Source organism: Vulpes lagopus, chromosome 21 (assembly GCF_018345385.1).
Source record: "Vulpes lagopus strain Blue_001 chromosome 21, ASM1834538v1, whole genome shotgun sequence".
Classification (NCBI taxonomy): Eukaryota; Metazoa; Chordata; class Mammalia; order Carnivora; family Canidae; genus Vulpes; species Vulpes lagopus.
Window position 1 is genome coordinate 19,799,850 of NC_054844.1, and position 72,089 is coordinate 19,871,938.

The 72,089-nt window shown below is 45.0% G+C and overlaps 2 protein-coding genes and 1 pseudogene across 2 annotated transcripts; 1 reads left to right on the plus strand and 2 right to left on the minus strand.

Annotated features, from left to right (window-relative positions):
• Positions 1-4,516: 4,516 nt before the first annotated feature.
• LOC121480065 lies at positions 4,517-11,932 on the plus strand (annotated as a pseudogene).
• Positions 11,933-20,220: 8,288 nt separating this feature from the next.
• LOC121479680 (cationic amino acid transporter 3-like) lies at positions 20,221-34,094 on the minus strand. Its single transcript, XM_041735407.1, is given in 4 exon segments — positions 20,221-22,266; positions 22,269-23,395; positions 33,236-33,493; positions 33,906-34,094. Coding segments are annotated over 2 exon segments (1,989 nt in total). The 5' UTR covers positions 23,215-23,395; positions 33,236-33,493; positions 33,906-34,094; the 3' UTR covers positions 20,221-21,223.
• Positions 34,095-66,789: 32,695 nt separating this feature from the next.
• On the minus strand, positions 66,790-68,541 carry LOC121480142 (cationic amino acid transporter 3-like). The gene is given in 1 exon segment (XM_041736455.1): positions 66,790-68,541. A coding segment is annotated over 1 exon segment (1,752 nt).
• Between the last annotated feature and the right edge of the window lie 3,548 nt (positions 68,542-72,089).

Below are 72,089 nucleotides of genomic sequence, written 5' to 3' on the forward strand. Positions count from 1 at the left end.
TCCACCTCAGTGCCCGCCACCCAGTCACCGCCACCCCCTGCTCACCTCCTCTTCCACCAACCCTAGTTCGTTTCCCAGAGTTAGGAGTCTTTCATGTTCTGTCTCCCTTTCTTTTTTTTTTTAATTTATTTTTTATTGATGTTCAATTTGTCAACATACAGAATAACACGCAGTGCTCATCCCGTCAAGTGCCCTGATGTCATTTTAATTGTTCTTTGTAAAACATGAGCACTTGACCCTACTAGACATTAGCTCATATGCTGCTTTGACCATCAGGAATTACACTGATGTGCTCATATGTTATCCAGAAAATCCAAATTCCTGTGGTAAACAACTGTATCTTGTGTTAGTTTTATACTACTTTTAAAGCCTGGCCAATGTCTACCAAAAAAAGAAAATGTACAAATGAATATGTTAAATTTTCTAAGAGTATAGAGATTTTATAGAGATTGGTAGAAACAGTAAGTTTTTTAAATGCTGGATAGAATTTGCCTGTGAAGCCATCTGGCCCTGGGCTTTTACTCAAACCCAGACTTTTTTCCAAAGTCCTTGCTCTTCAACCTATATCATATACATAGATAAGAATATGCTGTGGATAGCAAGATATAAATGTTGTGAGGCAGAAGACTATTCAAGCTTCACCCTTTGCATTCATATCTTCATCCAAGTCCATTATACTTAAATGAAAAGGCCCCATTTCAGATCTTCTGGGGCTTCTTTTACCTATCAGTAAAATTTTCCTACAATAGTGGAGTTTTTTTTTTTAATCAAAAGAAGAAAAGAAGTTAGAAATGGAAATGATAGAGAATAGGTTTCCCTCTCTGTCTAGACAAATGCATTTGTCTTAACAGCTCTCTTGAATCTTGGTGAAGATAGAGACTCTAGAGCGAGTAAAACTGGTACTCTTCCCAACACCTGCTCTCACTGTATGAGGACTAGGGATAATCAGAGAAGTAGACCTTATATGCATCACATGCTTCACTAGACTGGCATTGTTCCAGACAAATAAATTACTTGACTACAGAAGGGGCAGTTATGTTGGAATTTCAACTAAACAATAACAACGATAGTGGCAAAAAATAACAATATTAATAACTATGGATTTGTGGGCTTCCTAAATTGTTCAGAAATGTGAGGTCCACACCTCTGATGTGTCTGCTGTCCAATGCTTGATTTGTGGTATAGATCAAAAACTTTTCCCTGGGTGGCTCAGTTGGTTAAGCATCTGCCTTTGGCTCAGGTCATGATCCCAAGACCGTGGGACGGAGCCCAACATCAGGGTCTCTGCTCAGTGGGGAACCTGTTTCTCCCTCTCCCCCTGCTTACCACTCCCCCAATTTGTGCTCTGTCTCTGTGTGAAATAAGTAAATAAAATCTTTTAAAAATTTTTTCCCGGGGGATCCCTAGGTGGCTCAGCGGTTTAGCGCCTGCCTTCAGTCCAGGGCATGATCCTGGAGACCCAGGATCGAGTTCCACGTCAGGCTCCCTGCATGGAGCCTGCTTCTCCCTCTACCTGTGTCTCTGCTTCTCTCTCTGTGTCTCTCATGAATAAATAAATCTTTTTTGTTAATAAATTTATTTTTTATTGGTGTTCAATTTGTCAACATACAGAATAACACCCAGTGCTCATCCCGTCAAGTGCCCCCCTCAGTGCCTGTCACCCAGTCACCTCCACCCCCACCCCCCCGACCTCCCCTTCCACCACCCCTAGTTCGTTTCCCAGAGTTAGGAGTCTTTCATGTTCTGTCTCCCTTTCTGATATTTCCCACTTATTTTGTCTCCTTTCCCCTTTATTCCCTTTCACTATTTTTTATATTCCCCAAATGAATGAGACCATATAATGTTTGTCCTTCTCCGATTGACTTATTTCACTCAGCATAATACCCTCCAGTTCCATCCACGTTGAAGCAAATGGTGGGTATTTGTTGTTTCTAATGGCTGAGTAATATTCCATTGTATACATAGACCACATCTTTTTTATCCATTCATCTTTCTTTTTTTTTTAGTTTCTTTTTTTAAATAATAAATTTATTTTTTATTGGTGTTCAATTTACCAACATACAGAATAACACCCAGTGCTCATTCCGTCAAGTGCCCCCCTCAGTGCCCGTCACCCATTCACCCCCACTCCCCGCCCTCCTCCCCTTCCACAACCCCTAGATAGTTTCCCAGAGTTAGAGTCTCTCATGTTCTGTCTCCCTTTCTGATATTTCCCACTCATTTCTTCTCCCTTCCCTTATATTCCCCTTCACTATTATTTATATTCCCCAAATGAATGAGAAAATATAATGTTTGTCCTTCTCCGATTGACTTACTTCACTCAGCATAATACCTTCCAGTTTCATCGACGTTGAAGCAAATGGTGGGTATTTGTTGTTTCTAATTGCTGAGTAATATTCCATTGTATACATAAACCACATCTTCTTTATCCATTCATCTTTCGATGGACACCAAGGCTCCTTCCACAGTTAGTCTATTGTGGACATTGCTGCTATAAATAAATAAATCTTAAAAAAAATACTTTTCCTTGAAAAATCATGTGAAATTTACATACAGTGAAATTCACAGAACCCAATTTTTTACTGTCCATTTGGTCAGGGACTAATTGTCATATTAAAATCACCCTCTGTCAGCTATTTTTTCTAATGTATATTAGTTTCTTATTTAATCAGACTTACACATTTTATTTCCATTGAATATGGAATTCTAATTCCTTATTATTTAACCTTAACTCAGATCTTACCCTCTCTTTTAATAAATTAGGACATACTAGTCTTGTAAAATATTATTTCTATTTATCAGTTAGTACATTCCTGTCTCTTCTTTCATCTGACAGGTGAGACATACAATCACTCAATCTTCATGCAAAGATATATGATGATGTAATACAGATTTTACAGAATATTGTGTATGTTATTTCTATTACATAATTCATTTTAGTGTTTCCATCCATCAAAATATAGCATTCATATGAAATGTTTCTAAAAATTTTTTGCCTCTTATGTACAGACATATATAAATGAATAACTGTCTTACAACATGTAATAGGTTGACCTATTTATTTGTATGTGGGGATTTATATAGTGATTTGTCTCCAAAGAGCAATTGAAATAATATTTAAAAATGGAAAACATAAAATTTTAATGTGAAGACTACAGGGAAGGCTTTAATTAAGGAGAAGGCTGACATATTTTCCTGATAATGACAACACAGACACTGTTAAATTTCTTTGCGAGGACAATGAAAAAAAAGATAGGAGGGTGCTTTTATAAAGTCATTGTTATTATGACTCAAGTCAATGAGCTGTTAAGTACAAGCTTCATTATGACCTATGTCCATCATCTTGATACTTAATAATGCACCAGGTGCACTTTTCCTGCTTTGTCAGTTGCCTGATCTATCAGTTGACTGAGCGATCCCTGCCAAATGTGACTCTTCCATCTCCAGAGGAGATAGTTGGTTTACCCACATCTAGACGTCATCATTTTCTTCTCAAAATATTTTGTTCCCTGAGACAGGTTCCATCGGAAATTAGGTCGGAAATTTGTTTACTCACCACATCGTAGGTCAGAAGAAACAAAGGAAACGGTATCTCATCTTGATAAATGTTTGAGATAGGTCAGATGACATACTAATTTTAAAAGTGTTTAATCCCACTTAAATATAGATGACGAATTAATTTAAACGTGGGCTAACCGGCCTGCTTTGCACAGCATCCGGGTAGTGCCTTTGCTCCCAAGTTAACCTGATCGTACACAGGTGCCCTTGTTTCCTGACTTCATCCCCAAACCATCACGGTTATTTCAGTTTACCTTCTCCTTTTCCAGAACATCTTGTTTGCAGTCATGCAAAGGGAGTGTTTGGTGCAAAGACGCCTAATTCATAATTAGCATTGTCGTTATCATGGACATACTACGTAGGGGAATGCCTCTGCTGGAAGTCACCCGCCAGGACCCACAGATCTGTGGCCCACACCCGCGGGCTGGCTGGGCTCGGAGGAAGGTGGGTCGCAGCTCCTTCCAGACCCAAGCCCAGGGCGCTGGACGGTCGTGGTTCACCCAGGTTGGAGGCAAAGTGCCCAGGGTAACAGCACTTCTCATTTTTGGTGGAAACTGCCCCCTCGCTCCGGCTTTCAGGACCTGGGGGTGTGCGCACTCATCGCGACTGTCCCTCTCTTAAGTGGGGCACTCCGCGAGCCCCCCCCCGCCCCCCTTCACCTCTGCGCGCCCCCCTGCAGCCCTTGCAGCGCGCAGCGCACCCCAGCGGCGGCCACTGAGCTTCCGGGGAGCTCGCCAGTTGCCTCGGTCGCCGCCTGGGAATCTGGGGCCCCGAGCGTCTGCGAGCCCCGGTCTCCGTCGGACCCGGGAGGACGCGCGGCGGCTGCGCCTGCCCCACCCGCCCCACCTGGGAGCGGGGAGGCCCGGGAGAGGCGGGGCGCGGCCGGCGGCGGGCCCGGGCGGAGCAGCGCCGCCCACAGCCCGGGGCCTGGCGCGCAGCGGAGGGGGAGCGGCTCGGGCAGAGCTCTCCTGCTCCGGGGGAGGGACCCCCGCCGCGGTGCTCTGCAGCACCAGGCAGCTGCCAGGCGCCGCGCGGTCCGGGAGCGGGCCAGCCCCGGCTGGGGGCGGGGGGGGGGGGGGGCGAGAGCTGCAGCGGATCAGGCCTCCGCGGAAGCGGCTGGTGATCCATCACCGGGACTTCCCCTTCTCTTACTTTGTTAGGAAAGCCACCAGGTAAGGAGGGGACCCCGGAGGACGCGCCGGGCGCTGAGTGACCTGGGGGCTCAGCTCGCCCCCTTCCTTCACCCTTAAACGCGCTCTGTTCCCAGGCCCTTTGCTTTCGGAGGTCTTTGGTCCCGCTGGGGCCTAGAGACCTCGACTCCGTGGCCGGCACAGTCGGGGCGCCCAAGCGTGGGGCTCCATCCAACTTGCTCACAAAGTTCAGATACGACCATGTACCTGCCGGACCCCCTCCCTCGCCCCGCCCCCCACCCCGCTGCCCTGGCGATCCCCGAGGGCAAGATTGTTCACCGACACCCGCGCCCAGAGGCCTTCCCCGGGCCCCTCTCTAGCCTCCGGGGCCCCCTAAATCTTAGCGAACCCCAAACCGTGTTGGAGCCCCTTCCCTGCAGCTCCTCCGGGAGCATCATTTCCAGCTGGGTCGCGGCGGCTCCGCTCTGCCCCCCACCCCCGCGCCGGCCCTCGGGGGGCGGGGAAGCCGGGCGGGGGAGAGCGCGGGGAGCCCCGAGGCAGCGGCAGGCGGGCGTCCTCCCGGAGCGAGCGCGGTCGCCTCTCGGCCCCTCGCAGTCCCCCCCCGCCCCACCTCGCGCGCCTCCTCCCACTCCCTCCGGCTGCGCCCAGGGCTCCGCTGCGCGCACTCCGAGGCGCTGGGGAGGGCGGCGGCGGCGGAGGGCGGGGAGGAGGCGCCCGGGGAGCGCCGCGCGCGTGGGAAACGCTCGCCGCGGCGCCGGGGAGGGGTTGGGGCTGGGGCGGCGGCGGGCGGAGGCGTCCCCGCACCCCGAGCAGCGGCCGGGGACTCCGGGGCGCACCGGCTGCAGGCGGCGGTCGGGGGGCGACGCGCGCCAGGCGGGGCTGGTGGGGCGCCCGGGCTCCCCCCGCCGCGCGCTCTGCAGTGCCGGGCGCTCCCCGCCAGGGGGCGGCGCAGCGGGGGCGGCGGCCGGCGGCGGGGTCGGGAGCCCGGGAGCAGGCTTCAGGGGCCGCCTCACCTGGGCTCGTCGTCCCCCCGTGTCCCCCCGCCCCCCAGCCCAGGGCCTGCGGAGGCCGCGGGGGCTGCGCCTCCAACGTCCTGTGTTCGCTGTGTTGCCCTTTGGAGACCAAACAAGGTAGTTCGCCGAGCATCCCCCCTCCCACTTCCCTTGGGGGCGCGGGGCTGGGTGCGGGGCGGGGGCGTCGGGGTCTTCCCTGGAAACGGCCTGATGGGTTTCCCCGCCTTTATTCTCTTCCGGTGTAGTAGGACTTTGGGATCTTAGGAGCGGCTCCTGTTTTTTTGTTTGTTTTTTCACAAAAGGCTGTTTCTCCTAAAGAGTCGGTGTGGACGTCATCACTGTCGGGGTTTGGGGACGGAGCCGACCGCTTAGGGCAAATCTGATCTCCAGGGTTTAGTCACTCCGCCCTCCCTTAAACTCTCCTTGCCCGCCTTGGCAGTCTTCCTTGGAAAGTCCTGAACCTGGAGCCACCAGAGGGTCAGCCCCGAAGAGAGAGTGATGTGTGCTGGAGGGGCGCTGCTGGGGGGGCCGGGCCGCGCACTCAGGCACCGCGACCCCGAATTCTTGCCCGCTGCGGCCGCCGGTCCGGGACTCCCCTGCCGCTCCCAGGCCATCTGTCCCCAGTTCCCTTTGCCCCTGGCCCACTTCCCCCTCTCTGTCTCATTGAATGGAGAGTGGGCAGGAGAACTGGGCTGATTTTTTTTTTCAGTGTGTCAGGGTGTTCTTTGGAGGTGTTCTGTAGGCGGGTTATTAATAGTTGAAAGAAAAAAGTGAGGGGTCTTACATAAATCAGCATAAATGTCCTCTTCTTCCCCAGCCCCCTCCCTCTAAAGGTAGGCACTTAGGGTAGCTTGGTGGTCTTGTTAAATAGTCGTACATAAGAATACTTCTCTCGGAGCCTGCCAAAACTTTGCTAGCAACTTTTTATTGGGAAACAAATGGAAAGAGTTAAATTTACTGTTTTCCGCTGTACTTTTTCTCCCAAGTAGCATAAAATTAAAATCCTAATTTCTTAGAGTTGCTGCTCAGTGTAAAATTTAGGTCATCTGAAACCCTATGTAAAGACTTTTTTTTTTTTTTTAGCTATGGTTATTATATTATAGTTGTTGGCAATAGACTGACCACCTTCATTAAAACGTATGTGTGTATATATATTCTTATATATCTATCTGTATGAGTTTATGTTGAGTAAAAGTCAGAAAATGAAAGTGTAAAATATTTAAAGAGTAGTACAGGCCATTAATTTTAAGGGTTATAAAGCGCTGGAAGCTGTCAGTTTAAAGAATATAATCTAAGAGCTTGTGTGTAGTTAGGGGTTCTGGTTTGGGCTTATATTTGGTGGCATTAACTGGAGATTTAAGAGAGATTAGACAGTGGTTGATTACAAAAATTCCAAATTTCTAAACCCAGTGTGATTCATATGATTGTGGTAAAAGCTTATTGCAGAAATTTTGACTTTAGAGCTGGGATTTTTTTTTTTTTTTTTTTTTAACTAGAAGCTCACATTACTTTGCTTTTTTCCCTTTTGTTACACACTGTAAGTGTAAAATGAGTCTGTGATTCAGGGCCCCGCGAAACAGATGATTCTGTAGAAACATTTAACATGTTTTAAAATTTAAAATAAATTTGGATTCACTTAGATTGGGCATCTGTGCCTGTAAACAGGCATGTTGATGTAATATTTCTACCTTATTTAATTGTTGTCATTGGACATTCCTGCATGCTTTTTTATCCTATCCCCAGACTGAATGATCTGTACTCAGAAGTAACCCTTGAACACGATGAAGGTTTCTGGCATTCCTAAATTCTTATTTAAATACCTGCAAAGGGGATCCTTGGGTGGCTCAGCGGTTCAGTGCCTGCCTTTGGCCCAGGGCATGATCCTGGAGACCTAGGATGGAGTCCCACGTCAGGCTCCCTGCATGGAGCCTGCTTCTTCCTCTGTCTGTGTCTCTGCCTCTCTCTCTCTCTCTCTCTCTCTCTCTCTCTCTCTATATATATATATATATATATATATATATATATATATATATATGTATATCACGAATAAATAAATAAAATCTTTTTAAAAAATACAAAATAAATAAATACCATGAAAATTGGTTGACCTTGAAAGGATTTCTGCTGCTCTATTACATTGTTTATTATAACTTATCTTCAAACACAGAGCTAAGCATACATAAAACACAGAGCTAAGCTACATAAGCATATAACTACAGGGACTCAGATAATCAATAATATGGTCATGAGAAATCCCTTCCCCGATGACTGCTGGTTAAAAATTGTTGTCTGAATGAGCAAATATACTAGATCTGCTTTCCTGTATAATTTAACACTGAGCTCATCCCTCCAAGAAAATAATTAGAAACAAAACAGTTGTGAGACAACTATAGTAATAAAAACCACATAATAGAGTTTTTAAGTCCTGGCTCTATTTAAGATATATAGTAGGCCCTGTAGGTTATATGAGGATAAATTAAGCATAGTTAGTTACTAGGCTTACATCCAAGAGGTGATAAATATTCATAGTTAAACTGCAGTGTTAATTTTATGCAACACATAGACCAGCGTTTAGATAATCAAAGACTGCTGTCCCTTTTGTTGTAGTTCATTTAGGAGCCTTATTTATTGATCCATTCACTTCACTCAAAAATTATTTGTTGTAGACACACTATGAGACAGGCATTTTCTCAGCACCGGAACAAGGCACACTGGCAGCTCTGATGAAATTTATATGTGGTTGGAGGAGACACACAATAAGACAACAGATCAACTAATAAGAATTTAGGTTTTGTGAAGTGAGACCATCAGGTGTCAAAGGCCACGTAAGGTGGCACGATCAAGGAAGACTTGTCTGGGTAGAGATGCAGAAGCTGTGATCAGCCAGGTGTAGGTGAGGGGAGAACATTCCAGACTGAGGACAGTTAGAGCTTGGTGTGCTTGAGGAGCACCAGGGAGGCCAGCTTGGGCAAGTGGAACAATGGTAGGGGATTGAAAGAGTTTGAGTTTTATTCTTTAGTAGCACTGAGACACCAAGTAGGATAATTATGATGTTAAGATATACTTTGTTTAAAGATTCCTCAGGCTGCTATGGGGATAATGGATTGAAAAGGGGCACGTATAATACAGAGAGACCAGTGAGGAGGCTGTAGCCATAGTGGACTTACTTAGACCAGGATGTAACATAAGAGATAGAAATGACCAGATTGGGATACAAGCTTTGGGGAATCACATAGATGGGGCTTGGCTTGGATGTGAGATTTGAAGGAAACACATTTAGAAGTATTCCTAGATGTTGATTTGAGTAACTAGGGAGGTGATGGTGCTTTTATTAATATAAGGAAAAATGGCAGGGAGTGAGATTGTAGTAAGATAATGAGTATCATTAGGAATTCTGGTTTTTTTTTTTTTTTTTTTTGCCATTTTAAGTTGTCTGTTTAGATATCCACATGGGCTTGTCAAGTAGGTGTTTTGATTTAAAAAAGAAAAGTTGATCACCATTTTCCAATAAGATAAGAATCATTTGACTAAATTTTAGGTTGGTAGCAGAAATAATTCAAATTCCTATTTTTATATTGATTTAGCAATTTAAGGTACATATACGTATCTATAAATCACATAGGGGATCCCTGGGTGGTGCAGCAGTTTGGCGCCTGCCTTTGACCCAGGGTGCGATCCTGGAGACCCGGGATCGAGTCCCATGTCGGGCTCCCGGTGCATGGAGCCTGCTTCTCCCTCTGCCTGTGTCTTTGCCTCTCTCTCTCTCTCTGTGTGACTATCATAAATAAAAAAGAAAAAAAAATTAAATCACATAGAATATATTAATTTAAATATAGTGCTTTTTTTTCTATCCACATCTTACAAAACAATTTTATTTAGAAACTTCCTATACATCTTTTTTTTCTTCTTTTTTAATTTGTGAATGAGAAGCAGAGACACAGGCAGAGAGAGAAGCAGACTCCTTGCTGGGAAGCCCAATGTGGGACTTGATCCTGGGTCTCCAGGATCATGCCCTGGGCGGAAGGCGGTGTTAAACCGCTGAGCCACCCGGGCCCTCCTGTACATTTTTGACAGCTTCACATGCATTTTTGACATCAATGTCTTTGGCACCACTACTGCAATTTGGCGGGGGGGGGGGGGTATGGAGTGTTTCTTCTTAAAGAGGTCTTTGAAAGGCTTTTATATCTGTATCCAGCACTTGAAATTCTGTGGTCACCCTGATAATATCTGCGTTATCATTATTTTTTTTTTTACCCACTCCATTCTAGACTGGTATTTCAGAATAATAGATATTTACCAAATAATACATCGTTCTTCAAAATAAAATAATCAAGGGAATATCTCAAAAATGGAAAACTTAGTAGAGATTCAGAAATAAAGCAGCCTGTTCTTTTTTCACTCTGTATTCTTTTTTCACTTAATAAATTATGGAGATTTATTAAGTAAAATAAATATTTTTCAATGTCTGCCTTGTATTCCATTGTATAAATGTGTCATTATGTATTTAACCAGCCTTCCAGTTGTGGTATAGGTAGCTTATTATCTATGCTATAAAAAATAGTGCTACAGGAAATATGCTTGTACTTGTTTTGCCACATGTGTAAAACTTCTGGAACAAAGGATAAATGCATTTCAAAAATGGTTAGGTGTTGCCTGTTTACCCTCCATCAAGGTGGTAACAATTTTTAGTACAGACGAAAAGATTGACGAATGCCTATATACAAACACTCTCCAAAATAGTGCATAGTCCAACTTTTTTTGTCCTGGCGTTTTAGTGAAAATAATCAATGTGTCCTTATAGAGTGGGGATTGCATTGCTTTTATTATGGACATATTCTTTTAAACATTGTTAGTGTTAGTAAGTTTTTGTCTTTTGAAGGTAAATTTGAGTTTTGGGAAAAGTCAAATCTTATGCATAAGAGTTACTAAGTTAGCTGTTACTCTAGGGTTTTTTGCATTTACTTTTTTTTTTTTTTTTGGTTTTGGTTTTATATGTTAGTTTTGAGAGAAGGGCTTAGTGAAGAAGAAGATCTAACTTTTGGAGAAAACTAATATCCTTTTTTTATCTTATGAATTTTCCTATAAGTTAGTTTCAAAAGAAGAGCTCCAAAAATGTCTAAAGTAATGGCACTATCCATTGATATGAAACATTTTTCGAAACAGAATCCTTTGAATTGAACAGTCATTTTGATGTGTATAATCTGATGTTTGTTTAAAAAAAATCACGCACCATGAGGCCTTCAACGCAAATGGATCTCTTTCACATAATTTAAATAATTTAAATTTGCTTGAACTAAATTTTTAAAATTAGCTATTGCTTACTTTTTAATTTTCTTCCTTTATACCAGGGGTATACCCGGAGCAGGCCTCGCCGTCCAGCCATGGTCAACCCCACCGTGTTCTTTGACATCGCCCTAGACGGGGAGCCTTTGGGGGGCGTCTCCTTAGAGCTGTTTGCAGACCAAGTTCCAAAGACAGCAGAGAACTTTCGTGCTCTGAGTACCGGAGAGAAGGGATTCGGTTACAAAGGTTCCTGCTTTCACAGGATTATCCCGAGATTTTTGTGCCAGGGTGGGGACTTCACCCGCACGATGGCACTGGCGGCAAGTCCATCTACGGGGAGAAGTTTGATGATGAGAACTTCACCCTGAAGCACGCGGGGCCTGGCATCTTGTCCATGGCCAACGCTGGACCCAACACCAACGGTTCCCAGTTTTTCATCTGCACCGCCAAGACCGAGTGGTTGGACGGCAAGCATGTGGTCTTCGGCAAGGTCAAGGAGGGCATGAACATCGTGGAAGCCGTGGAGCGCTTCGGGTCCAGGAATGGCAAGACCAGCAAGAAGATCACCATCGCGGACTGCGGACAGATCTGATGAATCTAACTCCTGTTTTATCTGAACTTCCAGACCCTTCCTCTAGCTCAGGAGAGCTCCCCTCCACCCCCACCTGCTTGAAATAGCCCAGAGTCTCCGCACTCTCACCACAGTTCTGCAGGCTCCGTGGTTCCTTCCCCAGGTCTAGCTGGTTTGCAGAGTTCGGTTTATGATGATGAAATAAAACCTAAAACACACACACACAAAAAAGAAGAGATCATTTGTACCATTATTGAACAAGCATTATTAGAATACTATTTACAGAATCTATAATCTTTCTATTACCAGATCAAATTGTTTATATTTTCCCTCTTCTAAATCTAATCTGTATATTAGCAATATAGATAAGATTATCCAACAACTAGCATATTAGCTAACCAAATTTCATGAATATTTCTTTTATTTTGTTTTTTTAAGGTTTTCTTTTTCTTATTTTTTTAAGATTTTATTTACTTATTCATGAGAGAGAGAGTGAGAGAGAGAGAGAGAGAGAGAGAGAGACAGAGACACAGGCAGAGGGAGAAGCAGGCTCCATACAGGGAGCCTGATCTGGGACTCGATCCCAGGTCTCCAGGATCATGCCCTGGGCTGAAGGCAGCGCTAAACTGCTGAACCACCTGGGCTGCCCTAAGGTTTTATTTCTAAGTAATTTCCACACCCAATGTGGGGTTGGAACTTACAACCCAAGATCAAGACTTGCATGCTCTACTGACTGAGCCAGCCAGGACCCCCTTAAATTTAGGTTTCAAGTATCACTAGGATAGCCACATGTGGATATCAAGGGAGCCACTTACTATATGAGCAAAGAGAAGACTTGGGTTGGATGTATGTTTGTGAGTCAACTACACAAAGATTGTTAGTGACGTTATGTATGTCAGAAGTCATCTTAGAGATTATAATAAGAGGGCCTCATAATGAGCCCTGAATTAATCTTGGAACTTGGGATAATATACTCAAGAATACACAGTTGTTTTTTTCTTTTCAAGAGACAAAAACAATCTTGTAATATTTAGGGTTTGTGGGCCACCTAGGTCTCTTGCGTAGTCTTTTAAAAACTAGCCTTTAAAAATCCGAAAACATTCTTAGTTTGCAGGTAGTACAAAAATAGGCCACTTGCTGGATATGGGCGGTCAGTCTTGCTGACCCCTTGACAAAAATCAACTTTTTCTCAATTTTTCTCTGAAAAGGAAGAGATTGGATAGTCACTTAAAGATCTGGGGTGGGTGGAAATTTTTTTCTTTTAAAACTGAAGACAGATGAAACCAATGAAAATATCTCAAAACAAAGAAGTCAGAAATACCAGAGAAGAACTACGGTAAAGTCCTTAAGAATGGGATGGCATTCAAAGAGATCAAACAATTTGCCTCTAGGAAGAGCAATTCCTCCTTAAATAGGAAGGTCTACATACAACTGAGGTGAAATGTCATCAGTGTAGTCTTAAAGGAGACAACCTAAAAACCAGTAGCTTAGGCAGGGCTTGCTTCTTCATCAAATGAAGGTGACAAAAATTCTTAGTTACTTCTACGTTTCAGGCTAAGTAATCTGAGTATAGCCCTGGGTGATTTAGCTCTGAAGATGATAAAAATACAATTAATAGAATTTTAAAAATAAAAGCCTCTTGAAACAGAAATATATATATATATATATATATATATATATATATATATATATATGACTCAGGAATTAAAAAAAAAGTTACTGTAATTTTTTTGGAACTAGTTTTGGAAGGTCAAATGAGGAGCCAAGGAGAAACATCCTATAACAGAGAAAAATTAGAAGTGAGACTCCTAAGTAGAGAAAAACATGGGGGGGGGGTGGGGGGAAAGAATAGATGGAGAACAAGTATTCATTCAAAAGTATTCAGTAATTTCTTGAGCTAAGAAAAAAACGAGTGTTCAGATAGAAATGGCTAACTTACTGGCAGGATTTTAACAAAGACAAACGAAGACAGTAAGACATTAGAAAACTTTATTGGGCCCTCTATTAGTAGTATTTTTTTTTAAGTTTAGTTCCCAGGCTGGATCCAATTTCAGTTTTCTTATCATAAAATAATGATGGTTTTAATCTCTAGACAGCTATAGAAAACATATCATGTTAAAAATATATAGTGGATTTCTCTCCAATAATAAACACCATCATAGTTATGTAAAATTCCAACTTGTTCCACCTGGCTACACGAAATGCAAAAATCAAAGGAAGTTGATAGAGACTGTTTTGTGAAGCCAGATCAGATTCCTAACATCAACGTATTTAACCCACACAAAATGTGGTAGGGAAGAGTGGACTTTCTTTCAACTTATTATTTGCTTCCTTGCGATTGAGATTGCAATCTCCTATATTTGAGATTGCAGTGTTTTACACCTCTTTGTATAGAGCTGAAAAATGAACACCAAGATGCCAGAAATTATGGGTCCAAGAAGGCCTGCAAAACTCAAAATGGTTTTCAACAATTAAATACCTTTCAGGTGTTCCACTACATTATTGAGTTATTTTATGAGCTCAGGATCAGTTGTTACAAGCAAGGGGAGTCCGTATTTCTGCACTCCGGTAGAGGTTTCAGATGGATCTATGCCACGCTGATATAAAATGCTGTTGATGCCAAATGCTGGAAACAGGGAATGTTAAAGTCATTTTGCAACTCTGGAAAATAAAACCTATTTAGATGTGGCTGCGGTTTCATTCATGGTATCAAACTGAAAAAGCCTAAATGTGCGTTTGTGGGTGTCTTGCTGAAAGCAGAGTAGGTGAAAAGTGCCACTGAAAATCCTTAAAAATGTTGCTTCTAAGTGAAAAGAACATGATACCTGCGTTTATGCAGAAATAAAAATGCCAAACTGCATTAACCTAGTGTCAAAGTAGAACTACAAGCTCACAGGTAATGCAAGCCCCAATTCAGGTTATGTGACCACAGGGTGTTTAAACAGGCTTTTGCCTCTGGATTAGCAACTGATTAACCGGTCCAATGCTCCAGAGCAAGCCTCTCCCTCACTTTTCCCTCCTCTTCTCCTATCAGAGGGTACAAACAGGGCCTGGTCCAGGACAGAGTTTCCTAAATCTAGTCCATCGCAGTCAGTACCGGAATCAAAGCTTGGTGGATGGGCTGTTCAAAATATACTGGGGCTCCACCCCTCTCGGGGTGGGGCTGGGGCCGGGGCTGGGAAGCCTGTCAGACCGCAGTTTAAAGCAAGGCTGCTGGGCAGCCCTGATGGCCCAGCGGTTTGGTGTCGCCTTTGGCCTGCGGTATGATCCTGGAGACTAACCATGGAGACCCAGGATCGAGTCCCACGTCAGGCTCCCTGAATGGAGCCTGCTTCTCCCTCTGCCTGTGTCTCTGCCTCTCTGTGTGTGTGTGTCTGTTGTGAATAAATAAAATAAAATCTTTAAAAAAAATAAATAATTAAAGCAAGGCTGCTGGGGGAGGGGCCGGCGCGAGGCAGGCCTGAACAGCACCTGGGCTTCCCATCGAAATAGTGGTGGTGGAAGGGGAGGTAGGAGGGGGGTGGGGGTGAATGGGTGACGGGCACTGAGGGGGGCACTTGACGGGATGAGCACTGGGTGTTATTCTGTATGTTGGTAAATTGAACACCAATAAAAAAATAAATTTATTATTTAAAAAAATTACCTCTGTGCCATCAGGTTTCAATGATCAATCTATCCCTCACTGAGCCACTATTCCCTCAAAGTATAGCTCAGGGGTTACAGGCACAAGATTTTGCTCAACCTGGGTACAAATCCGAGCTTCACTACTCACTTTACACAAATAACATCTCTGAGCCTTCCATTCAAATTTTGCAAAATGAACATAACAATACCTCATTCAACTTTGTATTAGATAGGTGATGATGGAAAGTGTTTGGAGTACTTAGGAAATGGTAGGTATATAATCATCATCGTCATCATTTAGTCACTGTGGAGAGAGAAGTAGTACATAAGAGGGATATTCCTTCCCCTTAGGAGATTTTACTATCTCCTTGACACAAAATAAATGTATGGAGAGACGAAGGACTTGTAAACCTAAAACTCTATTCAAGCCCTAATGTCCAATGGGATTAGAAGAGTTGATAGCAGATTTCAGTGCTCTAATACGATTGGTGTTTTTCTTGTGTCACTCATCATCCCCATGCCTCACCACATTACATACACCACACATCCACCACAGCCTCTCATTTAAGAAGTTGACTGGATAATGCTTGGATAACAAAGATTCTGAGAGTTCATTTTGCACATTACCCTGTTTCTGAGCAGGAGCCCAACTGAGGCACTCCACACCCAAGTGAGACAGTCATGCACAGGGCTAGAGATCCTGTGCCCTACCATCTCCGGCCATCTCTGGTCACCCCCTAATCTCAGAAAATTCTTCTTTCTGCTCAATCTCAATCTATTTTATTTAACACTGGCCTCTATTTGTCACCCATTCTGATTGGGGATGAGGTACACAAATCCTCAAAAACCTAAGAAAATTCTCAAATGCCTCCCTGGCATTGTTCCATTGCCTATCTCGCCAGGTCTCTGGATTATAGGGTTTAAAATTTTTGTTGTTCACTCATTAAAAATCATAGAATGATCCCTTAAGTAGCATTAATTTGGTTCCTACCAGTGTATAACCCCTTATGTAGAAATTTGGTCTCTCCTGAAAGCATTTGGAGGATGTAAGTATCATAATTTCCAGAACGGATAGTTAAGAATTCCTATTTCATCCCCCAACCTCCAGAGCCTCTCAATTTGTATCATCATGTTATAACACATTTGATGAAGTGACAATACAGCTCTGAGGGGGAGGCATGACTAATATGACCTCCTCAGTCCCTTTCTGTCCATCATATTAAGGATGGGAAAAAAGAATGGCAGCCATCCCCACCACCCAATGCTTGACCACAGGGAGCCCCTGAGGACCAGACAGACCCCAGAGAGGGCACCACAGGCTTTTTCCCCAGAGTGGGCAGAGTCCACAACCTGGCATAGTGACTGGAGTGGGAATTCTGGGGACAGAGGACACAGACCCCACACTTATCCCTCTTCCCCAATTTCAACTTCTGCAGCCTAGCGCCCTCCTCTATGCTCCCAATTCTAAAGTTGTCAGACCTTCCATAGTGCTCATCTGAGCCCAGACACCTGTCATCCATCATCTCAGGCCAGTGCTTTCCAAAGCTAAAAAAGCATAGAAATCACTTGGGAGCCTGTTAATAATGCAGCTTCTGATTCAGGAGGTCTGGGTTGGGGCCTGAGATTCTGTGCTTCTAATAAGCTCCCAGGTGACCCCCATGCTTCTGGTCCATGGACCACACTCCGAAGAGCAGGGATCTAGATGACTGTAGCAGGTGCTACCACTGTCTCCCAGGAAGAGCCTCTCTATCCATAACCTACTGTCTGTCTATCCTCCAGATGGGTGTGAGAATCATATCTCATCTTTCCTGGGTCAGAAACCACGCTCCATGGCACAATACACAATAAAGCCTGAAGCATAAATTCCCTTCAAATGTGAGAAAACACACCCCTCACAAGAGACTCATCTTTCATGACTCGTAGGATCTGTGTAGCCTAGAATTTCTGTCCCTTTTCCTTTCCACTCACCTGCCCCTCTTCTATTTCCCAAATTACTCCATAAGCACCCACCTCCAGGAAGTGTCTCTTGACCAATACCTCTCTCAGTTTCTACTCATACCTTCCCTTCCAGAGTAATGATGCCTCCATTCCTATCCAATTATCATCTATTTTGTCCACTTTTCTACATATGTGGGGTATCAATTCTCTTTCCCTAAAGAATAATAGATGCTCTAACAAGGTTTTTGCACCAGTCTCTCAAAGAAGCATCTAAAGTAGTAGGTAAATATATGGGTAATCCTGCCTCGAATGATTTTCCCTGCAACCACCTACTTCCTGTTCGGAAGAGGAGAAATTCAGCAAGTAAGAAAGTAGCTTCCCTCCCTCCCTCCCAGTGTGGGCCCCATACATAATTACAGCAGAAAAGCACTGGCCCTCATATACCAAAGCATAAAACTGATGCATCAAGAAGGATGCATGTTGTGCTCACACTGGAGCCAGTCTCATCTCCAGGGACTCCCTGGAGTCAGGTAGAGTGGGTTGGCGTTTCTATCAATTTCACTCCTTTGATCACCTCCCACATCCCATGGGAAGAGATAGAGCAGGACCAAGGAACGTTATATCAGGCATTCTCCTGCCCCAGGACTTATTTTCCCTGTTGCTCTTCGAATGAACACTGCTTACCAGTGGGTCTAGAGGAAGGGGAGAACCTATCCCTGGCCCTAAGCATGATTCCACTGTAATGGAACAGACATGACAGTCACCAGAACTCAGGCATAGTCACACAAAGGCAAAACTACAAGTGCCTGGGGACAGTTCTAGCTGCTGAGTACAGATACGATTCTGGATGGAGAGAAATGCTGTTTGTCAAGGAATTCCCCCAGAAAATAGACTTAAAGAAGTAGCACAATGTTAGTCTGAAGGAAAAGGAGAATTTTCGGTACCAAGGAAATGTGTAAGGCTCAATTTAATTTAACATGAATTTATTAAATGCTCGTTGTATGCCTGGCCACCAGCTGGATGCCCTAGGAAGTGAAGAGGTTATACTCCTTACCTATGACTATAATCAGGAACAAAAAAAAAAAAAAGAAGAAGAAGAAGAAGAAAAGAAAGATACACAGATAACTGGTATGATATTTTCTTATTTCACATTTCTTCAGGTACAATGGACATAACTGTTAAGATACTTAACGTAAACATTTGAAATACTTGTAATTGTGAAATGATTCATTTAGATTTCCCTCTGTGAAAAAATTAATAATGGCATTTTAATCTAAATGCTACATTAAATGAAGGTGTGTGTTCAAAGGACGTCTTTTTTCCTCCCCCCCTCATCTACACACATGGTTTATAAATAGACCACATCTTCTTTATCCATTCACCTTTTAATGGACACTGAGGCTCCTTCCACAGTTTGGCTATTGTGGACATTGCTGCTACAAACATTGGGGTGCAGATGTCTTGGTTTTTCACTGCATCTGTAATTTTGGGGTAAATCCCCAGCAGTGCAAATGCTGGGTCATAGGGCAGATCTATTTTTAACTCTTTGAGGAACCTCCACAAAAGAGGTTTTCCAGAGTGGCTGTACCAGTTCACATTCCCACCAACAGTACAGGAGGGTTCCCCTTTTTCCACATCCTCTCCAACATTTGTGGTTTCCTGCCTTGTTAATTTTCCCCATTCTCACTGGTGTGAGGTGGTATCTCATTGTGGTTTTGATTTGTATTTCCCTGATGGCAAGTGATGCAGAGCATTTTCTCATGTGCTTGTTGGCCATGTCTATGTCTTCTTTGGTTAAATTTCTGTTCATGTGTTTTGCCCATTTCGTGATTGGATTGTTTGTTTCTTTGAATTTGAGTTTAATTTTTTATAGATCTTGGATACTAGTCCTTTATCTGATAGGTCATTTGCAAATATCTTCTCCCATTCTGTAGGTTGTCTTTTAGTTTTGTTGACTGTTTCTTTGCTGTGCCAAAGCTTCTTATCTTGATGAAGTCCCAATAGTTCATTTTTGCTTTTGTTTCCCTTGCCTTCATAGATGTATCTTGCAAGAAGTTGCTGTGGCCAAACTTCAACACCTCAAAAAGGGTGTTGCCTATGTTCTCCTCTAGGATTTTGATGGATTCTTGTCTCACATTTAGATGTTTCATCCATTTTGAGTTTATCTCTGTGTATGGTGTAAGAGAATGGTCTAGTTTCATTCTTCTGCACATGGCTGTCCAGTTTTCCCAGTACCATTTATTGAAGAGACTGTCCTTTTTCAGGTGGACATTCTTTCCTGCTTCATCAAATATTAGTTGACCATAGAGTTGAGGGCCCATTTCTGGGTTCTCTCTTCTGATCTGTTGATCTATATGTCTGTTTCTGTGCCAGTACCACACTGTATTGATGATCACGGCTTTGTAGTATAACTTGAAATCTGGCATTGTGATGCCCCCAGCTATGGGGGGGTTTTCTTTTCAATATTCCCCTGGCTGTTCAGGGTCTTTTCTGATTCCACACAAATCTTAAGATTATTTGTTCCAACTCTCTGAAGAAAGTCCATGGTATTTTCATAGGGACTGCATTGAATGTGAAAATTGCCCTGGGTAGCATTGACATTTTCATAATATTAATTCTTCCAATCCATGAGCATGGAATATTTTTCCATCTCTGTGTCTCTTCCTCAATTTCTATCAGAAGTGTTCTGCAGTTTTTAAGGTATAGATCCTTTACCTCTTTGGTTAGGTTTATTCCTAGGGTATCTTATGCTTTTGGGTGCATTTGTAAATGAGATTGACTCCTTAATTTCTCTTTCTTCAGTCTCAGTGTATAGAAATGCCCCTGGTTTCTAGGCATTGATTTTGTATCCTGCCACAGTGCCGAATTGCTGTATGAGTTCTAGCAATCTTGGGGTGTAGTCTTTTGGGTTTTCTATGTAGAGTATCATGTCATCGGCGAAGAGGAGAGTTTGACTTCTTCTTTGCCAATTCGAATGCCTTTTATTTCTTTTTGTTGTCTGATTGCTGAGGCTAGGACTTCTAGTACTGTGTTGAATAGCAGTGGTGAGAATGGACATCCTTGTCTTGTTCCTGATCTTCGAGGAAAGGCTCTCACTGTTTCCCCATTGAGATTTATATTTTCTGTGGGCTTTCTGTAGATGGCTTTTAAGATGCTCAGGAATTTTCCCTCTATCCCTACACTCTGAAGAGTTTTGATCAGAAAAATAGAGCATCCAAATAGAGCTCAAATAGAGACAAAATAGAGCTCTATTTTGTCATATGCTTTCTCTGCATCTATTGAGAGGATGATATGGTTCTTGTTTTTTCCTCTTTTGATATGATCTATCACCTTGATTATTTTACTAGTGTTGAACCAGCCTTGCATCCTGGGGGTAAATCCCACTTGGTCATGGTGAATAATCTTCTTAATGTATTGTTGGATCCTATTGGCTAGTATCTTGTTGAGAATTTTGCAACTGTGTTCCTCCGGGATATGGCCTATAATTCTCCTTTTTGGTGGGGTCTTTGTCTGGTTTTGGAATTAAGGTGATGCTGACCTCATAGAACGAGTTTGGAAGTATTCCATCCCTTTCTATCTTTCAGAACAGCTTTAGTAAGATAGGTAGTGTTTCTCAAAGAAAACACTTTTTCAAATTTCATTTAACATTAACTTTGTAAAAGCCAATAAGCAGCTATAGACAAAATTGAAAAGTAGAAAGTAAAAAAAAAGAGAGAGAAAAAGCAAAGACACATCCTTCCTTCTATCATAAATATAGAGCTCTATTAGTGTTCCCCACAAATATCAGATAGGAACTCTAGATTTCCATATGTTCAGGAGTGCTTCCCATTACTGTGTAGGGAACCATACTGCTTTCAGGTGCGATGATGTCAAGCCAAATATGTATTGGCACTGCCGAGTTCAAGGTCTAATGTTTGTATTCCTTTTTTTATGATTTTTAAAATTTTTATTTATTTATTCATAGAGACACAGAGAGAGAGAGAGGCAGAGACACCGGCAGAGGGAGAAACAGGCTCCATGCAGGGAGCCCGATTGGGGGGCTCAATCCTAGGTCTCCAGGATCACACCCCGGGCTGCAGGCAGTGCTAAACCGCTGAGCCCCTGGGGCTGTCCCTACTGTTTGTATTCTTAAAGCTCTGCTGGATCCCATAGCTGAAGTAGATAACAAACCCAATCAGCATCCAGACACCAGATAGAGCCCAGGTGCCAGTGGTCATCTGCATCATAAGGCAAACATTCAAAAAGATGCTCAGGAGTGGGAGGAGAGGCAGACCAGGTACCTGAAAGTGAAGAGGAGTAGTGCTCTGTGGCTGTCTCCAGATGATCCCAGTGATCCCGGTGATGAGCACCAGGAGCAGCACAACCACTGTGATCCACCCTGGGTCTCCAGAAAGCAGACCTGACCACTGGGTCAGCACCAGGCAGAGAAGAGTCAGCAGCAGAGCAAGCAGTGAGGAGCAAACAGAGACAACCCGGCCAGAGAGTGGGGTGGGGGTGGGGCTACCTGGAAAAAATAGTCCCTGTGGAGTTAGCTTCTCTGCTGCAGATCCTTTCTCCTGTTGAACCTGTGCTTCATTTCCCTCATTTTCCTCCTGCACTTGCACTTCATTTCCCTCATTCTCCTCCTGCACCTGCACTTTATTTCCTTCATTCTCCTCCTGCATCTCTCCTTCATTTCCCTTATTTCTCCTCTCAGGCTGACACCTGGGGATGAGACCACAAGTAACTTCGTTTCCCTCATTCTCCTCTTGCACCTGTGCTTCATTTTCCCCATTCTTCCTCTCAGGCTGATACCTGACAATGAGAACACAAAAAGCTACCAGGGAGTAATCTAGCAGGGCCCAAACTGACATGAGGTCCAAAAGATCTGTGAGTCCAAGAAAAAATGCCATGACTGCTGCAGTAATGCCGATGATCACAGTGGCCACAATGCGTGTGTATTTGCCAGTTTGGATCCTGGCAAGGACAGGGTACAGGAGGCCATCCTTTGCCATCATGTGTATCACCTCACCTATGGGGAACATATAGCTCAAGAAGCTGTCAGAAAGACTACAGAAAAATCCAAAAGTTACAGCATAGTAGGCAGGGACCCAGCCAATATGGAGAAATGCCTCAGGCAAGGTGCTCCAGGTTGGAGCTGGTAGTAAGGCACCATAAGTGTAAGTGCTACAGAGACGCCAAAATGCATTAAAAAACAGATGACCAATGAGATCACAATGCTCCTGGGGATGGAATGCTCAGGATTCTTAGCTTTTTGTACTTGGGCAACAATATATTCAAAACCTATAAATGCATAGAAACAAGTAGCAGCTCCACGGAGAATCCCCTGGAAGCCAAAAGGCACGAATCCTCCAGAGCCCAGAAGGCCCAAGCTAGAGGTGTCATTGAGTCCAGCCTTTATGTAGTCCTCTTCTGTGAGCTTCCAGTTGTGCAGGTCCCCCTTCATGAAGCCAGAGATGGTGACAAAACTGATAACCAAAAGGTTCAATGATGTGAACACTTTGGCAACTAGGGAAAGCTGACTAATAACGTTCTGGGTTAGCAATTCCACGAGCAACAAGAGAAGGCCCACAAAGAAGAGAGCTAGATTTTCTGCAAAGAAACGAGAAACATGTGATACGAATCTCCCATCCAGAGTCTGAGAGTTCTGGATCCTGAAAAGGTTGTCTAAAGCTAAGGTCCAGACATGGATCACAATAGCTGTATAGGCAAAAAAGGAGAGGATGAGGTTCCAGCCAGCGACAAAAGCCCCAAGTTCACCTACAGTGACATAGGTATAGAGATATGAAGAGCCAGAGTGGGGAACCCGAGCACTAAACTCTGCATAGCACAGCCCAGCCAGCAGTGAAGCTAGGCCAGCTACCAAAAAGCTGATCACGATGGATGGTCCTGCTTGATCTCTAGCCACCTCACTAGCCAGGAAATACACACTTATATCCACTGTGTAGTCCAAACCCACGGCCACTAAATCCAGAGTGTTCAGGCTTCTGACTTGCTCATCTTTATCACCCAGTTCCTTCACCTCAGGTCTGTGCACCAGCTTTTGAAACAATTTCTGAAGAGCCTGACACAGCATTCTAGCTGGAATTGAAGAAGATTCTAAGGATCAGATAGTTGTAGCAAGGCCAGGGAGCCAAGAGTATTGGATCTGGTTCATTGAGGCTGAGTTAAGCCAAGTTGGGTTGGGGCTGCTGAGGTCTATTGTTCAGGCTTCAAAGCGTCTGCTTCATATTTCTTCTGGTATCCTTCCATAATGCCTACGGAAGCAATAAATATGTACTGAAAAATGATGTTTAATCAACCAACCAAAACCCAAAAGTAGTATGTAACTTGTTACAGCCCAAGTATCACAGGAACTGACACTAAAAGATATCATAGAAAAATCAATCCTGTTTTCCTCTCAGAAAAGTACCAAAGACCTCCCAATGTTCCACTTTTTTTTTAAAATTTTCTTTTTCAGTAGGTACCATGCCTAGCATGGAGCCCAATATAGGGCCGGAGCTCACAATCCAGAGATCAAGACCTAAGCTTATATCAAAATTCATACTCTCATTCACCTGAGCCACTGAGGCATCCCAGCATTCTCCTCTTTTACATACAACATGATATAATCCCATTTGATTTCATAAATCATGTAGCTTCATATACTAACTAGGAGGTAAGACACAATAGGGCATGTATCTATTGTGCAAGGATTCACACTCAGAATGTGTGCACAGTGCTTAAGAATGAGTTACAACACATTAATTGTTCACTACAGGGCCTCGTTGCAATTACAGACACTTTCTCTATATATCATCAGAGTTTAAAATATATATATTGGCCTCTCGGTCTTAAGGCTCTTAGCCTCAAAATGAACTACCCAAGATTAGATGTTATTTTGCCCTCACTTCTCCTCATTTTGCATCATCCATTCAGCTGTACTGATGGTCAAGAATGTATAGTCCACCCCTTCCCTTTACCCACCTAGGACTACAAGGGTGCTGTGAACAGAGAGGAGGAGGGACAAAGGAGCAGGGCCTTCATAACCACCTGCAAGAAGGAGAGGACCAGGCTGTCTGGGAAAGAAACACTGGAGAAATCGGGGCAGCACCACCCCAGGTCCGGGACTGAGAAGGGAGAGGAGCCAGGAAGGTGGTTTTGTGAATTCTACCATTCAATAAACCTCACCCAAAGCACCCAAGCAAAATTCACTACCATTTTTATGTCCACAATTATGAGTGTGATGGGTAGGGAGAAAAGAAATGAGTCACCTGGTTCAGTAGCTCACAACCTAAACAATTCCCTGTCTCCTTCCTCCCTGGGTTCCAGGAGAGAGGTGAGCTCACTTCTTCTCCTCACTGGCCACACTGTGCTCTCTGTACACACCCTGTGCCATCTCTGATGTCAGCTGCCAGGGGCCTGGAGACCCTGTCCTGCTCTGTGAGCCTGTATTAAGACACTCACATGTCACTATTAATTTTTCACAAGGAGTTATTGTTAACACCCAAACTGTTGTCTGAATGTTTTCTTAATGAGGGATTCCTAAATGTGCTTCCCTATTCCCTTTTATCCCCTTTTGCTATTCAAATGGTCCCCTTCTTAAGGGGAGCAAGGTTTTAGGTGAACAATTCACAGAAAAGCCCGAGAAATGAGTAGTGGAGAACAGAAAGAACAGTCATGCAGACCCCACTCTCCTCTCTATTCAGCCTTTTGTTTTGAGATACTTTTAGGAAATGCTGTCAGAGGGTTTTAAAGACAGAAAATTCAAGTCAAAATTGATGATCCTGGGTTATGGGTCAGACCTTCTCTCTGCAAATCCATCTAGACTCCTTATTTACCACTCACCAGTTCCAATGTTATGATTAACAACAAGCACATGAGATAGATAAGGAGGCTCAGTTCTTAACTTATGGAATCTTTCTACACTATTTGAGGTGTCTCACACACACCCCCAGGCTTCAGACCCTTCCATGGTTCCCACTACTACCTTTCCTTCATAGCCCTTCCTTCCTTCATCATCCAACCTGTGCTTATTCCTCCAGCCTCTCCCCCTGCCCAGTTCCTACCACAGCTGTGAAATCCTACACTCACCCTGTTCTCTTCCCTCTAATACCTTCATGGCCCCTTCACTTACCTACCCCCCAACTTCTCTTTCAGTTCCCAGCTCAGGAGAGCTTTCCCAAGAAACCTGCCCAGATCCGAATGCTGCCATCCCGTTGTGTTCTTAGAGCACTGGGGCTTCCCCATGTTCCATTGATCCTACTGTATCCAAATTCCAGGTCAGCTACAAGTCTCCTCCATCAGACTTTGAGGTAGGTGCTCAAAAAGTATTTGTGGAACAAATGACCACACCAAGAAGAGAAAGAAAGAGCCCGTAATCCAGAATGCCTATCTACTACACATTGAAATAAAGATTTCATAGCCAAGGAAACTTTATAAACCTGGATCAGGTAAAGATATACATAACTAGATTTCTTGTGGAAGGTGAGCAAAATGGATAATGAGAAGGGGAAAATAACTGTGATAACCTTGACCATACATAATTTATGGCAAGTATAAACCACACATAAGTGGTTAAGAATTGCTTGCCTTTGAGGACACTTGTTTAAGAATATCAGGATGCTTTGCAAATAACGTATCAGATAAAGGGCTAGTTTCCAAGATCTATAAAGAACTTATTAAACTCATGACCAAAGAAACAAACAATCCAATCATGAAATGGGCAAAAGACAGGAACAGAAATCTCACAGAGGAAGACATAGACATGGCCAACACGCACATGAGAAAATGCTCTGCATCACTTGCCATCAGGGAAATAGAAATCAAAACCACAATGAGATACCACCTCACACCAGTGAGAATGGGGAAAATTAACAAGACAGGAAACCACAAATGTTGGAGAGGATGTGGAGAAAAGGGAACCCTCTTACACTGTTGGTGGGAATGTGAACTGGTGCAGCCACTCTGGAAAACTGTGTGGAGGTTCCTCAAAGAGTTAAAAATAGACCTGCCCTACGACCCAGCAATTGCACTGTTGGGGATTTACCCCCAAAGATTCAGATGCAATGAAACGCTGGGACACCTGCACCCCGATGTTTCTAGCAGCAATGGCCACAATAGACAAACTGTGGAAGGAGCCTCGGTGTCCATCGAAAGATGAATGGATAAAGAAGATGTGGTTTATGTATACAATGGAATATTACTCAGCCATTAGAAACGACAAATACCCACCATTTGCTTCAACGTGGATGGAACTGGAGGGTATTATGCTGAGTGAAATAAGTCAATCGGAGAAGGACAGTGTATGTTCTCATTCATTTGGGGAATATAAATAATAATGAAAGAGAATATAAGGGAAGGGAGAAGAAATGTTGGGAAATATCAGAAAGGGAGACAGAACATGAAGACTCCTAACTCTGGGAAACAAACTAGGGGTGGTGGAAGGGGAGGTAGGAGGGGGGTGGGGGTGAATGGGTGACGGTCACTGAGGGGGGCACTTGACGGGATGAGCACTGGGTGTTATTCTGTATGTTGGTAAATTGAACACCAATAAAAAATAAATTTATTATAAAAAAAAGAATATCAGGATGTCTTGGAGTATAGGCAACCAACCACCCATGCCCAGTTAGAGAGTCCATACTTTTGGAAGATGTCATGCTCAAGCCCTATAATACAAGTAGGATGCCATAAGGCAGAGGTTCTCGCTTCAGGGAACAAAGAAAGGGATGCCCTCCTCACTCCTTTTTGTCCTATCTTGACCCTCTCAGCCATATTCTCTCAGCCATATTCTACAGCCTTTCCCCAACCTGCATTTTGAAGGCTTTCCTAAGCCATCCTAAGTGATCCTCATCTCCAGCCTTCCTCTCCTTCCCATCAGCACTTATAGCCTGTCCTGATGGTCTCCTGAAACTAACTTTTGCTTTCTGTCAGCTAGTGTCATTAATGTGTTCCTTAAATGCCTTAATAGTCTAAAAGCTTCCAGAACAATGGGCCAGGATCTATATGCATCTTCATTCTGGATTCCACACTCCCATCTCCAACCCTCACTACCCAGGACAAGGATATGCTCATAATTGTATCAAGAAACCAAAATAGGCATTTAGGACAGAGAAAATGAATATATAGATGTACATATTAACTACTATATCTTGAGATTACTTTCTAGGAATCTTTCTTCTGAAAGGTTGTTTGGGGTTTTTTGGAAAGAGAGAAAGGGCCAAATAGAGGTATAAACAAGAGAGTAGAACGTCCACTATTATCTATTTCAAGAATATCCAGAGGATGTTTGCAAATGAAGGCCCTGGGCCTGTGAATCTCAGTTTAAGTAGGAAACAGTTTCTCCCAAAGGAGGTGCTTACCACAGGGGAGGTGGTTCAAGAAATGCAGAGAGGGGCCATGGAACATAAAGGCAGCATATATGAATTCCGTAATGCCTCCAGCTTCCCCTTCCTTCACTCCTTCTCCCTGTGTTTGTATCAGTCTCTGAGCTCCTTCCAAACTTCAAAACAAAAATTCCATCCCATGTTGCCTGGAAGAACTCCTGTCAAATCCAACAATCCACTCCCTAAATTGTAGGCTGTCTTGCTTTCCCAGCCAGCCCCACCAAGTCTCTTCCATCCTAGAGATCATTGTGTTCACTTCCCTGTCTCTGAGAAGGGTACTGCCCTCACTCTGGACTTTTATTTTTCAAAACATTTTTACAAGGCAGTAACTTCCACTATTTTCCATGGTAGGGAGTTAATACTCCTGCCAAACAGGAATTTGGCCTTGTGTTTCCTCCTGAATAGATTCAAAGGTAGTTTGGATAAGAGTTGCGTTGATAGAAGTTTGAAAGACTTGAGGTGAAGGCTAATGGTGCCATTAAATAATTGTTTTCAAGTTCTCAAAGTTTCAGAAACATGGACTATAAATGCAACATCTGCAAAGATCACGTTAATTCTCTGTATCCAAGCACAGCTCCTTCTTGATCCCAAAGTGTATAAATACTCTCATCTTCCTTCAAATTTCAGGGCAATGAAGCTCCAGAGCCAATCAAACCAGAGCTCTAAAATAAACATGTATAAAGTCTTTTGGAGAGGTGGGCTTCCCCAGAGTTTCTGAAGTCCTAATTCAAGCAGCCCTGGACTCTAGTAGGGGGCAGTCAGGAATATAAGTGTAAAAGCTTTGAGTTCAGGGCATTAGTTTGAAATAGTAGTAAGTGTGGTGTATGTGTAACCAACCCTTTTGTATTGGGAACAGGTCAGAATATGTATGAAAAGGTAAACAGAATGAAAGCCACCATAAAACTGGGTCTGAGTCACAAATTGAAGGGTAAAAAAAGTAGTACACAAAATAAAACGATATATGTAATTTCCCCATTTTTCTCTTTTTGTTTGTAAAGTCTGTCTAATCATGGTCCTTCATTTATTCATTCAACAAGTTGCTCCCTATTTATTTTGTACTACGGATAAACCAAAGTAGAACATACACATCCCTTTACTGAAGTTGCTTCAGAGGCTGAATTCCAACATTTTTGCAGTAGAAAGCAAAAAACAAAAACAAAAACAAAAACAAAAAACAAATTAATAATAAGAAGATATATTGAGTTAGATTAGCAATCAGTGCTACCTAGAAAAGGAAAGCAAGAAAAGGTTAGGAGGGCTTCAGAGTGGGTTTTGAGATTTTAAAATACATGGTCCAACATGGCCTCATCTTCACACTGTTATGCAACCATCACCACCACCCTTTTATAGAACTTGTTTATCTTCCTCACCTGAAAATCTGTACCCACTAAACAGTAACTCCCCATTCTTTCCTCCCTGCAGCCCTTGGCAACCACCATTCTACTTCCCATCCTTATGAATTTGACTTCTCTAGGTGCCTCGTGTAAGTGGAAAAATATACAATTTTATCCTCTTGTGACAGCTTTGTTTCACTTGGCATAATGTCTTCAAGGTTCATCCATGTTGCAGCAGGTGTCAGAATGTCCTTTTCTGTAAGGTTAAATAATATTCTATTGTGAATATATCCCACACCTTGGTTATCTGTTTATCCACTGATGGACATGCTGATTGTTTTACCTACTGGCTGCTGTGAATAATCCTGTTATGAATATATGGGTCTAAAAATATCTTGTGAGCCCCTGCTTTCAAATCCTTGGGATATATACCCGGAAGTGGGATTCCTGGATCACGTGGTAATCGTATATATAATTTATTGAGAAAGCATCATACTGTTTTCTGACAGCAACTGCCCTATTTTACATTTCCACCAGCAATGCACAAGCTGTTCAATTTCTCCACATCCTCTCCAACATTTAATATATTTCTGGATTTTCTACCATTTTTCCTATAATGTCTATAAATAACTACACAGATTCGTTCAGTATACTTTGCATTGGGTCTAAACAGAAATTAGATGGTCTCTCAAGGAGAAACTATACAAGTTTCTAAGTGAGAAAGTCTGGATTCAATCTATTAAAGATCAGATTTCAACTAAGTATAATGAATACAAAGGCAAATAATAAAATTCAGGCACCACAGTGATTCTTTGTGCAGAAGAACTCAAGCAAAAGCAGCTTTTTTTCTTCCCTCTAATTTAGTGACACCACCACCACTATCTTCAAATCATCACACACTCAGTAATACACAGTGGAAGACAATAGTGGCATATACAGAATTCCCCTCTCTGGGAACTTAAAATTTAGTGCATTTCATGAATACCTCCCCACCTGCTGAAATAAGTAAAAGATACACAAACTATGAACAAGAAAGGGTATTGCTAAGTAAGAAATAAACAGTCAAGGCAAGGGCATGTTAGATCCCACTTGGCTTACTAGTAGATGAAAGGGAACGGTATAAGGACCACATTTTCCAGTGTTGGCAACACTACTGAGAATCTTCTGTGCATTGAGGGTCAGCCTGAAAAGATTGCGAGGAAGAGGCAGGAATTGATATTGTGTAAAACTATAACCATCTTGATATTGTGCATAACTGTTTCCAAAGAAAACATCACTTCAAGCTACATCTTCACTTGGGCCATGATCCAGTAAGTAGAGCTTCTTTAGGCCTTCCTTCTCTGCCCCTCCCCTAACCACAAAACAAATTCTACCACACCTAAGCCAGTAAATCCAGTTTGTCCAAATAGACAGTTCCAGTTAAATATTTGCTACAGATACTAATACAGATCAATAAACTAAGATATAATATCAATGCTAATAATAATAATTCTTATCTATCCTGACCTGTGCAGGAAAGAGAGAAACCATTGCTATAATAATAAGTGTATAACTTCTCTCCTAGGGAAAGAGAAGGAAAGGTCATATAACTTCCCCAAAAGGTTGAAAAGAAAGTTGAAATAACCAAATTCAGCTCATGCTAAAGAAAATAAATATCCCAACTTATCTCCCAGGAGTCCTGTGAAAACAACCTCTCTAAACAGATCACTTACCAGGCATCCTCCCACCTATATTCTTACATTGTACTATATTCTGTTTACATGTGACTTGGAAGAAGCCTTTGTCTCCCTTTCTAAAATAAAAACTCTTTAGGGTACATCTTCTTCATCTTCTCACCATGAGCCTAAAAAAGCCAAATTCTGCAAGTAAATTTTACTAGGTACAACCAAGACTTGAACCTGAAGGCATGGCATCCCCCAAATTGCTCATTAGACCAAGAGTTAATACACCCACCTCCTCCAACTCACCTACCTACACTACCACCTCCAGCACTACACCTCTCAAATCCCATCCTAGCCTGGCAGAGGCTGAATTCCAACAGTGAAAAAAACACATCCTGATACAAACTAACAGGCTCAACACCAACTGTTTGTGAACCAAATTCACCCAAATGGAGCCTAATTTCTCTGTAGATGGAGATTAAACATTTTGTTTCCTCCCACAAGATATATGGAATCCCACTAACTGCAATAGCATGCTAGGAGCATTGCACCATTAATTGGGTAAACAATCAGATAGCCAGGGCTTCTCTAGAAGCTGTAGAGATTCCGTATTATCTAGTATCATTCTGGGGTGGTTGTGAACAGGTGCCTTTTCTTAGTCCCTCTGGAATCATTTTAGAAAAGACAGATTGAAATGCAATATTCATCATTCATGATCTGAAACATTTATAGGTTTAGATTCAGTCAGAATCCAGTGCTGGAAATTCTTCATATTTCTATCACACCAAAACACAAGATGATCAACTTGAAAATCAGAAAAGCCTGGGCTTCTGCTCCTAGAAGTCTTCAGAAACAAGATGGGCTACCAGGTAGAACCAGAATGAGATTATCCAAATAGGAAGCAGAAAGAGAACCAGAAAAGCCAGGAAGGGTGAGCAATTAAGGGATTAGAAAGTAATGGGATTCATTAATGTCAACAGTGAAATTCACTTTCTTCTCTACTTCCCCTTATGATTCTCCACTCCATTTTCTCAATTCTGAATCCTGCCAATGCAGAACACCTAATAAAAATCCTCCTCAGGATAAAGAAGTAGAAGGAAATCCATCTACCTGTCCACTTCATTTTCCAAACTACAACTATAAAATAGGGGAGCACTGATTCACAGTCCTTTTTACCAAGAAGCCTTACTAAACAATTTGTTTTTTCCCTTAAATCCTCCCTTTTCTCGTAAGCCCAGAATCTAGAGATCCATCCAGTGGTCCCATCCGTCACTATACTGTTTCCACATTTAGACTAGCAGTGGAGGGGGGGGTGTCACAGCCCATGGCGCCTTCTTTCGTGAACCTTCTCCCAATATACAATCTCAGTAATACACTGCACACCAGTTGGCTTAGGAAAGACCGACTGTCTCTCTGGTTATGTTCCTTTATATTTTTAAATGTGCCTCTCTGTCCTCCTCTGTAAGGACTCAGCTATCTGTCTCTCCATCCTATATCACCAGACTTGGCTTCCTTCCTCAAATAGCCCTAGGGAGCTGCTTCACACCACCACCATCTTCTTTGGAGAGGTAACTGTTTTGCTTTGTTTTGTATTTTTAATTTTATTTATTTATTAGAGAGATTGAGAAAGAAAGACTGGGGATCCCAGGGTGGCGCAGCGGTTTGGTGCCTGCCTTCCGCCCAGGGCATGATCCTGGAGTCCCGGGATCGAGTCCCACGTCAGGCTCCCTGCATGGAGCCTGCTTCTCCCTCTGCTTGTGTCTCTGCCTCTCTCTCTCTGTGTCTCTCATGAATAAATAAATAAAATCTTTAAAAAGAGAGAGAGAGAGAAAGGCTGTACTGCATAAGCAAGGAGGTGAAGCAGAGGTAGTGAGAGAAGCAGACTCTCAGCTGAGCCGGTAGCCTGACATGGGGCTTGATGTCTAAGGCAGACGCCTAACCAAGTGAGTCATAGAGGTACCCATGTTTTGTTTTGTTTTGTTTTGTTTTTGTTTTGTTTAATTGCAGGGAAGTGAAAATTCTATCAAGTCCTGAGCTCTTCCCCAAATAAAGATCTATATATGACTTCCCCACCAAGACCTACCTGCCTCACCCCAGTTCAGGCAACATACTCTACAAAAGAGACCATCCACCATTAAGGGACACTCTGCATCCATCTTCCCTAGTTCTTTCCTATCTCCACTCTACTTTGTGTTCTGCAATAATCAAAGAAAAAAGGGACAAAGATAAAACAAATGAATATATTTCAGAAATCCCATTTATCACTTTGGAATATACTTGGTGAAGAAATTGGCCTTTCCACATGATTTTGCATAAACTAAAGTTAAAATGTACCCACCATCCAGAAACATATAAAACCCATGAACTGATAATGTAGCCCAAGGGCAAGAGAAAACCTAGAAATCAACATTTTCCACATATAATCAAGAAAAAAGGTGTCATGCACAGATAAGTGTTCTCTGGGTTTCTAGTGTTGGCCTATCACCCACGGTACATGGTGGTGGGTAGTCTAGAAGAGTAAAGAACAGTATAAGGTTCAAAGGGCCTTCAAAATGAAAGAGTTGCCAATATGTTTTGTGATAACAGCAAACTGCCTCTTGGTGACTCAGTGTTTTAATGGCCACTAGGCAGCCACACCCCAGGGGACTTTAGTAATCTTTCCTCTTACACCTTTACCTGGCCTATAATCCATCCTCACCACAACTCTTTTAAATTAGAAAAGAAAGGCAGAGAGATACCTTCAGCAGCTGTAAAAATATTAAGCTCCTTCAGCCTGCAGTAGAAGCCCCTCAAATCTTCCCTGGTGTTGGGGACCACCTTATCAAACTGGACCTGTTCATCTTCAAAGTCCACACCATTGTCCTCCCTAAGATGTAACACAGAGACTTCCAGAATCTCCAGCGAGAAAGTGAGGCAAAATAGGAAGGAGGCAGCAGTCAGGCGGAAGAATCTTCACTCATTCAAAGAATATGTCTTAACATTCTCTGTGGTAGGCCCTGCAGGAGAGACAAAAATGAAAAGAAGGTGGCTCTATACCAGGTCAGAAAGGAAAAGGTGAGAAGGAGGGCAGGACAAACCGGTTGAAGGACGCTGGAGGTGAAGCATCAGGAATAACTTCCCCTAACTCAGATTTTACTCATCAGAGCTGAGACCATTTCTGATCTGGAGCTGAACAGAGTGTAAGCCTCCAAATCCCTCCGAGCCCAGCAAACCTATGTGCCATTTTCAATCTCACAAGGCAGTGGTTCTACACCAGTCAAATCAAAGTCTAGTTCTGATGCCATGAAATACCCTCTGCTCAAACCCCACAGGGCTTCCACAGCCAGTGGCACTCCAAGCCCAGGCTTCTTATTCTCTGGCTCTGTCTCAGTTTTCCTGCCAACTCTATAAATGGGGCAAATCACTTACCTAAGGGCTGCTTCCATCTCAGAGGAGAAACACTTAGGAAGAATGTGCAAGACAAACCTAGGGACAGAGAAGGAACTTAGCCAAGCAGAGTCAGGACTTGGAGCAGAGCTCACAGGGTGCCCTCAGGAAGTTGAGGTCCTGGGGAGGCAAGGTCCTCATGGGGGTGGGTCCTCAGGATTCTGAGAACTAACCAGGCTGGGAATCAGGGAGCTGGTGCCAAAGGGCAGAAGAGGCCTGGGAAGAATGTGAAAGTAGGAAGGAGGTGGCTCAGCTGGAATCCTGGGAAAAAGCTGTGGTGGACAATGGAAGACTAGTGGGGCCCTGCATGGTGAGGAAGTGGACTAGGGGCTTAAATGGGACTTTGTTGGAGACTTTGTTGTCAGGAAGAGATTAATTTAGAGGTTACCAATCTCTCCAGCATCCTGGGTATGGAGAAGGTCCTGGCTAGCAAGAGGCAAGAGACTGCTGGAGTCCAGCCTGTGGTGATTTGGTGGCCAGTCCCAGATCCAGCTAAGAAGCCCATTCATCAGTCCTGTAACAAGGACAGAAGCAGCCCCACTCCACCCTAGGTGCTTCTCCCAGAATCTCCTACAGGTTCCTCTACCAGCACCACCCATCATGACCCCTCCACCATATTTCCAATTACTCCAGGGATAAAACTAAAAGGGAAATTTCTTAATCTTTACCCCAAGGGATTTCCTGAAACTGTCACTTAGTATTCATAGCACATTCTGACTAATGTATATTGAGCATCGTGGTAGAGGAAGTAAAGATACAGTGCCTGCCTACAGAGTTTCCTGCTCTCGACATTTATTACATAGCACTTCCAAGACCCTGAAACAGTGGCCAGTGGAAAGGGCCTCTTGCTTCCTAGATGTTAATCTTCAAACAGAGGCAAGACATCCCAAGATGGAGAAGGTGGGGCCTACTTAGACACCCAGGGCCGAATCCACTCATGATGTGACCACAAACCATGGATCTCCGGGAAAAGTGGAACCACTGTACTTGACAGTGACAAGATGCCTCTAAACCCTAAATTAGGTTCCTTAAAGCCTGGGGTACAGGTGGACGGAAGGGAGAGAAAGGGAGCAGCAGGTCCTTAAGGGGACAGAGTCTATACTAACTACCTGAAGGGAGAGCATTGAACTTGGAGCAGAAAGAACTGCCCCAGATCTCAGGAAGAACCTCCACCTGAGGAAGACCTACAGATCCCACCACCCCTGTCCTAACACATTTCCAGGAGGCAAGTCCTGTCTTCCAGGCTCTGTGCTGGGGAGGGAGTGAGTGGCTTAGTCCAGACCACAGAGCCAGGATTCCCAGAGGCAAAGGAGCCTGGCAGGATTGGCAGGAGGGCTGTGATGACAGGACAGTAGGGGAGGGGCAGCTGGGTGTGTGATCTGTGTCTGTTCCCAGGTCCTAGGCGGTCTTCCCTGCCTCAAACTGGGATTGTCCCAGATGTGCCTCTGCTTAAGGCAAAGAAGGGCAGGTGCAGGGGAGGGTCTGTGTATCCTGCATCGGATCCCCAGAGCAATCCCTTCCCCTTCTCCTTGTGCTACTCACTGCCTGCTGGGGAGAGGGTGGGAGGCTGGGGACAGGCCAGGGTCCCCAGTTACTGGGGAATAAAAAAAACTGGCAGAGGCACTGCTTTCCCTCCCTCCCACAGGGCAGCAGGGGTGTGTTGGCAGCCTGGAGGCCCTCGGGCAAACAATGAGGCCTGTCCAAGCCCAGTGGGCCAGGGGTGGTGCCTTGAGCCTGGGCACTACAGGACTCCTGCCTCCAGCCCACTGAGCTCTGGAGGCCCCACCAAGGCTGAGGCCATATTCCCCGTGTTCCCTTGCATGCTACTACCCTCATATCTGCCCGGTGGAGTGAGCAGCTTCCTGAACTCCTTCTATTCACCCTAGGGGCACACCCAGACCCCCTGCAAGTCAGGGCTGAGCACCAGCCTCACCACTGCTGCCCTTGCTGCTGTGCCCCTGGCCTGGCTGCCTCCACAGTGGACAGAGCAGCTCTGAAGCCTCCACCTGTGTCCAAACCAGATGACCAAGCTGCACCCCTATCTCTGCCTCCACCATCGCCACAGCCACCACCACCACCTTCATAGCCTCAATCTGGATGGTCCCCATGGCCTGGGTCACATCTGCCTCTGAGAAGAAGACAAAGAGCAAGGGAAACTACACATGCACCCTGTGCGCCAAGGAGTCCAGAACAGCCACAGTCTCTGGAGGCAGGAGGCCATCCACATGAGATCCGGGATATCTGGGTTCCTGGGTGCTGTGGAGATGCCCACCGTGGTGCCCCAGGGCCACCTGCATGTCCCCAGCTGAGTGAAGCCTGCAGGGGAGGGGGAAATGTGGGTGCAGGCAGGACCACAGGGTCCACAGGGGCCCAGGGGCCATAGGAGGCAGGTGACAGCGCCCACCTCTGGAAAGCACACCCTTGGGAAGCACACCTGTGAGGTGAGGCAAGGCCTTCAGTAACGTCTCCCATCCAAAATGACGGGAGCTGTGACACTCAGACAAGAAGCCCTGCCCGTGCCCTGTGTGCCAGCAGCACCGCAAGCACAAGGACCTCGTGAGCTACCAGGAATGTGCATAGGACATAGGGCACAGTGCATAACCCCACAACGGCCCCCAGTGTGATAGAGCATCGCCTGCAGCGTCACCTCAACACTAGGCTCAAAATATGCGCTCTACAGACAGCCTTCGAGTGGGACACGGGTGGCAGCTTTTGCTACTAAGGATCTACTGTGGGCGCACATAGTACTGCACCAAGAGGAGGGACAACACATGTGAGGTGAGATGCCAAGAAGTGCACTGCCGAGGCCCTCACCATGTCGTTGAGCTCCGCAACAAAGCTACAGGTGAGGTCTGTCCTAGGGCAGCAGTGGTGATGGTGGCCTGGCACACCTGACCCCACACACACCTGTTCCCTCGGTTGTGCTGAGGCCCCCTGGAGAGTGGGCAGGGGGGAGAGGACAGGAGTGGCCCCTGCCCTCACCCCTCTCCTCTATGGACCCCCTGCCCTGCCCTTCCAGGGATCTGGGAGCCTTGGTGGTCCTTCCCCCTCCTTCCACCCTACCCCCTACCACTGTCTGCTGCCCGCCGCCCCTCCCAAGAAAGCGGTGGGGTTTTTTTGTTTTGTTTTGTTTTTAGCATGGGGAGGGAGGTTAGGAAGAGAAGCATCAAAGATCTGTCTTAAAGTGCAGAAAAGGTGAGATTGGAGAAGGTGCAGAAGCAGGGAAGACGGGGAACCAACTTCATAAGGCCAGGGTGTTTGGGTCCAGGCTCTAAACATCATCCTACCTAAGCTCTGTCAGGGTAAAATAAGCCAAAGGCAGCAAAAGAAGGAGCCACTAGTGCTAGAGACAGAACAAGTGATGGAATTTTAAGGTGCCAGGATAAGCAGTAGGGGTTTCAGTAACTACAGGAGCTTCCTGCAAGTGGGCAGAATGCTCCCACGGTGTCCGCCACCCCTTGTCCACCCCACATCTTTTTTTTTCACCCACTCTCCTAGGAGCTGTGGCCCTGGCCATGTCATCTGGTTCCTGTGTCCGCTGCCCATTCCCACTCTTCATCCCTCCTTTTGCATGGACGATTAAATTTTAAATGAAAAAAAAAAAAGGGAAAGGTAGTGGCCCAGGGCTGCGTGGAAATAGAGGGTGCAGAGCTGAGATCTTAAGTCCCTCCTTCAGGCAAAGATGGAGGAACCTGGAGGGTGACCCTAGTGATGTCACAGGAAGTATCTGAAACTTGAAGGGGGGAAGGAGAGAAGAGGGGAGGAGGCCAGGGTGTCTGTCTCAGGAGCCAGAGACAGGGGGAGAGGCTGGGAGACACAGAGATGAGAGAAGCAGGGAGAGCCCTGGAAGGAAGGGGAGAGAGGGACCAGGGATGGGGGAGGCAGCACAGGCGACAGACAGCAGGACATGCAGGTGGAGACACTGACAGGCTCCCAGGGTGAGACTCACACAGATGTGAGGGGAAGAGAGACCCTCTGACCCTGAGGGAGGGACACAGGCGGGGGACAGCCAGAGGGAGGAGATAAAGACAGACCCAGCTGAGGGCAGACCCAGCTGGGAAACCTCAGAGCACAGGACATCTGGAGTCAGACAGACAAACCCCCAGACAAACAGATGCATTGACAGAGGTGAAGGTGAAGGAGGCCACGATGGAAGGAAGAAGCCAGGGCTGCAGGGAGAAGGTGAGGGAGCAGACAGGGAGAGAGACGGGGCAGGTGTGCAGCAGGAAGGGGAGCCAGGCCAGGGAGGGGGCTGCAGAGTGGCTCCAGGAGCCTCTGCCCTCCCTCCTGGCTCCTGCTGAGCCCGGGCCCCTCTCAGGACCTGCTGCTGCTGGATGGGCCCAGAGAGCTGACAGGGCCAGGCTGCTGCCAGGGCTGTCCCAGGCTCCTTCCTGTGCCCACCTGGGGGTCCCTGGGGCTCTACGTGGATATGGACACAGCCTCCCCTGTGCTCCCCCCACCCCCGATGATGCTGCCATCAAAGGAGGCCTGAACTCAGCCCTAATATCTCAGAGCCTGGCACACCCAGGGCAGGGAAGTGGGGGACAAGGAGAAAGAGAAACTGAGGCAGGCAGGCAGGGGAGGCTCACCAGCTCTGGAGAAGGTGCTGGGATAGCTTAGTTAGGGATCCCATGGAGGAGAGGAGAGAAGGCCTGGACTGTGTCTGCACTGAGAGCTAAGGAAGCCCCCTGCACAGTGAGAACAAAATAACCTACTAGTGACTGTCTATTAATTTGGGGTCAGCAGTGTAGACAACCTCTGAGCAGTCAGCATCAATGCCTTCAAGCAGCTCCTCACTAAAGGCCTCCAGTAATACACTAATGAAACCCACAAAAGGAGAAACTGAGGCAGAGACTAGCGACCTGGAGGCCAGTGTACATGCTTGAATCTAGGTTGCAAGGGACCAGTGATGAAGCAACCACCACACAAGTATGTGAAGACCTAAGACAGCATGGCAAGCTGGCCCCCACCTCTTACCCAGGCTTTCTCAGGGCTCTGCAGAGACCAGCTCCCCCAGCTCCCCCCAGGGCCAGGGGAGACCCTGAGAACATTAACCCAAAAAACCTAAAGGAGAATTGTTCTCTCTGCCCCTGGCTCTCTCAGCCACATGTGAAGGTCCCTGAGCCAGATGTGTGGTCACAGCTGGAGCCCAGGGAGTCTCTGTAGCAGCAGAAGGGAGGGTGCACAGGGAACCTTCCAGAGAAGTCTTGCAGACAAGACCAGGGAGCAAAGCTCTCCAGGTCTATCCCACCTCCATGGACAGTTATAAATGTAATAAAGTTTGAATATCCAGGGCTAATAGGTAATTACAGCCAGGAGCTGGGTAATCATATTACCTCTCACATTTTACACGTAACCCTCTTCCTCCCCCAGGGACACACATCTTTATAAAACACAATGAACCAGATCCTGGATCAGTAGCTGCCTCCACTAGAATTGGGTTTCATTTCAGAAAGAAATTTAGAATACCCTAGAAGAGCAAAAGACACGAACAGAAATCTCACAGAGGAAGACATGGACATGGCCAACATGCACATGAGAAAATGCTCTGCATCACTTGCCATCAGGGAAATACAAATCAAAACCACAATGAGATACCACCTCACACCAGTGAGAGTGGGGAAAATTAACAAGGCAGGAAACCAGAAATGTTGGAGAGGATGTGGAGAAAGGGGAACCCTCTTACACTGTTGGTGGGAATGTGAACTGGTGCAGCCACTCTGGAAAACCGTGTGGAGGTTCCTCAAAGAGTTAAAAATAGACCTGCCCTACGACCCAGCAATTGCACTGTTGGGGATTTACCCAAAGGTACAGACGCAATGAAAGGCCGGGACACCTGCACCCCGATGTTTCTAGCAGCAATGTCCACAACAGCCAAACTGTGGAAGGAGCCTCGGTGCCCATCGAAAGATGAATGGATAAAGAAGATGTGGTCTCTGTATACAATGGAATATTCCTCAGCCATTAGAAACGACAAATACCCACCATTTGCTTCAACGTGGATGGAACTGGAGGGTATTATGCTGAGTGAAATAAGTCAATCGGAGAAGGACAGTGTATGTTCTCATTCATTTGGGGAATATAAGTAATAGTGAAAGGGAATAAAGGGGAAAGGAGAAAAAATGAGTGAAAATATCAGAAAGGGAGACAGAACATGAAGACTCTAACTCTGGGAAACGAACTAGGGGTGGTGGAAGGGGAGGAGGGCGGGCGGGTGGGGGGGAATGGGTGACAGGCACTGAGGGGGGCATTTGACGGGATGAGCACTGGGTGATATTCTATACGTTAGCAAATTGAACACCAATAAAACATAAATTTATTTAAAAAAATGAATATCCTAGAAGAGGATTTCCTTAGAGCCTCGGAGGTAAATGCCAGAACCAGAGAAATACACACACACACACACACACACACACACACACACACATGAAGGTAAAGGAAAGTCTCTCTTCACTGCTGTTTCTTTGCTTGTGGGATGGACCTCCGGATGATGTGTCCCACATCGAGAAAACAATAGTCTCTCTAAACATTAGGAAATTGATTCCTGTCTAACCATGAGTTGCAGCAGAGAATGACTTCTCCCCGCCCCCGGTCATGGCAAATGTTCTGAGGAAGGATGACACAGCCTGGAGGGAAGAGCCCACATGCAGATGCCCGGTTACCTGTCCAGTCCCCCAAGGCCTCCCTGTCCTGTGGATCTCACCTCCCTGCATGTCTCAGCGTCCACTCTTTGGAGTCCTCCTGTGAAGCCCAGAAAGAAGGAAAGCACCCCAGGGAGGAGAACACAGGTCCTTGTTCTCTGGAATCTGAGAAGAGAGACACACCAGAGAAGAAACTCTGGTAGAGAAAAGAAGAAAAAAAGAAAGAAAGGAAGGAAGGAAGGAAGGAAGGAAGGAAGGAAGGAAGGAAGGAAGGAAGAAAGAAAGAAAGAAAGAAAGAAAGAAAGAAAGAGAAAGAAAGAAAGAAAGAAAGAAAGAAAGAAAGAAGAAAGAATGAAAGAAAGAAAGAAAGAAAGAGAAAGAAAGAAAGAAAGGAAGAAGAAAGAATGAAAGAAAGAAAGAAAGAAAGAGAAAGAAAGAAAGAAAGAAAGAAGAAAGGAAGAAGAAAGAAAGAAAGAAAGAAAGAAAGAAAGAGAAAGAAAGAAAGAAGAAAGAAAGAGAAAGAAAGAAAGAAAGAAAGAAAGAAAGAAAGAAAGAAAGAAGAAAGAAAGAAGAAAGAAAGAGAAAGAAAGAAAGAAAGAAAGAAAGAAAGAAAGAAGAAAGAAAGAGAAAGAAAGAAAGAAAGAAGAAAGAAAGAGAAAGAAAGAAAGAAAGAAAGAAGAAAGAAAGAGAAAGAAAGAAAGAAAGAAAGAAAGAAGAAAGAAAGAGAAAGAAAGAAAGAAAGAAAGAAAGAAGAAAGAAAGAAAGAAAGAAGAAAGAATGAAAGAAAGAAAGAAAGAAAGAAGAAAGAAAGAAAGAAGAAAGAAAGAAAGAAAGAAAGAGAAAGGAAGAAAGAGAAAGAAAGAAGAAAGGAAGAAGAAAGAAAGAAAGAAAGAAAGAAAGAAAGAAAGAAAGAAAGAAAGAAGAAAGAAAGAAAGAAGAAAGAAAGAAAGAAAGAAAGAAAGAAAGAAGAAAGAAAGAGAAAGAAAGAAAGAGAAAGAAAGAAAGAAAGAAAGAAAGAAGAAAGGAAGAAGAAAGAAAGAAAGAAAGAAAGAAAGAAAGAAAGAAGAAAGAAAAGAAGGAAGGAAGGAAGGAAGGAAGGAAGGAAGGAAGGAAGAGCATCAGGCAGGAGAGGGGGAGAGTGGAAGGGGGAAGGATGAAATAGGTTCCTACGATGCAGTCAGATCCTTCCAGGGCTGAAGGACTCTGGAAAGAAGGACGGGAACAGAAGCGGACGATACAAAGGGGGATGAGAGGGCAGGAGATGCCAGATTGAGGTACAAGGGCTGGGACCCAGGAGGCCGGTGTGCTCAGCAGGTCTGCAGAGGAGAAGCTGAGCAGACCTCGGAGCTGATGAGGAGGACGGATTAAACACCTCATGCACTCAGACGTATGATTCTTTACAACTGCGCACGGGTCTTTGCAGGAGCTCGTTTTACCTCTAATAACAGGCTCCAGAAGCAGAAGTCAGTGCTGCTAATTCATAATGACTTTAAGGCACAGAGAGGGGAAGTCACTGGCCTCAAATCACAAAGCAGGTGAGGGCAGAGCAGAGAATCACAGGACTGCGTGTGGGGCCCCATCCCGCAGGCTCTGCCCTGAGAAGCAGCCAGGAGTGGGGCCAGGGGTGGAAGGGACAGGAGACTCTCCAGAGGGCAAAAGACCCCACTCCTGGGGCCCTTCTCAGCATGTCCTGCCCAGAAGAGCTTTGCCAAGTTGAGGCCTCAGCCTGAAGTGGGGCAGGAATACCTTACCCTCTGCACAGGAGAGGCTGATACACATCATGTTTGGAAGGTCTTTGAATTTTAAACAAAGAATTCCGTCCATGGAAGGGGTGGGTGAGGAAGAGAGCCTGGAGAAAGGTCTGAGAGCCTTCAGATGTCCCATGACCCTCCCCACCCCACCCTCGTCTCCCTCTCTCTCTTTCTGTCTCCTGACCCCCACGGGCCCCTTCCCCACCTGTCCAGTTCCAGCTACTGTGTCCCCCCAGATATGGCTCCCCAGCCTGGGTGTCCAGGCTCATCATCCCCACAGCCCAGGAGGACTCATGAAGGCCAGGATGTTAGTGTCACTCCCGGCATCTTGCTCCACAAGCCCAGGGTCACCATGGAGCTACAGCCCTGGCACAGGTTACATGGTGGCCCTGCATCCAGCAGACCCTCCTCCTCCATCCCTCTGCCTCTCTCTCTCTCTCTCTCTCTCTCTCTCTCTCTCTCTCTCTCTCTCTCTCTCTCCCCTCCCCTCCCTCCTCAAGTGTCTTCCAGGCTCAAATCCCCTCTCCCAAGGTCATGCACTTCCTGAGAGCTGTGACTTCTCTGACCATCATCTCTCTAGGTTCCTGCCCCTTGCTACTGAGCATCATCCTCCTTGTCTCCTCAGAAACCTTCCAGACTTCTGTGCCCTCTTCCATTTTCCCTCCTTTGGTCATTGTCAGGCTCCCATCATCTGACTCATCTGTCCTGGTCCACTTGCCTTGACCCACTCCATGCGCGCGTGCGCACACACACACACACACACACACACAGAGAGAGAGAGACACACACACACTTGCTGAGGGAGCACCCAGAGCCCTGTGTCCCTCTGCCCTGGCTGTCAGCCTCCTCCTCCCAGCTGGCAGGGAGCTCCCCCAGGGCAGGGACCCTGATCCTCCCCTTCTGGGCCTCAGCACAGAGAGAGGGTAGGTGTAGGACTCATTGCTTCTGCTCCCCAGGAGAAAGGAGGGAAGGGAGAGAAAAAGCCAGGCAGAGGCAGCAATCTGAGCCTCCCCTGCCCTGTGAGGTTCAGGGTCAAGGCAGCAGCAGCTGGAGGGAACCCATCTCCGGGGGGTAGTACTTTCCTTTAGAAATCCCAGGACACCTCTGTGTGAGTGTGTGTGCGTGTGTGTGCATGTGTTTGCACCTGCCATGCAGGGAGGGGAGAGAGGATGTGGGTCTGAGGCTCCAGGAGCCCAGGTCCTGTGTGGAGGGGAGAGGACTGGGGGAGCTGGACCCCAGAGCAGGGCAGCTCCCAGCACACACAGGTCCATGAGCACCGGGACGGAGAAGGTCAGTGTGGCCACAGCAGGATGGATGCAGGTGGACCGTGGACATGCCTCCTTCCTCCCTGCCTGTGAATTGGCTCATTCAAATTGCATTTGGTTTCCTGTGTCCCATGGTTCAACCCTGCCCCCTCCTCCCTTCTTGTCCACACTCAAGGGCATTTCCTGTGCTCAGAGCTTAGAGACTTTGTTAGGCTGAACCATATGCAATCCCTGATAGTCAGTTTGGGCTTACACGGTCTATTACTCTCACTCTTCTCCCTTCTACAGACTTTTTGGACTCCAGGCTAAGGCCCAGGGGAGCAGAGTGAGGAAGGGCACATTTACTGAGCGCACACTGTGTGCTCCTTGTGGCATTCCTACCACAGCGCTGATGCTCACTATAGACCCTGGAAGGCTTTCCTGCAGCGCCGACAGGTATTCCCCACCTGTTCCAGGTGAGTGAGTCCAGGTGAGGAGGCTACACCAGGAGGAACAGGGCAGGGATCAAACTCAGCCCCAGACCTCTTGCTTCCCCACCTCCATCCCCACCAGGGAAGTCCTGACATAGCCTGTGAGCCAAAGGCCATGCCTGCAGCTTCAAGACAGGGAGGGCAGGGGGACACAGGCCACACTGGAGCTCTGGGGGGGGGGGCAGGAGAGCCCCCATGGAAGGGGCATGGGCAAAGCCCAGCGAGCACACCTGCACCCCCGCCGAGAAGGGACAGTACTAGAAAGAAGCAAGACAGAAACACACCCATGAGCACAGGTGACAGGTGGCAGCAGCAGAAGCCAGAGGCTGGGAGGGCAGAAGGAGGACCTGCAGGGAGAGGCCAAGGCGGGTGTAGACAGAGCAGAGGGTGATACTCTGGAGAAACAGGGCTACAGGGTCTAGGGTGCCAGGGCGGGAGCCTAGAGGGGGCAGGAGGAGGAAAGTTAGAGTCCAGGGGAAAGGATGGAAGCAGGAGGGAGGGAGAGAGCATGGAGGAGACAAGGGACTGAGGGGAGGCACCAGGGGTAGGGGCAGTGCTGAGAGGGGGTGTGAGAGTAGCCTCAAGGAATTAGAGAAGGGGGTGAGGTGGAGGAGTGGAGAAGGAGTGAAGGAGTCTCTCTCTCTCTCTCTCTCTCTCCCTCTTTCTCTCCCACACTATCCAAGACAAAAGCAACAAGTGTCTGGTGTTTGGCTCTGAGGCTGGGTGTGCCCCACCGCACCACCCCAAACCCTGGCAGGCACCTCCTATTATGACCAGTGAGTGTGTCCTTCTGTGTGGGGCAGGCCTGTGGGTGCCTGAGAGTGTGTGTGTGTGTGTGTGTGTGTGTGTGTGTATGAGTGAGTGCACCTGCTCGGTGAACAGCCTGTGCCTGCAGGACTGGGTGTGGGTCTGGGGCCCTGAGGCCTATGTCCGGGTTCCCCCCCGTGCAGGGAGCGTCTGCACAGGTTTCCCTGGTGCTGGTCTGGGTGGGCAGAGCACTTTGCCACTGTGCTGTTTGCCCCCTGGTCAGGCCCTCAGCGGGGGCAGATCTACCCAGTGAAGGGGGAGCAGGAGGTGATGCTGGGGCAGCCAGGGCCCTGCAGACTCTTCTCCTCCTGCAGACACGCCCAGGTACACACACACACACACACACACACACACACACATGCACAACACACACCTTGCACACGCAGCCCTCCACCACATGCAGCCAAATAAAATACCCGAAGACCAAGACGCTGTTCACACATGACCACATGGAGACACACAAATGAACAAAGGTGCTCAGACAGTCCAACGTGCCATCACCCACACGATGGAAGGCAGGAGCCTGGGGCACAGAGTCACTTGACACAGTCACCTGAATGTGACCTCTCCCCCTCCCCCCGTACACACACACACACAGAAGACGCGCTCACTGGGGCACACACCTCTGCAGACACCTGTGCACGTGCGCATCACTGCCCTGAACATCCCAGGGCTCCCTCTGTGGGCCTCACTCCCAACCCAGCAACCTCGGGACACCCTGCCTGGCTGTGAACATCTGCCCCCCCCTCCATGCTGGGTCCCCAATCCAGCTGTTTACCCCAGGCCAGCCCAGCTGTCTCCTGCCTGCTGAGGGTTTGCTCTTCCTGCTTCAGAAGCAAGACAGAGAGGTGACTGGGGCTCCAGCAGCCACCAGGAATGTCCCCTCTGTCACATGCTGCGAGCTTCTCCCTCACAATGACTTCTCAGAGCCATGTGGGAGGAGGCACATCCTCCACTGTGTCTCCCACATCCACCTGGTTTCTCACTGGAAATCCTGCCCCCGGCTGGGTCCTCCCTTCTCCCCCAGCCTCGGAGAGCACTAGGGGATCCTCACACTGAGATCCGCCCCGAAGGACACACGGGGCCCCTGGTGAGGACACTCAGGGCGGCCCTGCAGGCTGTGAGGGCCATCCCCACAGAGGAGGCCGCAGGAGCCAGGCTCCTGCAGGGACAGGTGACACCACCACTGGGAAGCAGGTGGCAGGCAGGGACAGGCTCACTGTACTGAAAACAGGGCAGAGGGACAGGGTCAGCCTAGAAGCAGCCCTGACGGCCTCCCCACCTCAGCACAGGGTTGTGTCCACCCAGCCCAGGTCTCTGGGGACACAGGAGCCCTGCTGGCCTCTCCCCTGCCCCTGACCTGCTTCCCCACAGCTCTGGCTCCCCCAGCGCCTCTCCCTCCCCTGCCTCTCCTGCACCCCTGCCTCCCACAGGTGTCCTGCTCCAGCCCTGTCCCCCTCAGTCCTCTGTCCCTTCCTCACTCTCCGGTCTTCTCCTTCTGATCTCGGGGTGTGGGGGTGGCGCTGCCACTTCTTTCCCAGCTCAGGCTGTCCCTGACTTGCATCTGGTGTCTCTCCCCGCCCCGCTCCTGCTCAGAGCAGGGGCTGCAGAGGGAGGGGGTGCAGTGGTCCCTTCAGCACCACAGGACTCTGGCATTGTGACTAGAGCTCTGGATGCTGGGGTCCTGCCACACACACACACACACACACACACACACACACACCCTAGTCCCTCCTCCCACCACAGCCCCAGGTCCTGAGAGGCCAGCAGAGCCCTTGACTCAGAGCCTGCACCCCACCCTCTGCTGCCTCTCCCTGCCCCTTCTCCCTGCCTCCCCCCAGCCCCCACCTCCTCCTCGCCCTCCACTGTCTCCCTCTCACCCCTGTGGGCCCTTCTCTGGTGTCTCCTCCCCTGGCCCCCCTGTCCAGGGATCTGCCTTTGGCTCTGGGTCCATGGTTTTCCCATGCCTGAGCCTAGGTCCCTCTCCTGTCTCTGAGTCCATGTCTGTCTCTGTTATCTCTGGCCTCTGGTGGTCTCTCTGTGTCTGTCTTGATCTTCTGCTCTGGTGCATGGAGGCTCCTCTCTTTCCTTTCTCCTGTGTCTGGCTCTATCCCCTTGTGTCTCTGTCCCACAGTCCACTGTCTGTCTCTGGTGATTCTGTGTCTGGGTCTCTAGGACCCACCAGGTACTAGGACCAGCTCCGTCGTATTGGTCTCATCTGTTGGTCTGGGCATGAATATCCTGGTCCTTTCTGTCCCCGTCCCTATAGCCATATCCTCCTTCTAGGCCTGCCCCCCCCCCACAACTGCCCCATACATGCAAGGGTGGGCTGGCACATAGAGCACAGAGGAACTGTGCCTGGAAGTCATTTGTGTGGCAGGTAGATGGCTGGTGGATTAGGATGCAGGTTGGAATCCTACTGCAACATCCTGCTCCTCTAAGAACATTCTCCATGACTCCGAATGCAGTTCTCCTCCCCCCATAAGGTTTGATCTGACCCTTCCCAGTCCATCCACTGAGATCCACAGGAAATACTGGGAGGGCATTTCAGCTCCCCTTGACCAGGTATCTATATAACTGGAGCATATTAGAGACGTTTGGAGAGGCAAGACACCACTGGAAGTGCTTTGGCAGAGGGGTGCCGGGGTGTGTAGAACAGAAAACCTGGGAGCTCTGGCTCTGCATCCTGGGCAGGAACAACCCAGCAGCTCCTTGCACCACAGATAGTCACACCTGGAGAAACCAAGGAGATGTGTGAGGTCTCCAAATAAGGAAATGGGAACAGAAATATGTGTGTCCCTCTTTTATCCCAGCATGGCACTTGTAACCCCTGTGTACATAGGAAGCTCTTCATAAAGTCAGTGGCTCCTATTGCACCAGGTCTCCCACAATAAGCCCCAAATCAGTGGAACTCAATCCCTTTCAATATCCCTTCCCACCCACCCACACTCCCTCACCCCTAGCCCTCAGTATGTGTGCCCAGCACAGTGTCCCTGCCAAGCCTGCCCAGCGCCCCAGGGATCAGGGGACCCCAGCTCAAATCCCAGGCATCCCAAGCCCTCCTCCTTCCTCATTTACCTAGGTTCCCTCCCCTCCTCTCCCCGCTGCACACCCAATGCAACTTGGCCTCCTTGGTGTCTCCCAAAGACAGGCAGTTCCTAATGAGCCCTGAGCACTAGAAGGGGAGGGCCCAGGGCAGCCTGGTGGGGGAGGGGCTTCCAGAGCTAGAGATAAGGAGTCCTGTCAGCATCTGTCCATCTGCCATCTCCTCCAGCATCCCTGTCTCCCGCCTCCTGGCTCCTGCCCATCCATCTCCCTGCTGAGGCTGATGGGCTGAGCTCAGGGGCAAATGCACAGAAGCCCAGACTCATCATGCCTGGTCTGCTGCAGACCCATGTTCTCCAGGAATGTCACTACCTCTGCCATCATTCCTTGCAACCTTTCCATGACCTTCTTAAGGTGAAATTGTAGGTGGACCCCAAGGATGAACAGAAATTGGTCTCGTTTCTCAATATCTTGATCTCAGCCCATTGTCCTCACATCACATTCCCAACAGGAGAAATGAAAACTTAGGCAATGACAAAGGGGTTGAAATCTCAGGAAGACTTTCTCAGCTTTAAAGAGCTCTTGACTGCCCCTGGAAAGCAGGGGCCATGGCGGGATCCGGGGAGATGCAGGGGGACAATCAAGTTTGCTTCTCCTGATAAATGCAATTTCCAGCATGGGGGGAGGGACCCAGCCCTGGGCACTTGAGGGGCACCTTCTCCGCAGCGGCCTGCGACGGGCTCCGCGGCCACCAGAGGGCGGCAGAGAGGGGCGCTCCCCGCACACCCGCCCTGGGCCCTGGGCGCTGAGCTGGGCAGGGGGGGGGGCGCCCAGCCTGGGGGTCGGGGCTCCAGCGAGAACCCGGGAATTTCCGAGCTCAGGGAAGCCTCCTGCCGCCCTCCCCACCGGCGTCCCTGATCCCCCGCGGCAGCCCCTTCCCTTCCTGGCCCCAGCCCTGGGCTGCTGGCACACAAGGGCCACCTGGCTGTTCCTTTATGCTTGGGCAGCAGGTGGCAGCGCAGCTCCCAGAGGTGAGGCCTCCAGGGGCCCAGCTGACAACTAGAGCCAGCCCTGGAGCCCACGTGGGCTCCATTCCCAATCCAGGGGTCCTCCCTGGGTGCCCACAGCTGCTCCTAAAAGCAAAGCACACTCTGCAGACCCAGTGGGAAGGCAGCTCGGAGCCCTGGGCTTCAATGACCTGATGTCACAGCCACCCCTTCCCAGGTGATACCTGCTCACACACAGACCTGGGCACAAGGACTGAGAACCCCGCAGCACAGACCTGCGGGCCACACACACCTGCTGTGCACACCCCGGCCTCAGCACCCACACCCTCTGCTCCTCAGACTCCCCCAGCCCTGCCCTCTGCTCCTCCTTCCTGAGCTGCCAGAGGAGCTTCTCTCCATCCCTCATTTGCTCTGTGCCCTGTGTGTCCAGGGGCTCCTGGAAGCTGCACACAGGGAAGCACTTTCCCTGCTCTAATCTGGTCCTTCCTACCACAGCTTCTGTGTCCAGTTTCTAGGGCACTGCCTGAGGAGACAGGGGAAACTGAGGTAAAACTGGTGGTCTCTGAGCTCCCTGTTCTGGATCTGCCCTGCTGATCACCGTCTTCCTACCCAGGAAAGATCTTACCCGACTGTGCCCCACCAGGCTTTACCCCACATCCTCTCAAGGTCCCTACACTCGGACCCACTTCCTTATCCAGAAGAAGCTAGTTTCATGCTTGAGTCTGGGAGTGTTGGGCTCTACTTCACAAACTCAATCAGGGCTTATTGGAGACAAACTGAAACTAGGGGATCGAGTTAGACTCAGAACTTCCCTGCACAAAGGGTATAAAATCCTTAGCTTCTGTGAAATTCAGTAAGGATGCATACCTGGCCTCATCAGAGGCCTCCAAGAGACAAGGACTTGTTCTGGACGTGTCTGGGTAGTACTCACTACAAACAGAACGTTCTATTGTGATTCAGGTCATCCCAGCCTCAGAAGGTGGCACACAAGGACTTCTGGGGACCCTGAGGCCCTCAGGCAGAATGACGGGAGCCTAGAGTTAGGACCTACAGCCTGGTGCCCTCATCCCCAGATCCTGCGGGTGGGGGCAGGGAGAGAGCAGGACTGAACCCCCACCTTCTGGCCTCCTTCTCACCCTGGCCCCTCCTCTTTATGGCCCTCCCTGGTCAGAGCAGGGCCTATGAGCTCTTCCCATGCAGCCCTGAGTGCAGGCCTCAGGCCCCAGACTGCACCCAGCCTCAGACCCGGGACCCTGATGCCCTCCCCCTGTGCCTGGCAGGGCAGAGGCACCCCCTGCTGAGGCTCCCCATACTCCCCAGCACTGACATCCTCTCTCTTCCAGCCTCCCCCCTCTCTCTACCCCTTCTACAGCCTCAGACCTGCTAGAAATTTCCACAAATCAAATGGAAAAAATCTTCAACTATGAGTCTTCAGGCTCCCTGGGGACAGCACACATACATATACACGTGCACACACACACCTGTGCCCATGCAGAGACACACACACAGATGCTCACACTCATACATACACACAGATACCCTCAAATACATACATATACACACCCATTGTCATAAACATTCTCACATGAATTTAACACAAAGACACATCCTCACAAACTCTCACACTTACAGACTGTCTGCATTTACAGACAGGCCTGCACACCCAGACTTTCACAGTCTCATACACTCTTCAGACACGCCTGTGCACACATACACACCATTCTATTCCTCCCTCCTATGGACCCAGAGCCCAGTCGTCTAGAGTCTAGAGGTCTAGAATGTCCAGGGGAAAGCAGGGAAACCCACAGGACTCCTATTTCCAATTTCTAGGCCCTCACTGGAGCTCCTCTGTTCTATCTGCTTTCCTGCCACCAGGGTTTATAGGACGGTGGCCCAGTGTTGAAGTAAGTCCTGCAGAGATCATTCATTCCTTCACACAACACACACCCTTAAGCACCTACCTGCCACCTCCTATCTCACTCCCCACCCCCAGGCCTACAGCTGAGGCAGACACATAAAAGAATAAAACCCTCTGTCCAGTGGTATGGTAGAAGGAGCAAGAGCTTGGGAGTCAAAGACCTGAGTTCAAATTCTGACTTTACCTCTTAATAAATGTTATCTTGGGCCCTTAACACAGCTTCTCTGAGCCTCAGTTTTATCACTATAGTTGAGATTAACTTATTTATCTAATAATTGTTGAAATGTAAGACATGGAAAGCTTCCACCAGCAGCAGTCTACTGGTGGAAAGTGACCCAATTCCATTCCAAGCCTCTCTGGTGAGCTTCTCCCCAATACCCTTCCTGTCCTGCTGCCTCTGAAACAGAAACCCCGTCTTTCTCAGCCTCAGACCCCCAAGTGCCCAAACCTGAGGAAACTATCTCAGACTTGGCCAGCTCAGTTCCACTCCACTCCCCCTCCTGCTCCATCAGGCCTCTTGCCCATTTATAGTTTGCATTTCCATAATAACCTTTACTTGCTTTTATTTTTTTACATCATATGAGTTACTTACTCTTTATGTAAATTTGAAAAAAAGAGAAAAAAATAATATATCCAGAAATTGTAAGTGTGAACATTTTATTAGATCTGGATTTTTTTTTTTTAGAAAATATAACATTATAGATCCAGTTGAACTTCCTCTTTGATTGCAAATTTTTTCTGTCATCAGTATACAGCCTTGCTGTGCCTGTGTACCTGTTGGCAGTTATCCAACATTGGTAAATATTTTATTATAAAGTATTAAATATCTGTATAATAGTCTAAACAGTATATACATAATTTCACAGGGCAGACATTCACTACCAGAACTGAGTGAGAACTATTGAGCTTCAAACTTCTGATCCCATTAATGCTGCTGACCAGGCCCAGATATTCGTAATGGGGCGCTGGGCCAACACACCAGTTGGACCTGAAGGGTTTAGCATCCCCCAGAGAGCTCTCTCATGGAAAGTCTTGTTTACTTCTCTAAATCACTCCAATTCTGAGGCATTCTTTATGGACAGACAGTGCAGGAGACAGTTATAGGACAGGACTTCCTGTGCTAAGCAGATGTGGGAGAGATTGTGTCACCCACCCCACAAGTACTAAACAATCTCTCCATAGAAACGTTAGGTTCTGCACTCAGTTAGAAGGTGCCCAGCCCCCCCCCCCCGCCCAGATGTGAACCCCTGCAGGTGCATTGACTAAGAGGAAACAGGATTCCCACCCCTAGCCCTGCTACTCAGGGGACTCCTCAGATCCCCTCCAGAGTCAGGCCTCAGCCTGAGTGGGAAGTATCTTTGAGGTCCTATCCTCACCTTCCTGGAACCCTCTGAGGTCCCTCAAACACCCTTGCTTTCCCTGCCACAGCCTTTACTCCCTACAGCCTCCCAGGCTCTAACTGCTTCTCAACTTCTGTCTGCCTCCCCTCCTCCCAGTGGGATCCTCTTCCAGTCTGCCTTCCAGACAACTGGCCACTCTGACCATCTCTGAGTTTCCATCTGGCACTGCTCAATCCTGGTGCCTCTCCCTTACCCCACCCCCACCCTCGCCCAATCCCTCTGACCCCCTCTCCGGCCCACCTCCCCTTCTGTCCTCTCCCTCCTGGACAACCCTCCACCCCACCCAACCTGCCTCCCTCCCCTCCTGGCCCACCTCCCCAGACATCCCCACCTCCCAGTGGGCTCCACCTTCCCATTACCTCCTTCTCTCCTCTCTGCTGCATCCTACCATTTGCCCCATTTCTAGTCATTTCTACATCTGATTTCACACCTCCTTCACCTTTCAGAATCTCGGTAGTAGGGCAGGGCTCAGAACCCAGTGAAAGGAAAGACATTTGTCTCCTCTCTCCTCCTACCCTCTGCCTGCCGTCCACCCTCTTTTCCTGCAGACAGATCCAGTCCGGTGTTAAGGAGAGCTGAAGGGGCGTCTCTCCATTAGCAAAGTGATGCGCGAGGTTACACAGAGGAAAGAGAGTGACCAGGAGAAAACCTGGCAGGCACTTCAGTCCCACCAGGGGAAGTGTTGCCCACCATGGTAAGCCCCATAATGGTATAATATTGACCTTCTTCTTTTCTCTGTTAGAAGACAAAGTTTCCTGGATTGTTGGTCTGCTCTAGATAAGAAATTGTAAAGAAAGGGGTTTTGCTTTCTTTTCCTTATTTGCCCAAAAAACCAAAGTTGAAATGTTTTGTCTTATCAAGTTTTTGATTACTTAAGAGAACTAAAATTTCTCAGTATTAAAGGAACTAAGTTTTGCTAACAACTATATTACCTCCTGTAGAATCTCTTACTGACAGCTTGATTAAATAGATAATTAAATATTAAGTTTTTAATGATCTGTAATTCTATATAAGCATGTGCTTTACAACTTTCTGAGGATTTTAACAAATTTCTCAAAATTCAAATTCTAAATGAAAACTTTTTGATTAATTAGACTTGTTTGTTTGGTATGTTAAATTACATGGAAAGTATTATCAAACACAATGATAATAAGCCTGTTTTGGTTGTACTCTATGGTTTGTACACTAAACATATATGGTTGGTTTGTACACTAAAAATATATGGAATTCCTGAAGTGTTAATATGTCCTGTTACAGGGTCATTACTTGACATTCTCATTATTGAAATACTGTGTGTCAGAAAGAACTAGATTTCCTCATCAACTGCATTATAGTGAATTTTCATCAGATCTTAAACCATCTCCATTTTTCAGTCTTTTCTTGTTTATAGTTATTAATATGATGCTCTTGCAAAATGTGTTTCAAGGAGATTCATGGAGAGGACAGGGTTTTTATATCTTTACAATCATAAAACCAAACTGGATAATAATTTCTGGAACTCATGGAAAAGCTGCATTCAAACAGAATATGAATTAGTAACATGGCGCTGAAGGCATGGAGGAAGATGATCAATAGTTTTTAGGACTCTTATTTGAAACATTGCAGGTTCTCTACTGTTGGCTCTTCTTGATTTAAGGAAATTTTTATTAAGATATCTATGCTTATAGAAACAGGATAAAAAATTCCTTTGTGAAAAATTGAAACATTTAACTTTTCTCTCTATCTGAACCCTCCAGTTTTAAGAAACTGTGAGGATTCTTTCTTTCATGGCAATTGCTGTTGTTTATGCAGTTTGATAAGAATCTGTTCTCCTTGAACAGGACACCATTGAAAACATTGGCTCTGACTGGAATCTCATATTTAAGAGAGACCTGAATAGACTCAGATATGACCAGACAGTGTTAAGGAACTAAGGTTGACCTTACTGAGTGAATAAAGCCCCTTGGAAATGCTGGCCGGATCCCTTGCTTACAGAGCTCCCAGCAGCCTTACCAGGTGAGTAAAGAATGTCACTTCCTAGTAAGTGCAGGAAACTCAGTATATTTGGGGAACTTCAAGAAGAGGACTTTACCCAAATCTACAGGTATTGCAGGCAAGCCTGGTAGCAGATATTTGGTTTTGGTTTCTGGTCTCAAGAGGTTACTAAAAGTTCAATCTAGATATTCCTTCTGAAAAGTTCCAGCAAAGGAAGTTTGAAAGAATCTGTAAGATCAATTACTATTATTGCTGAACTTATGTAAGTAATTAGGTCAACTTTGTTGAAATGCACTTGCTTTTCCAATGAATTAGTCTCAATTTGGTTCTCTTTAGAAATAAGGATAATCTTAGAAAAATTAAGTTTCGGTAACACACCTTTGCAGTTGTTAAATTCTAGTTCTGATTTTCTCTAAAGTTTGTTGTTTGCCTAGCTAGACAACTTGAGGTAAATGTCAGAGATACCACCATGATAGCTCATACATAGACAATCTTCATGCTTGTCATTCTGTGGGGATAATAACAGGACCCCATGGATATATGATGCCTTGAACAACTGAAAAGTAGGATGGACTCTCAGTTTCTATTCATACCTTCCCTTCCAGAGTAATGACACCTCAATCTATATCCATTGACTAATACGTATATCAGTCCATTTTTCTTCCCATTTGGGGTATAAATTCTCTCTCTCCAAAGAATCTTTAGTGTTGTCACAAGGTTTTTTCATCAGTCTCTTAAAAATTATCTAATGGAGTGGGTGAATATATGGGTAATCCTGACTCCAGGCTTCCCTGGAGCCACAGACTCACTGTTAGGAAGATGAGAAATTCCACAAGTAAGAATGTAGCTTCTATCCTTCCCTCCCAGGGCTAGTCCCTTATACAAATAAAGTAGAAAAACTCTGTCCCTGCTATTCCAACTGTAAAATTCTGGCTGCATCAAAAAAGATGCCTGTTGTGCCCATGCTGCAGCCAGTCTCATTTTTAGGGATTCCCTGGAATCAGATAGAGCAGGTTGGGCCTTCTATCAATTTCGCTATTTCTGCCCCCTCCCCGAATCCCATCAGAATAGATGGAGCAGGACCTGGGGAGATTGCGTCAGACATTCTTCTTCCCCAGGCCTGGATTCTCCAATCTGTTTTTTGAATAAATAACACTGTTATTACTGTTGGGTCTAGAGGAAGGAGAGAACCTACTCCTTGCCGTAAGCAAGAGTCCAGTCTGATGGAACAGTCACCAGAACTCAAGAATAGCCACACAAAGGCAAAACTAGAAGTATCCGGGTACAGGTCTAGATGCTGAGTACGATTTATAGTTCTAGATACACTTCCGTATGGCTCAGAGAAATGCTATTTGTCAAGGAAATATCCCAGAAGGTAGTTTAGTTTTAAAGGAGTAACACAGTGCTAGCCTGAATGGAAGGATAATTTTCTGCACCATAGAAACTTGTAAGGCTCAATTCGATATGAATTTATTAAATGCTCATTATGTGCCTGACCCCTAGCTGGATGCCCTGGGGACTGCAGAAAATATAGTCCTTACTTATGATCTACAATCAGGTAACAGAATAAAGAAACTAAAGATACAGATAACTGCAGTATTGTATTTTTTATTTCAGCTTTATTGATGTATAATTGACATAAAATGATAATATATTTAATGTGTACATTGTGGTGCACTAATATACATATTCATTGTGAAATGATTCACTATGATTTCCCCACTGTGAAAGGATTAACGATGGTATTTTAATCTAAATGTTTCATTACATGAGGGAAATGTCAAAGTGCACCTGTTTCCCTCGCCTCATCTTTACTCATCGAAGGGGTTCAGCTGGAGCTTTAGTCTTCAGTGTGAGATCCTTGGAGCAGCAGCAGCAGCATCACCTGGGAACTTGTTAGAAGGACAAATTGTGGGCTCCACCCAGATCTACTGAATACCAAATGCCAGGGGTGGTGAACCAGCAATCTGTGTTTTCACAAGCCCTCAAGGTGAGGTGGCACCTTCTGAAGTTTCAGCATCACTCAGTGAAGAACTATTCCTGGCCTCTTTCCAACCACCTGCATCTCTCTGTGACATTAATTAGCGAGTGGGTTGAAGAGATAGTACCGAGTATGCCCAGTTCAGCCTTTTTTGTTTATTGTTGATTTCCCTTTTTTATCCAGAACCAACCTGCCCACCTGCTCATACCAAAGAAAAACTAATAAAATAGACTCTCTCCTGTGTTAGAGACAGAAGGTGCTCGGCACTATTTATGATGAGGAGTAAGTCTGACAGAGCGATGTGGGATTAGCAAGCCAATTAGGCTTACAGATCTAAAACTTATGGTTTAATTATCTGTCTCTATGTCTTGGTGATCAATTGATTCCAAACATAGGAGGAGGACATGGAGTGTTTTTTATTGGACCTCTACAGCAACAACAATGGGCTGTGGTGAAAAGTGGGCAGGATGCAGATTAGATTGAGTGCAAGTAGAGACCGAGTTGAGGGAATAACAGGACAGAAGAATCAGATGAAATCCGAGAACTTTTTAAGCACTTAAATGGAACTTTACAAATGATCAGTTCTGACCTCACATGTTACACATAAAAAAGCAGAGCCAGGAAGGCGCTGAGAGGCTTGCAAGCTCACATTGCTTGTTATTGGTGGAAACAAGATCAAGACCCAGGACAGGTGGATCTCAGTTGTGCACTTTCTGAGCAGGTGGATCAAAGCAGACAATAGTAGAGAAACGAAGTCCAAGAATGCAGATATAGCCAAGTAGAAGAACCAGCCCCAGGAATTTTCAGCATGGGTAGTGCGTTCAAAGCCAAAGTGCTTTGTGCTCAGAGGAGAGGAGGAGAGCTCTGGCAGCAATCCACATGTGAATGCTCTGTTGCCCACCCCCCCCCCCCCCACACACACACACATAGCCATGGATCAAGCTACACAGCCTGCTCTGTGTGTTCTGAACATTGCTTCATTTTTCTGGTGCTTTTCCTGGTTTTATTCTCGGCCTATAATCTCTCCATATTGCCCACATATGGCAAAAACATATTTTTCCTTGGAGAAAACCAGCTCAAATGCCAATCTTCTAAAAAGTCTTCTCTGATCTCATGAATCAATTCTCACCACTGTGCCAGCCACAAATAATCATCCTCTACTCTGACTTCCCAAGATACTTTATTTGTATATTAATTATGACAACATTTTCTACTTTTTGATACAGCTATGCTTTACCCCTCATATTACAATATAAGTTTCTTAAGGGTAGGGACTATATTTCCACTTGTTTGGAGTCTTTTTCTACTTTTTATTTTTGAATTAAAATATATTTTTATTTAAATTTATTATGCCAACATATAGTACATCATTAGTTTCACATGTAGTTTTCAGTTTTCAATAATTCACCAGTTGGTTGTAACACCCAGTGCTCAACACATCACTTGCACTCATTAATGCCCATCATCAAGTTACCCCATACTTCACCGATTTCCCTTCAACAGCCCCCAGTTTGTTTCCCAGAGTTAAGAGTCTCTCATGGATTGTGTCCCTCTCTGATTTCTACCCATTCAGTTTCTCCTCCTTCCTTTATGGTGCTCTGCATTATTTCTTATATTCTGCATGTGAGTAAAACCATATGATTGTCTTTCTCTGATTGGTTTATTTCACTTAGCATAATATCTTCCGGTTCTATCAACGTCAATGTAAATGGAAGGTATACATCCTTTCTGGCGGCTGAGTAATATTCCATTGTGTGTGTGTGCGTGTGTGTGTGTGTGTATGATGTGTTTTATATATATAAAGTGATACATATATGTGTGTGTATATATATATATATACATATATATATATATATATAACGCATCTTCTTTATCCGTTCATCTGTTGAAGGACATCTCATCTCTTTCCACAGTTGACTAGTTGACTATTGTGGACTTTGCTGCTATGAATATTGGGGTACAGGTGCCCCTTTGTTCCATTACATCTGTATCATTACGATAAATACCTAGTAGTACAATTGCTGGGCCATAGGGAAGCTCTACTTTTAACTTCTTGAGGAAAATTCACACTGTTTTCTAGAGTGGCTGTATCAGCTGGCATTCCCATGGATGATGTAAGAAGACTCCTCCTTCTCAAAATTCTCATCGCCTTTTACTGTTTCCTGTCCTATTAATTTTGGCCATTCTGACTGGTGTAAAGTAGTATTGTAGTTTTGATTTGTATTTCCCTGATGATATGTGATGTGGAGCGTTTTTTTCATGTTTCTGTTGGCCATTTGTATGTCTTCTTTAGAGAAATGGCTATTCATGTCTTCTGCCCATTTCTTGAAAGGATTGTTTGTTTCCTAGGTGTTGAGTTTGATAATTTCTTTATAGATCTTGGATACTAGACCTTTATCCGATATGTCATTTGCTAATATCTTCTCCCATTCTATAGATTGTCTTTTAGTTTTGTTGACCTTTTCCTTTGCTGCGTAGAAGTTTTTAATATTGATAAAGTCCCAATAGTTCATTTTTGCTTTTTATCCCTTGGCTTTAGAGATGTGTCTAACAAGAAATTGCCATGGCCAAAGTCAAAGAGGTTGCTGCTTATGTTCTCCTCTACGATTTTGATGTAATTCCTGTTTCTCATTTATGTCTTTCATCCATTTTGGGTTTATCTTTGTGTATGGTATAAGAGAATGGTCTAGTTTTATTCTTCTACATGTTGCTGTCCAATTTTCCCAGCACCATTTATTGAAGAGACTGGTTTTTTTGTTTGTTTTTTGTTTTTTGCATTGGATCTTCTTTCCTGTTTTGTTGAAGATTAGTTCCCCATAGAGTTGAGGGTCCATTTCTGGATTCTCTATTCTATTCCATTGATCTATGTGTTTGCTTTTGTGCCAGTACCATGGTATTTTCATGATAACAACTTCCTAATACAGTTTGAAATCAGGCATTGTGATGCCCCCCACTTTGCTTTATTTTTTATTTTTATTTTATTTTTAACATTCCTCTGGCTGTTGGGAGTCTTTTCTGGTTCCATACAAATTTTAGAATTATTTTAATAGGTATTGCATTGAATGTACAGATTGCAGGATAGCATAGATATTTTCACATTATTTATTCTTCCAATCCATGAGCATGGAATATTTTCCCAAATCTTTGCATCTTCCTTGATTTCTTTTATAAGTGTTCTGTAGTTTTTAGAGTACAGTTCCTTTACTTTTATTTTTTAATAAATTTATTTTTTATTGCTGTTCAATTTGTCAACTTATAGAATAACACCCAGTGCTCATCCCATCAAGTGCCTACCTCAGTGCCCGTCACCTAGTCACCCCCAACCCCCGCCCACTTCCCCTTCCAACACCCCCAGTTCCGAGTTCGTTTCCCAGAGTTAGGAGTCTTTCATGTTCTGTCTCCCTTTCTGATATTTCCCACTTATTTTTTCTCCTTTCCCCTTTATTCCGTTTCACTATTTTTTATATTCCCCAAATGAATGAGAACATATAATGTTTGTCCTTCTCCGATTGACTTATTTCACTCAGCATAATACCCTCCAGTTCCATCCATGTCAAAGCAAATGGTGGGTATTTGTCATTTCTAATGGCTGAGTAATATTCCATTGTATACATAAACCACATCTTCTTTATCCATTCATCTTTCGATGGACACTGAGGCTCCTTCCACAGTTTGGCTATTGTGGACATTGCTGCTATAAACATCAGGGTTGCAGGTGTCCCGGCATTTCACTGCATCTGTATCTTTGGGGTAAATCCCCAACAGTGCAATTGCTGGGTCATAGGGCAGATCTATTTTTAACTGTTTGAGGAACCTCCACACAATTTTCCAGAGTGGCTGCACAGTTCACATTCCCAGCAACAGTGCAAGAGGGTTCCCTTTTCTTTTTTTTTCTTTTTTTTTATTATTAATTTTTATTGGTGTTCAATTTACCAACATAAAAACACCCAGTGCTTATCCCGACAAGTGTCCACCTTAGTGCCCGTCACCCATTCCCCTCCAACACCCGCCCTCCTCCCCTTCCACCACCCCTAGTTCGTTTCCCCGAGTTAGGAGTCTTTATGTTCTGTCTGCCTTCCTGATATTTCCCAACATTTCTTTTCCCTTCCTTTATATTCCCTTTCACTATTATTCATATTCCCCAAATGAATGAGAACATACACTGTTTGTCCTTCTCCGATTGACTTATTTCACTCAGCATAATGCCCTCCAGTTTCATCCACGTTGAAGCAAATGGTGGGTATTTGTCGTTTCTAATTGCTGAGTAATATTCCATTGTATACATAAACCACATCTTCTTTATCCATTCATCTTTCGATGGACACCGAGGCTCCTTCCACAGTTTGGCTATTGTGGCCATTGCTGATAGAAACATCGGGGTGCAGGTGTCCCGACGTTTCATTGCATCTGAATCTTTGGGGTAAATCCCCAACAGTGCAATTGCTGGGTCGTAGGGCAGGTCTATTTTTAACTCTTTGAGGAACCTACACACAGTTTTCCAGAGTGGCTGCACCAGTTCACATTCCCACCAACAGTGTAAGAGGGTTCCCTTTTCTCCACATCCTCTCCAACATTTCTGGTTTCCTGCCTTGTTAATTTTCCCCATTCTCACTGGTGTGAGGTGGTATCTCATTGTGGTTTTGAATTGTATTTCCCTGATGGCAAGTGATGCAGAGCATTTCCTCATGTGCTAGTTGGCCATGTCTATGTCTTTCTCTGTGAGATTTCTGTTCATGTCTTTTGCCCATTTCGTGATTGGATTGTTTGTTTCTTTGGTGTTGAGTTTAATAAGTTCTTTATAGATCTTGGAAACTAGTCCTTTATCTGATAGGTCATTTGCAAATATCTTCTCCCATTCTGTAGGTTGTCTTTGAGTTTTGTTGACTGTATCCTTTGCTGTGCAAAAGCTTCTTATCTTGATGAAGTCCCATAGTTCATTTTTGCTTTTGTTTCTTTTGCCTTCGTGGATGTATCTTGCAAGAAGTTACTGTGGCCAAGTTCAAAAAGGGTGTTGCCTGTGTTCTCCTCTAGGATTTTGATGGAATCTTGTCTCACATTTAGATATTTCATCCATTTTGAGTTTATCTTTGTATCTGGTGCAAGAGAGTGGTCTAGTTTCATTCTTCTGCATGTGGATGTCCAATTTTCCCAGCACCATTTATTGAAGAGACTGTCTTTCTACGGCCATACCACCCTGAATGCACCCGAACTCGTCAGATCCTTTACTTTTATGGTTAGATTTATTGCTAGGTATCTTATTCTCTTGGTACAATTTTAAATAAGATGGATTTCTTAATTATTCTTTCTCCAGTCTCGTTGTTAGTGTATCAAATGCAACTGATTTCTGTGTTTTGATTTTGTATCATATCACGTTGCTGAATTGCTGTATGAGTTCTAAGAATTTCAGAGTAGAGTTTGGGTTTTCCATATACAGTATCATGTCATCTATGAGGAGTGAGTTTGACTTTCTTTGCCAATTCAGATGCCTTTTATTTCTTTTGTTGTCTGATTGCCTAAGCCAGAACTTCTAGCACTAGGTGGAACAACAGTGGTAAGAGTGTTCCTGATCTTAGGGGGAAAGCTCTGATTTTCCCATTGAGAATGTTTTTCACTGTGGGCTTTCATAGATGGCTTTATGATAATGAGGTATGTTCCCTCTATCCCTAAACTTTGAAGAGTTTTAATCAAGAAAGGATGCTTTTTTTTTCCAAATGTATTTTCTGTATCAATTGAGAGGATCATATGATTTTTTTTCTTTTTACTAATGTAGTGTATCACATAGATTGATTTGTGATTGTTGAACCAAATTTGCATCCCAGGAATAAATCCTACTTGGTTGTGATGAATAATCCTTTTAATGTACTGTATGATCCTATTGGCTAGTGTCTTGTTGAATATTTTGGCATCCATATTCATTAGGGATATCAATCTGTATATTTCCTGTTTGATGGGGTCTTTACCTGGTTTTGGGATCTAGATAATGCTGGCTTCACAGAAGGAGTTTTTCTTTCCATTTCTATTTCTTTCAAACAACTTCCATAGAACATGTATTAAATGTTTGGTAGAATTACCCTGGAAAGCCATCTGGCCCTGGACTTTTGTTTTGGGGGGAAGTTCTAGCTAGGGGTTTATCTATCTTATTCTTTCAAAGAAGCAGCTTCTAATTTTGTTGCTCTAGTCTACTGTTCTTCCTGTTTCTATTTCATTGATTTCTGCTCTAATCTTTATTATTTCTCTTCTCCTGCTTGGCTTAAGCTTTATTTGCTATTCTTTCTCCAGCTGCTTTAGGTGTAATATTAGCTTTTGTCTTTGAGATTTTTCTAATTTTTTGAGAGAGGCTTATATTGCAAGGTACTTCCCTCTTAGGTCTGTCTTTGCTGTATTCCAAAGTTTTTGAACAGTTGTGCTTTCATTTTCATTTGTTTGCATTAATCTTTTAAATTCTTCTTTGATTTAATAATTGGCACATTCATTCTTTAGTAGGGTGCTCTTAACCTCCAAGTGTTTGAGTTCCTTCCAAAATTTCTGTTGTAATTGAGTCCAAGTTTCAAATTATTGTGGCCTAAAAATATGCAGGAAATGATCCCAATCTTTTGGTAGTGGTTAAGACCTGATATTTGAACCAGCATGTGATCTATTCTGGAGACTGTTCCAAGTGCACTTGAAAAGAATGTGTATTCTATTGCATTAGGATGGAATGCTCCATATACATCTGTGAAGTCCATCTAGTCGAGTGTGTCATTCAAAGCCCTTGTTTCCTTGTTGATCTTCTGCTTAGATGATCTGTTCATTGCTGTGAGTGGGATGTTGAACTCCCCTACTATGATTGTGTTATTATTAATGTATTTCTTTATTTGGTTATTAATTCCTTGATGTAATTGTCTGCTCCAAATTGGGAGCATAAATATTTATAATTGTTAGATCTTCTTGTTCGATAGAACCTTTAATTATGATATGCTCTCCCTCTTCATCTCTTACTATAGTCTTTGGATTAAAATCTAATCTATATGATATAGGGATTGCTACCCCATCTTTCTTGAGGTCCATTTGCATGGTAAATAGTTCTCCACACATTTTCAGTCTGAAGATGTCTTTAGGTCTAAAATGAGTCTCTTGCAGACAGCATATGGATGGGTCCTGTTTTGTTTTGTTTTTAATTCAGTCCGATACCCTGTGTCTTTTAATTGGAGCAATTAGACCATTTACATTCAGAGTAACTATTGGAATATATGAATTGACTGCCATTGTATTACCTGTAAAGTCCCTGCTTCTATAGATTGCATTTCTGATCTAGGTTACTCTTGGGCTCTCTCTTCGCCTAAAGGATCCCCCTTAATCATTCTTGCAGGGCTGGCTTGGTGGTCTCATATTCTTACAATTCCTGTCTGTCCTGGAAGCTCTTTATTTTTCCTTCCATTCTAAACAACAGCCTTGCTGGAGAAAGTATTCTTGGATGTGTGCTTTGCTCATTTAGTACCCTGAATATATCATGCCACCCTTTATGGGCCTACCAGGTCTCTGTGGATAGGTCTACTGTCAATCTCATACGTTTCTCCCTATATGTTAGGAATCTCTTGTCTAGAACTGCTTTCAGGATTTTCTCCTTATCTCTGAAATTCACAAGCTTAACTATTATATATCAGGGTCTTCTTCTCTTTTTATTGATTTTGGGAAGGGTCCTCTCTACCTTTTGGATATGAAAGCATGTTTCCTTCCCCAGATTAGGGAAATTCTCAGCTATTATTTCCTCAAATATACCTTTTGGCTCTCTCTCTCACTCTCTCTTTGTACCCTTGGGCACTCCAATAATTCTGATTTGTTTCTCTTCATGGCATCATTTATCTCTTTTGTTTTATTTATTTTTTCATAAGAGACACAGAAAGAGAGAGACAGAGACATAGGTAGAGGGAGAAGCAGGCTCCATGCAGGGAGCTCAACACAGGACTTGATCCTAGGACCCCAGGATCATGCTCTGAGCTGAAGGTAGACGCCAAACCACTGAGCCACCCAGGCATCCCACACCATTTATCTCTTGGAGCCTCTCCTCATGTGCTATCAGTTGGTTTTTTCTCTCTTTTCCTCAGTTTCCTTCCTTTCCATTAATTTGTCTTCTATGTCACTTATTCTCTCTTCTGCCTCATTTACTCTGTATGTTAAAGCATCCAATATAGCCTGCATATCAGAATATTTTTAATTATGGCCTGATTAGATCTTATTTCTGAAGAGATTAATCTAACAGATTATCTGAAGTCTTCTATGCTTTTTTCAAGCCCAGCTAGTAACTTTATAATTGTTATTCTGAACTCCATGTCTGACATTTTACTTAAATCCATATCCATTAGATCTGTAGCAGAGAGTATTACCTTGATTCATTCTTTTGTTGTGAACTTCCTTCTAGTCATTTTGTCCAGTGAAGAGTGGAAGAACAAGTGAACTGAATCAAAAATATCAACCATGACTCAAGCAAAACACAGAGTAGACAAATCTGAAGAGGTCAGAAACCAGAAAGGAAAAGAAAAAGTCAAAGGAAAAGACAAAAAGAAAAAGAAAAAAGGGGGAATATAATCTCACAGAGTGGACAAAACAGGGTGATCCACTTGGTCCTGAGTGCATTTGTATATTTTGGTTTATTTCTAGAAGATACTAAATTCTAAAAGTATAAAGAAGGTAAATAAATAAATAAATAAATAAATAAATAAATAAATAAACAAACAAACAAACAAACATACATATACAAATATGTATTCCAGTCCTTTGCAGGGTCCCAACACAGAGAACTGTCATCCAATTGGTTCACAGTTGGTGGTTTATGGCAACCGGGGCTAAAAGCCCCCTCTTGGGCTTCTGAACTAAACCAATTTTCTGGCTACAATGCTTGGGAACTTTGTCGCTCTGGAGTCCCTGTTCTTTCAGTGCCTCTGGGGATCTTGAACCACACTGTCCCACCTGGGATTCTTCACCACTTCCCCTGAGCACCTTTCAGGCAGAGAAGTCCTTTTCTGGAGCAAAGCTCTAAAGGTCCATATTTTGAGCTCCAGGGCTATATATCACTTTTTGGTAGCCGATTCATAGAGGCTCCTTTCCCCCACCATTTATCTTCTGGTATATCCCCTCCGTTTCTCTTCTCTGCACTCCCACCTTGCAAAAAGTGGTCACTTTTCTATTTGTACATTTCCAGCCTTTCTTTTCTTATATCTCAGATTGAATTCATAGATGTTCAGGATGATTTGATAGTTACCCAACTAAATTAAAGGGACCAGATGAAATGAGGACCACTAACTACTCTTTCACCATTTTCCTGATAGAAGCAAATTAAAGTATAACTAATATACAGTGTCGTTATATTACTCTCAAGTGTACAATATAATGATTCAACATTTCCGTACATTTCTCAGGGTTTCATCAAGGTAAGTGGACATTTAATTCCTTTTATATATTTTACCTTATTAGCCCACCCACCTCCCCTTTGGCAAACATCAGTTTGTTCCTTGTATTTAAGAGTCTGGAGTGGGTTTCCCCCCTTTCTTTGTTCATTTGTTTTATTTCCTGAACTCTGCGTATAAGTGAAATCATATGGTATTTGTCTCCCTTTAATGGACAGGTTTCACTTAGCATTATTCCCTTTAGGTCTACCCATGTTGTTATAAATGGCAAGATTTTTCTTTTCAATGGCTGATTAATATTACATTATCTACACATAACACATCTTCTTTATCCATTCATCTATTTGTGGACACATGGGTTGCTTCCAATCCTGGCCCTTGTATATAATGCTAAAATAGCCCTATGTGTGCATATAGCTTTCCAAATTCATGTAAATAAGAAGCTTTTGAATAGTAAAGGAAACCTACAACAAATGCAAAAAGCTACCTACTAAATTGGAAAAGATATTTGCAAATGATATATCTAATAAGTGCTTAATATCCAAACTATATAAGGAACTTATACAACTCAACACCAAAATAAAAAAAATCCATTTAAAAATGGGCAGGGGCCCACAGGTACATGAAAAGATGCTCAGCATCACTAATCATCAAGGAAATGCAAATTAAAAATACAATGAAGTATCACTTTATACTTCTCAGAATGGCTAAAATTTAAAAGACAAGAAATAACAAGTCTTGGCTAGGACATAGAAAGAAAGGAACCATCGTGCACTGTTGGTATGAATGTAAATTGATGTAGCCACTACAGAAAACTGTGTTCAGGTTCCTAAAAAAAATTAGAAATAGAATTACCATATGGTTTAGTATTTCGACGACTGGATATTTACTCAAAGAAAACAAAAACACATATTCTAGTTTCCTTTAATAATTATTGTTTTAAAGCTAATAAACAGCTACAGACACAACTGAAAAGTCGAAAAGTTATTAAAAAAAAAAAAGAGGAGAAAGCAAAAGACACATCCTTTACTCCACAATACAGAGCTGTATTAGTGTCCTCCCTCACCAAATCCCATGGGAGGCCGAAATTTCCATGTGCTCAAGAGGACTTTCCATTTTTTGTGCAGGAGGATGATATTGCATTCAAGTGTGATGATATCAAACCAAATATGTACTGGCACTGCTGAGTTCAAGTCTAAAGTTCATGCCCTAACTTCAGTGGGGTTAAGTGACCAAGCTGTGCTGGATCCCATAGCCAAAGTAGATAGCAAACCCAATCAGCATCCAGGCACCAAATAGGGCCCAGGTGCCAGCTTTCAGCTGCATCATTAGGTAAAAATTCAGAAAGATGCTCAAGAGTGGGAAGAGAGGCAGACCAGGTACCTTAAAGTGAAGGGCAGGGGCGCTCTGTGGCTGTCTCCAGATGACCCCAGTGATCCCAGTGATGAGTACGAGGACCACAACCACTGTGATCCACACTGGGTCTTCAGAAAGCAGACCTGGCCACTGAGTCAGCACCAGGCAAAGCAGAGTCAGCAGCAGAACAAGCAGTGAGGAGCAAACAGAGACAACCTGGCCAGAGAGTGGAGTGGGGGTGGGGCTGTTCGGAAAAAATAGTCTAGATAGAGTCAGCTTCTCTGCCATAGGTCCATTCTCCTCCACAACCTGTGCTTCGTTTTCCTCATTCTTCCTCTCAGGCTGATACCTGAGGATGAGTACACAAATAGCAACAAGAGAGTGAGGTATCAGGGACCCAACTGCACTGAGGTCCACAAGATAAGTGAGTCCAAAGAAGAATGTCACGACTGCTGCAATAACGCAAATGATCATGATGACCACAACCTGGGTGAATGTGTCAAAATAGGTCCTGGCAAGGGCATAGAATAGGAGGCCATCGTCTGCCATCATCCTTATATGACTATATATGGGGAGTGTAAAGTTTAAGATGCGTGCAGAAAGAATACAGAAAAATCCGAAAGTTACAACATAGAAGGCAGGGACCCAGCCAATATGGAGAAATACCTCAGGCAAGGGGCTACCAGGACGAAGCTGGTAGTAAGGCACCATAAGTGTAAGTGCTGCAGAGATACCAAAATACAACAAAGAGCTGATGAACAGTGAAACCACAATGCCCATAGGGACAGAATACTGGGGATTCTGGGCTTCTTCACCTCTGCTCACAATGTTGTCAAAACCAACAAAAGCATAGAAGCAGGTAGCTGCGCCACGGAAAATCCCCTGGAAGCCAAAAGGCATGAATCCTCCAGAGCCCAGAGAGCTCAAACTAGAGGTGTCATTGAGTCCAGCCTTCATGTAGTCCTCTTCTGTGAGCTTCCAGTTGCGCAGATCTCCCTTAATGATGCCAGAGATGATGACAAAACTGAGAAAGAAAACTTTAACCAATGTGAACCATTTGGAAATCTGGGAAAACTCAAAATCCCACAGATACCGGAATTCAATGAGGAAGAACACAAAACCCCTAACAAAGAAGCCTAGATATTTTGCAATGACCCGGGCAACATATGATGAAATGTTCTCAGTCAGGGTCTCAGATATCTGGTCCCCACGCAGGTTGTCAAAAATTAACATCCACACCCAAGCCAACACAACTGCATCAGCAACAAGGAAGAGGAGGAGGTTCTAGCCGGTGACAAAAGCACCAAGTTCACCTACAGTGACATAAGCGTGGACATATGCAGGGTCAGCATGAGGAACCCGGATACTCAACTCTGCATAGCACAGCCCAGCCAACAATGAGGCTAGGCCAGCCACCAAAAAGCAGATCACAGTCGAAGGTCCTGCTTGATTACTGATCACCTCCCCAGCCAGGAAATATACACCTATACCCACTGTGCGGCCCACACCCAGGGTCACTAAATCCAGTGTGTTCAAATATCTGATCCGGCTCACATCTTGCTTCAATGTACGTCTGCGTACCAGCTTTTGACCAAATCTGCGAAGTGCCTGACACAGCATTCCAGCTGGAATTGCAGAGGATTCGATGATCAGCGCTGTAGCAAGCCCAGAGTGGAGAGAGTCTGTGATCTGATTCAGTGAGGCTGAGTTAAGCTGAAATGGGTTGGGGCTGCTGAGTTCCTTTGCTCAGGCTTCAAAGATGCTGCTTCATATATCATCTGGTACGTGCTGTCATTCCATAATGCCTAAGTAAATGGTAAATATTTACTGAACAATGGTGTTAAACCAACCAACAATAGCTCAGAAGTCCCATGTAACCTGTTGCAGCCCAAATATCACAGAAACGGACTCTAAAGGACACCATAGACAAATCAACCATGCTTTCCCTACAGAAAAAAGTACCAAATATCTCCAACATTCTGCTTTTTTAAAAATAGATTTTATTTATTTATCTGAAGAGAGAGAGAGGGCACTCATATGCACGTATGCATGCACGCGTGCACACACACACACATACACAAAAGGGGGACAGGGGTAGAGGGAGAGGCAGAAGTAGACTGACTCCCTGCTGAGCAAGAAGCTCCAAGCAGGGCTCAATCCCAGGCCTCTGAGACCATGACCTGAGCCCAAGGCAGCCTTTTAACTAACTAAGCCACTCAGGCACCCCCTAATATTCTGCTCTTTTACATACTACATAATTTATTCCAATTTGGGTATGTCTGACACCTCTAGTTTCATGTACTAATTAAGCTGTAAGACACAGCGGGGCATGAATGTATTGTGCAATAATTCACATGAGGGGTGTGTTCTCTGTTCTTGAGCATGAGTTATGACACATTAATTCATGGATTAGTGGGCCTCTCTGTAATTGCAGACCCATTTTTAAAAATCATCTGTTGTTAATATACAAATATTGGTCCTCCAGCCTTAAAATCCTTAGCCCCTACATCTCCTAGCCAAGATCAGATGGCACTTTGGCCCCCTATCCCTCATTCTGCCTCTGATTCAGCTCTACTGATGGCCAAGAGTGTATAGTCCCCTTTCCCTACCTAGTCCCGCAGAGGTGCTCTGAACAGAGAGGAGGGAGGAGGAAGGGGCAGGGTCTTCATAACTACCTGCAAGAAGGAGAGGACCAGGCTGCCTGGGAAAGAAATGCTAGAGAAATGGGGGCAGCAGCCACCCCACATCCAGGATTGAGAAGGGAGAGGAGCCAGGAAGGTGGTTTTGGGAATTCTGACATTCAATACACCTCACCCAAAGTATCCAGGCAAAATTCACTACAGTTTTTGTGTCCACAGTTATGAGAATGTGATGGGCAGGGAGAAAAATATGTCACCCAGCTCAATAGCTCACAACCTAAACAATTCCTTCTGTCTCCTCCCTCTCTGGGCTCCAGGAGAGAAGGTGAGCTCACTTCTGCAGTTTCCTCACTGGCAACACTGTGCTCTGTACACACCTGCAATATCTGTAATGTCAGATTCCATGAGCCTGGAGACCAAGGTCTGCTCTTTGAGCTTGTATTTAAACCCTCACTTGTAACTCCCTATGAGTTTTTCATAAGGAGTTATTTGTAACTCCCACAAACCACTGTCTGAATATGCAAAATATTTTAATGAAGGAACACCACATGTGGTTCTTCTTTCCCCCTCCTCTGCTGCTATTCAAATGGTCCCCTCCTCAAGGGAAGCAAGGCTTTGGATTCACAGCAATGGCCTGGAAATGAGTAGTGGAGAAGAGAATAAAGTCACGTGGCCCCCACCCTCCTCCCTACTCAAGCTTTGGTTATGAGAGAACTTTAGGAATGTTGCCAGAGGTATTGACAGATAGAAAGATCAAGTCAAATTGAAAAGTCTTCTCTATAGATGATCAAAAGGAACCTTTGGATTATGGATAGCTAGGCCATCTACCTAGAAATCTACCTCGGATTTGCCATTCACCTGTTTCAATGTTATGTTTTATTTTAATTTTTTATTGGAGTTCAATTTGCCAACATTTAGCATAAAACTCAGTGCTCATTCCACCAAGTGCCACCCTCAGTGCCCATCACCCAGTCACCCCAACCCCCCGCCCACCTCCTTTTCCTTTTTTTTTTAAGATTTTATTTATTTATTCATGAGATACAGAAAGAGAGAGAGAGAGTGAGAGAGAGAGAGAGAGAGGATGAGGCAGAGACACAGGCAGAGGGAGATGCAGGCTCCATTAAGGGAGCCCAATGTGGGACTCGATCCCGGGACTCCAGGATAAGGCTCTGGGCTGAAGGCTGTGCTAAACCACTGAGCCACCCAGAGCTGCCCCCACCTCCCTTTTCACTACCTCTTGTTAATTTCCCATAGTTAGGTGTCTCTCGTGGTTTGTCACCCTCACTGATATTTTCACTCATTGTCTCTCCTTTCCCTTTATTCCCTTTCACTAATTTTTATATTCCCCAAATGAATAAGACCATATAATGTTTGTCTTCTCCGATTGACTTACTTCAATCAGCATAATACCCTCCAGTTCCATCCACGTTGAAGCAAATGGTGGGTATTTAACAACAAGCAGTGAGGTAGATAGGGAGAGTCGATTCTTTTTTTTTTTTTTTAATTCAATGTAGTTAACATATAGTGTATTATTAGCTTCAGGGATAGAATTTAGTGACTCATCAGTTGTATAGGACACCCAGTGCTCATTATAACAAGTGCCCTCCTTAATGCCCATCACTCAGTTACCTCATCCCTCCACTCCCCACCTAATCAGCAACACTGAGTTTGTTTCCTATAGTTAAGAGTCTCTTAGGGTTTGCTTATCTCTCTGTTTTACATTCCCCTAGGTCATCTGTTTTGTTTCTTAAATTCCGCAATGAGAGAAATCATATGGTGTCTTTCTTCTAACTTATTTGACTTAGCATAATACACTCTAATTTTATCCACATAATTTCAAGTGGTAAAATTTCATTCTATTTGATGGCTGACTATATATATATATATACCACATCTTCTTTATCCATTCATCTGTCAAAGGACATCTCAGTTCTTTATATATTTTAGCTATTGTGGACATTGCTTCTATAAACATTGGGGTAGGGATCCGTGGGTGGCGCAGCGGTTTGGCGCCTGCCTTTGGCCCAGGGCGCGATCCTGGAGACCCGGGATCGAGTCCCACATTGGGCTCCCGGTGCATGGAGCCTGCTTCTCCCTCTGCCTGTGTCTCTGCCTCTCTCTCTCTCTCTCTCTCTGTGTGACTATCATAAATAAATAAAAATTAAAAAAAATAAATAAACATTGGGGTACACGCACCCCCTATGAATCACTAAATTTATATTCCTTGGACAAATACCTTATAATGCAAATGCTGGGTTGTAGGATAGCTATTTTTGACCTTTTGAGGATCCTCCAGACTGTTTTCCAGAGTGGCTATACCAGTTTGCATTCCCACCAAGGGAGGGTCATTTCTTTTTTTATTTTTTAAAGATTTTTTAAAATCTATTTATTCATGATAGACACAGAGAGAGAGAGAGAGAAAGCAGAAACACAGGCAGAGGGAGAAGCAGGCTTCATGCCGGGAGCCCGATGCGGGACTCGATCCCGGGACCCCAGGATCATTCCCTGGGCCAAAGGCAGGTGCCAAAC